This window comes from Ctenocephalides felis, unplaced genomic scaffold (genome assembly GCF_003426905.1).
Source record: "Ctenocephalides felis isolate EL2017-DRISC unplaced genomic scaffold, ASM342690v1 CF-g0.4_SCAFFOLD_03571, whole genome shotgun sequence".
Classification (NCBI taxonomy): domain Eukaryota; kingdom Metazoa; phylum Arthropoda; class Insecta; order Siphonaptera; family Pulicidae; genus Ctenocephalides; species Ctenocephalides felis.
In genome coordinates, this window is record NW_020539725.1 from 10,487,841 (window position 1) to 10,559,929 (window position 72,089).

Genomic DNA, 72,089 nt, shown 5'->3' on the forward strand with positions numbered 1-72,089 from the left:
AAAGCACATTTCTACAATGATGAAGTAGCTGGCAGTGTTACTGAACGTAGTCAGATAATTGTTCGTTTGAAATGTATTCGTTGTGATATAATTGGTTTGATTTTTATAATATAATTAATATTTGCTCAAAGTCAAATTGGACTTTTGTGCCTCGCCCTGCTCTACATATATACTTTTTATCAAATTTACTTTAATACATCGGATGTTACTTGAAACTTTTCAAAAAGCAGGTCTAAGAAGAAATACTTAATTCATTTTTTATCTCTCCTTGCAGAAATTTGAATTTTTTTTTATAATCTCAGTAGAATTATTTACAATTATACTCAAAATCAAGAATCCCAAAAAAATTTGAAAAACTTGAAACATAATCAATAAATCGAAATAAGAAAAAAGGCTTGGATTGGATTATACCATGTTTTCTATAGAAAGTGTATAAAACTTCCAGTATGATTGTATTGGCAAAATATACACAAACTAATGGGGTTTATTGTTGTTATAATACCTCATTGTATAGAACATTCGAACAACACAGCCTTATACACTTAAAGTATTAATTTTTTTGATTCTCTAGAAATTGTTTAGAATATAACTTACTTAGCAAAACAACGTTTGCCGGGTCAGCTAGTATTTTATAAATGTACAAAAAGCAAAAAAACGCGCGAACTCGACATATGCAACTGCACAATCACTATTAACGCATAGTTAAAATTTGAAATGTTAAATTAATCCTTGATATTATTGATGATTAATAATTGAATTGTCTAACTATAAAACAATTTACTATATAAGACAGCCAAAATATTTCTATGGTAGGAAAATCATTGTTACAACGGATGCAATTTTTTATTTGGTTATTTTTCCATTAACATTTTTCTAGAAGACTGTTACTACTAGCTCAAAGTTTGTATCTCGAATTTTGTTCGTATATTGATGCAACGAATCGCCCTTTTTGAGGCTCGTATCTCGAAACACTCGTATGTGAGATTACTCGTAAGTCGGGGTACCATTGTATGTATAGATCATCTATGATAACGAAACATGTTGTAGCAAATGCAAAATGACCACACCTTTTTTGCGCATTTTCCATTTTGTATCAATTTACAAAATTACAGATTATTTCTATTTCTAATCTTTTCAGGCAATGAAACCAGTATATGAAAGTTGTATGGAAAAAAGTATTCAACATGTAACAAATCAAGCATTCACTGTTGGAGCGACCACAGCTCTGAACTCAACTCATGCCAATGGAAAGGTGAAGCAGTCATGATACAAAGAAATCCTGCCGGATAAAGCCGGTCAGTCTATTAAGAAGGCATCGGGCAAGAGTAGAAACGTTTTCAACAAATTTCGCAAAAGTTCCGATGTTTCCATAGACCACCACACCAAGAAAAAGAAACAATAATTAACCCACCCCTTTGTTCTATCTTACAAATAAATAATATTGTTATATTTAACTCTCGTTAATGGTAAAACAACCTCTAAAGTGCCTAAAATCTTATAAATAATCTCTATAATCATGACATATATATAGTTGTTTTAGTCATGTAGTGTTTTTTTTTTTTGTAAAATTTTCACTACCACACTCAGCTGAAAGTGATTTCGAAAATGAATTATGTTATATATAATGTTTTATTAGTTATCTTGTAGATGTCTTTGTGAAATGGTTTTGTAACGTTATTTTGGCAGTGGTTTGTAGTTTTTAACGAAAACAATTATTTATGATTCTTTTTATAGATTACTTATTTTGTATGTTATTTTTAATTCCTCTTAATAAGAAAATATAACTGTAATAAATGCTTTAACAAACTTTAAATACATTAAAAAGGAAGAGTTATAAATTCATTCTGAAAATATGATTTTCATTGTGATGTTACTAGGTTACAAATTTTATATCAAATTTAATATCATTATCTTTAAGCATTGTTGAAACAATTTCAAATATGAATTTATCTATTTTACTAAAAAAATCACTTTAGGTTGTTACTCTTTAAGCAATAAGAAAATATTTCATGTATTATAATCATTAAGTATGCCAAACCAATAGTGTAGTTAATTCGTTAGTTTGGTTAATGAAATAATTTCATAAAAGGTCCATATAAATACTAATTAGTTCTGAAAATGGTTATTTAAAGCCTGCCAAAATAGATGTACTTGCCAGATACTGTAAATATACTAAGTTTAAATTTGTATGTACATTGAGCGATAATATCATGAATATGCTGAAATACTGCAATATATAATTTTAAGAATTTTAACTTCTTTGCTCTATCTTTGAATAAAGTATTTTTTGTTGTAATAATGAAGAAATAAATGTGTATTTTTAAATATTATTTTCAATAATTAGTAAATAAGTATGGCCAATAAGAGCTGCTGATAAAATTTTGTACATTGGCTTATATTTAAAATTTAAAGAAATATTTTCATTTTTCCAAGAGTTTTAACATGATCTGAAAGCGAGACTTTCTAAATAAATGCTATTGATTGATACAAACTTTAAATTAACTTGAAATCAATGTATTCATTAAGTAAATCGATGTTGCTGTAGGAGAGCTGATTTGCTATTGCTACTGATACTGATAATTCATTCATCATTATAAATTTTTTGGAATAACTTTTGTCAAAAAAAATACTGCTTGTAATCTAGAAATCAGGAAATTTATTGTATACATTATTAACTTCCCGGAGAAGTTTGATTTCGCAAGGAAATCCTTGTCTCAATCATTCTGAATCGAATGAGGTCAAATTTGAGAAAAAGTATGAAGTTTTCTCAAGAACGGCTAGACCAATTTCAAAATTTTAAAAGCCGTTCGATTTAACTCGTTAAGAACTCGCACATGTCATTTTTGCTCAACGATCTGCCGAGCAGTTTTGTTTTAACTTCCCGTAGGGCAAGTTATAGTAATCGCAAAAAAATCGAAAATGAAAATTTTTATATATCTTTACGTTTCAGAGGTTTCTGAACATTTTGGCATACCTTAGAAAATGGATGTATGTGTGTGTGTGTGTGTGTGTGTGTGTGTGTATGTATGTATGTGCGTGTGTGTATGTATGTGCGGATACAAATTTTCGTCGACGATTTCGGGAACACGGATCAACCGATTTGAATAATTCAAAAAACATTCGATTCGTATTAATAAGGAGACGTGCTGATTAGTTTTTGGCGAAGGCAGGTCTAGCCGTTCCAAAGATACGGGGCAAAAAGTGCCGAAAACGGCAACTCAGTTTTTAAGAGAACGGAGCGTCCGATTTGAATAATTCAAAAAACATTTTACTTGTATTGACAAGATAAAGAATTGATCAAATTTTCATGAAGGCAGGTCTAACGGTTTCGGAGATCTGATGAAAAAAGTAAAAAAAAATGCCATTTGGCGGTCAAAAATGATCATTAGACATATGCACATCAAATTATCAGATATTTTATAGAGATTTTAACAAAAAGTATAATTTTTTTTACATTCCTATGGGTTCCGTACCAATGTTTACGCGTTAGACGGCGACGCGGCGCTTACGCGCTTTGATATTTCGTCTTTATGCAGTTAAAGCAGTACGATTGCTTTGAAAAAAAGTTTAGATCTTCCAAAATATGTCAAAATAAAACATTTTTAAAAAAAAATTTTTTTTTTTCAAAAAAAAGTAATTTTTTGTCCAATATATAGTTTCTCAAAAATCTTATTTTTTCGAAGTAAAATTTTTTTAAAAATCTTAATCGTTTTTAAAAAAAAAAAAATTGGTACGGGAAGTTCCAGCAATTTGCCTTAATTGCCTTAAGACAGAATTCCACTTACAGCTAGTTTGAAAAACGAAAAGATATTGTTTGGGAATACCAGTGATTAATTAAAATTATTGAGGACTAAAATTTTATTTTCGAAATAAACAATGGAACCTTTTACCTAAATAGCTAAATCCATTTATCTTTATAACACACATTATGTGATGGCTAAATATAAATATTTATTGATTAATTTATGTTGATTTGTTTATTACTTATTTATCATTACTTTATGTTGATTATGCATACATATCGAGAAGCTGATGTAACTTGCCTTAAGACAAAATGCCACTGGCAACTAGTTTTATTTTTATCATTTCTTTATTGTTAAACATTTAGGCTATTTATATTTACTATTAACACAAAATCTTCAAAATAATACAAAAGTATTTAAAAATACATTCATTATTGATGATATTCAGATCATTTTAGCAAACTTTTTTTTTCAATTTTTTATTTGAAACTAACACAAAGTATAAAATTTTAACTAACTATAAGACTAAAATCTATCTTCAGTGATAGACTCCCAAATTTTTATTTTGTTTTAAGAAGAAAAATATAACTGTAAGTGACTGACGATAAAGAGATCAAAATTTGAAATAATTGGAGATATGCATATTTAAATTTTTCAAAAAAAAAGTTTCTTCTTATTTTACTCATAAACAATAATTAACGATTAAATTTTATTAAACAAAATTTGAAACAAAAAATTATAATTTATATATAAATCTTTGTTTTATTAATTAAATATATACAAGAAATACATAGAATTTACAGTTTAGGATAAGTTTCCAAACATTTTTTTAACAATACTATCAGAATTTTTATTTTGTTCTTTTATTATTGTAGTTAACTTAATCATTTCACTTTTGGCACTAGAATAATTTGGTTCTATCTCCAGTATTTTACTTACAACATCTCTGGCTTCCTCAAAGTCTCTTAATTCAGTCTTGGCCTTTGCAAGCCTCATCAGAGCTTTGATATTGTTGGAATCGATCTCTAAAACTTTATTACACAAATATACAATATGTTGAAGATTAACTTCTGGATTCTTCGATTTCATACACTGCCTGCATAAGGCTAAATTGTTATACAAATCTCGCTTGAGATCAAAAACTATTTTATAATCGACATCGTTAAGTCCGCTATCGCTGTATGGGCCTAGTGATATTAATAACTTCAAAGCTTTACTGAATCTCTTGAAGGCTATTAAGTATTCTTGCTTTTTGAAAAAATCAACACCTCTGTCTTTATGCTTTCTAGCAATATATGCCTTATGAACTGATGGAAGATCATGAACATATTGCATATTTATAAGACTTATCAGCTCTATTCTTACCTTAACTGATATATCATGTGATATTTGATTTAATGTTATACTGGCCTTCAATATAAAATCACTTACTTCTTTGTTGTGCATTGTTTTCACAGCCGACTCAATTAATTTATCAAAATCGTAATCAACATCACCGATGATAAGATGATTTCTATCACCTTCCTGAAATATTGTTTTTATCGAAGTCCATTCCAAATATGGATCACTCGAGCATTCAAATACCAAGTTAGATAACTTTATTATACATTTTGCATCTTCAACAGGTTTAATGCCAAAAACACCAGCAAAAATAACGTTTTTTTCTATGTTTCCCATGTTATTAAATTTAGAACGAATACAATAAATAATTCTTATGCCTTTACCCAGAGTTCACTAGCCTTTATTAATGAATCACAAAAATCAGTGTCTTTTACTACATCAGAGTACTTCATAGACTCTGACACATTTGATATATAAATAGATTTCAAATTTGGGCAAAACAATGCGTGTAATACACTTTGAGCACCTTCGGAAGGAGTTTTAACTAAAATCAGTCTTAAAGGTTTCTGTAACCAATACAAAATCGGATTGCACAATGGTGGAAAATTGCGGAAAATCTCTGTTTCAACATTCCCTGGATCAACAGCAAATATTTTCACTGACGAATTTTTAAATTCCAGCAATGTAGAGAGTTTAAACGAATAGGCTACCAGGGACAGTTTTGACAGACGATAAGCATTTAATTTATTGTATGATGATTTATCGAAAGATATTAATTGGCCAATAGATACAGTTGGTGCCGATAAGTGTGCAGCAGATGATATATTTATAACACGGGCTTCTGGTGATTCTTCCAAAGTTGGTAACAACAGTTGTGTTAACAAAAATGGACCTTTAAAAAGACAAAACCAGATTACAATATTGATACAATTGGATGGAAAATATTTTAAAATTTGTAAAATGTTGGTAAGCATTTTTGTGGAAAGATTTTTTTTTAATTTCTATAATAATAAAAAATTGTCAACAATTTGGATGAGTTATATTTTGCATTCTCTTATGATGTAATAACACCACGTCATTGTAACAAAGCGTCAATTCTTGTTTTTGTGATGATTTTATACAGACATCAATTTATAATAACAATGAAATTTAGGGCAACTAATATAAATTTAAACCATGAAGCAAAAATATATTTAAACAATAGTTTTGTCTAAGATATAGTTATCGCAAAAAAATCGAAAATAGTTTTTTTTTTATATATCTTTACGTTTCAGAGGTTTCTGAACATTTTGGCATACCTTGAAAAAATGGATGTATGCGTGTGTGTATATGTGTGCGGATACAAATTTCCGTCGACGATTTCGCGAACATGGATCAACAGATTTGAATAATTCAAAAAATAAACGATTCCTACTGATAAGGACACGTGCTGATTATTTTTTGGCAAGAGCAGGTCTTGCCGTTTCGGAGATATGGGTCAAAAAGAGATAAACCTCCGTTTTTGAGATAACAGAGTGTGAAACATCTTACTTGTATTGACTAAATAAACAACTGGTCAAATTTTTGTAAAGGCAGGTCCAGCGTCTTCGGGGATCGAATAAAAAAGTAAAAATTAACGCCGTTTGGCGGTCAAAAATTAACATTAGACATATGTACGTTGTATTATCAAATATTTTGATAATTATAATGTTAATAATAGGTACAAATTTTGTGTACATTTATATGGGTTCCGTACCAATGTTTACACGAGATTCAGAAATCTCTATCGTAGAAGCTTTTGGCTTTCAAAAATTTAATGATAGTGCTGTGATATTGACAATCACTGAATTTTCAAATCTGTAGTAAGAGTAGATTAAAAAGCTATTCTCCTAGGCCGTCTATGGTTAAAAGAAGTTGCAAGTTTAAAAATTACTTCTTTTATGGTAAAATTTCTGGTTCCTTAATAGGAATTCAACATGAAAGACAAGTCGAAATCTTCAGAATTATTGTCTTCGAAGGGCAGAATAGTTAGCAAAAACATGCAGAAAATAGTGATAATGTTAAACAGTCAGAAAGGATTCTTACATATGGACAAAAAAAACATGGAAAAAAATCCCAAGGCTCTATTTCATATATACATTTGAATATATTCTTTAATATATTCTTTAAGACTTACAAAGATCTTCAGAATTGTATTTCATAAGCAAGATAGATGCAAATAAAAATTGGAATAAAAAATTGAAAGAAGACAATTTAAACTGACATCTGATTTAAGAATCCTCAACATGAAACAAATTTTTCATAATTCAAGTACTAGTTTTTATATAATAAAGATGCTCATAAATTTAGAAACAGAAAAATACAAATTGGATGCCAGTTATAATTAGAAGGTAAATGTCATTGTATAGTTTATTCACTGTTTGAAAAGACATAATTCGAGTTTTCTCATTATTGAGCAAAAGATTGTTGGTGAAGAAAATTAGCTCCAAGTTAGATTAAGTATGACATGATTTTATATACAAAAACAAAAAATTGTACAAAAAATATCAATGTCTAATAAAATCATCGTTGAATCAAAAAGTATTGAATTTTTAATCAAATTCGCCCATTTAGCAAATCAAATCGTATCAAATCAATATTAAAAGCGTTGTAAGCACAACCATAAAACTAAACAAAGGAATTATTTAAGATAAAGTTCTCCAGTTAGAATTAAATCAATTGCAAATTGAATTCATAACTAAATATATTTAATATTTACTACTTCTAATGAGTTTCATTTTATAATCACACTAGTGTCGCCCACAAGAGAATGAATTTACAAAGATCTGTAAAATTTGGTAGATCTTTCAGATTTAAAGTAGAAAAGCGATAAAATCATGTAGTGCATATATTCAAATTAAGATTCAAATGAACAGTTGTATGTATTTTAAATCAAGTTGTTCTAAATGTGATTTGAATTTATTGTTTTCTTAAGTGCAATAATAAAATTTAAAAAAAACACTTTAATTTTAGTTCATAAGTTTTGCCACAGAATCTATTAATGAAAATTATTATTAATTTCATGCATTTTTACTTTTATTTCTTTGCAAATTATATTTTTAATCAATGACCTTTTCTAGGTTTTACTTTACTTGCGGTATCAATACTTATAACTTGTCCATTATAATGTTATAATCTGATAAGAAGTAATAATGTTATAATCTGATAAGAAGTAATAATAAAAAAACTTTCAAAATTGTATAGTCTGGTTTACTATATTGTAATGTGATGTACCATATTAAATTTTGCTTTTCCGAATAGATTTCTAGTGACCTTTCATAATATTTCTTTACCAGCTAGGATAATTGGTAGTATTCCAAAATACTTATGCTTCAAAGACAAATCAACAGATCAACAGTCTTTTTTCACAAAAATATTTACCAACATTGTATTACCAAATCTCTCATACCTAAATAATTAGTTTGGAAAGTCAAATCATATCCATCTTCACTTAATTTAGGATCCGCATAAAACAACCCAGCATTATTGACCAAAGCAGCCAATTGGTGACCAGCTATCAACTCTTTTACTTCGGCAACAAATTTACGAATACTTTTGAATGAAGTCAAATCCAAATGCAAAACAGTCACATTGATATTGCTAGTGACTAGAATTATTTTATTCCTGACTCTTCTTGCCTTTTCTACATCTCGGCAAGCCAAAATAACACGAGCACCTGGGTAAAACAACTATGATTTATATTTTATATGAATAATAAGAATATTTGGTAATGTGGTGGGTACCTCTGTGAGCTAATTCGGTTGCAGTAGCTTTGCCTATGCCAGATGAAGCTCCGGTGACTATTATATATTCACCGTTAACATATATTTTTGTACATGCACACTTTTTACCGACAAAATAACACCTACAAGCCAAAATTGCTACTTTAAAAATAAAGCAAGTGACTGGAAATCAAGTGAACTAAAATAGAAGCGTTCTTATGACAGGAGACATAAAATCATAAATGGACAAAGAATTTTGCAGATAAATATGTTTATGTTTACAAAGTTTGGATTTGTACACATAGGCAATTTAAATTTCCAAATTACATAGATTCTATGTACATATTACAAAAAGCAAATAAATTTTTGCACAACGCTTACAAGCTAGGTGAAAGTACGAGAAATATAATATGATCAATATTACTATTAATTAATATTTACCGTGTGATATACAAAGAAGCAGCAACCAAACAACCGATTCCTAAATAACGTATCATTATTAAAGCTTCAATAATAAAACTACGATTATTTCTAGCAACGCAATCAGTGCCAAATCACTTAAAAATTATGTTAATAAGTAATTCAAATTAAACTCTACATAGCCATAACCTAAAACTTTGATAACAGGTACCGCAAATGTCAACTTTAATCTCACCTTCAAATTATTTTGGGAAACCACAATGTTAATAGTTGCCAAAATATTATCTATAAATATTATCTAAAAATGGTTAGAAGGCGCATCCACTTCAGTTGATAAATGATTATTTTGTGCGCAATTTCAAGGTCTTGCTTATAATGTCAGCAGACAATGATTGTTTATCTTCGGTGGGTAAAATAATTGTTTTTGGTTTTATAAATATTTATACGAAAGTTTTTTAAGGGTTATTTATTTAAATATGCACATATTTGATTTTACATTAACTATGAAACGAAATCAAGTCAATAATTATTATGTTGTTGACACTGTCGAGAGAGGGTGGTTGACTGGTTGAGATGTGACTCCATTTTGTTTTTTTATTATTGGCGGGGAGGGTTAAATTTTTCAAAAATTTTACGATTTTTTCGAGTTACTAAAATACACGTAATGTTGGGTGAGAAAAGGAGTTGATTTTAAATATCATTACGTAAAAGGAAAGAAAGGGTCCAAAGATCCTTAAAATCGATCACGTGATAAATGGACGCCTCTAAATTTCACTACTACTTCATAAATGGCAACCCAATGGTTATCCCACCTAGCTTTAAGAAATTTTCTATATTTTACCGTAATATCACCACTGTTTTGCATCAGGTTGATCAAGGCATGTTATTAAGAAGCCACCAACAGTCGTACTATTATTAATCGCATTGCTATCAAAATCAACAATTGAGCTTCCAATGATGCAAGTATCAACCTCATTGGAAGCTCAATTGGATAGCAATGTGATTAATAAGAGTCGATGTATAAGCGTGTTATGATGGCTTTTTAATAATATTGTTTTATAGATGGCAACCCAACATATTGATTAGATGTGATTATTCATAACCATTTTTGATGAATTATCTAAATTTTCAATGAAAAAACTATAACTATAGTGATAACTAAAAATAGAGTGGCATTAATGTCACGACTGCTTCGCATAAAGTTGATTAAGGAGGGTATCAACCTGATTGGAAGCTCATTTTTAACTACCCGTAGGGTAGTTATAGTAATGGGCCGAAAATCAAAAATGAAAATTTTTGCATTTCTCGACGTTTTGAAGGTTTCTGAACATTTTGGCATACCTCAGAAAAAATGGATGTGTGTGTGTGTGTGTGTTTTGTATGTCCGCATTTTTTTGTCTATGGTTTTGAATGTAGATGTGAATGGTTTTAAATACATTCGATCCCTATTGATATAGGGAGATGTGCTGATTAGTTTTTGGCAAAAGCAGGTCCAGCAGTTACGGAGATACGGAGCAAAGAGTATAAGTAAAAATGTCGTACAGAATTATTTGCAAATCCGTTTAGACTGTGACTATACGGGGCCACTTTTTCAATTTTAAATTAGGCAACTATTTTTTTGAAATTAAATTTGAAATGAAATGACGATTGTTAATGTTCTGCAGATAAATTGATTTATGATTTACATTTGATTTGAAATAATGAAAGTTACAGTATTTGTAATAATATATTTGAAAACGTTTAAAATTTCTCGAATATTTCGTTACGATACGGGAAGTTTCAGCAATTTGCCTTAAGGCACGATGCCATACACCACTAGTTTGATAATAGCCCTGAAAACTTGCTAGTCCTCTTGCTTCTAAGCTTGTTTTGATGGCTCTTTAATTACATTGTTTTATAGAAGGCAACTCTACGGTTGTCCCATCTGCTGCTTCCTGCTTCTCATGAGGTTGATCAAGGAGGGTATCATGCTGATTGGAAGCTCATTTTTTGTTAACAGCCATGAGAACTTGATATTTTTTAAGTTTGTTTTTTGATGGATCCTTAATTACATTGCTTCATAAATGGCAACTTATCAGTTGTGCTATCTCTTTTTGATGAATTATCTGAATTTATAAATCGAAAACCGGGTTTAAAGACGGTTATGAACGAAATTGGACGCAACTCAAAAAGTCGTCCTATCTATTTTTAATAAATTATCTAAATTTTCAAAATTAAAACCATAATGTCACGACAGCTTCACATCAGATTGATCAAGGCGGGTATAAACCTGATTATAAAGTTTATTTGTTGTTAATTGCAACAAAAACTTATTACACCTGAAAGCTTGTTATGATCGCTTTATATTGACATTGCTTTATAGATGGTAACCCAACATCTTGTCATAATTATTTTTGTTGAATTATATAAATTTTCAAAGTGCAAACCATAATGTCACGACTGCTTCAAATCAGGTTGATTAAGGTGGGTATTAATCTGATTGGAAGCTCATTTGTTGTTAATAGTCACGAGAACTTAATAACTCTGCAAGCTTGTTATGATGTTGTTTTATTGACATTGCTTTACAAATGGCCAACTAACAGTTGTTTTATCCAGTTTTAAGAATTTTTAAAATTTAAAATTAGAATGGTCAAATAGAAATCTTTTTTAAACGATACATAATCCTTTTGAAAAATAAGTTATCAATATAATGGATCTATTTGGTAATTTCAAATGACACATTTTAGTTCCAAAAATGAGGTGCAGTGCATAGAAAGAGCAATGAAAATAATAATTCTTATAATGTGTAGAGTGCATTGCATAGATATATAGTGCCAGACAAAATACCAGGTATGTATTCCCGGCTCTATCCAAGATTTCACATATGCCGAGAGCCAACACTTTCCACTCGAGAATTCGAGATTTATACGTATTATGCCGCCAGGCTGGCGGCATTCGAGTGCAAAGGGTTAAGAATTACTAAGTATTAGACTTAACATCAGTAAAATATTCTGTAAGGCAAAAAAGTCAACGATACGTGGTGTTCCCAAGCGGTCTCCCATCTAAGTACTACCCACGCCCGATGTTGCTTGACTTCGGTGATCGGACGAGAACCGGTATATTCAACATGGTATGATCGTTGACGACAAGTAAAACTATACAATCATATGTATACATAATGTTTTAAACGAAATTCCAGTAATAATTTATCATATATACACTACACTATAATATACTTTTTTTAAAATATATGATGCGTTATAAGTAAAGGGTATGTGTTCGAAAAGATACCACAGGCTCCTAGTACACCCGTTCATAGTTAAGAAATATTAGAAAATGTTAAGAAAATTATCTGAAGACATGATGAAGACACAAATCGATATGCTCCAATTTGCAAGAAATTTTGGAATTACGCTCATCTTACCCTTAACTTTAAAAGTGAAAATAATTTGAACCTTTTCTTTATTTGCTATTGAGAATGCAAGTATGTACATGGTCAAGAACTAAACTGAAAAGTCAGAACAATTGGAACACCTTCGAAGATCAATGAATTTCTCAGTAATAGGTCAAAGTTGTCCATATATGAAAAAAAAATGTATGCAAAGTCATCAATAAACCAATCTATATGTATAGCATTCAATCATGGGGCGCTGCTAAAATTTGCAAATAATACAATTTGCAAATAATACAATGTTTTCAAAATAAACTACTTTGTCAGGCAGTACGCGCACTAGGATATGTCTCAAAATGATCACTATAACAAGTCAAGCAATCAGAGAAGAAATTAAACGATTTAATTAAATAGTCTAAAGATTTAATAAATAGTCTATATTTTGGTAACTTCCCGTAGGTAAGTTATAGCAATTTACCTTAACATGCACTACTAGTTAGTTCATGTTTTAACATACTATGTATGGTATGTTTGTGCTTTTGCATGTGTAGTGTATAAGTGTTTATAAAAGTACGTGCACAATATAGTTTTTTTTACAATAACGAAACAAAAAAATTAGATGTATAGTACACAGTTAAAAGGCAAACAATGGGGTTTTTCTTATAAAAACCTCTGTTGATTAGCAAACTAATTATTCAATGTCTCCCTATTGACAGATTGTAATTAACATGAAAGAAAGAACAACAGGTTTTCATTTATGATTAGGTACACAGATCACCACTACCGTCTCAGTAAATATAATTTCCATAGTGATGCAAAGGCATTTCAAGTGTAAGCATTTAAATTTCTATTCTATTTTGAATGGTCCACCCTGTATATAATGGTTTATAGTAGAAAATCTACTTTCTGAAGTAGTGCAAATGCACCTTGGTATGTTAGTAACTAAATAATACACGATAAGATTGACATTGTCCAGTAAGTAGTGAAAAACAGAGTTGGAATCCATCACAATAAGATTTTCAACTACAATAACCCTGCATTAATTCCCATATTAGAACCACCAGCTATTAGAAGATTGAACAAGAAGCAACCCTTTGATCTTCTAATGCAGGGCTTCTTAAACTTTTTTTCCTTTGTGACCCTATTTACGATTGCGAATTTCTTGGCGACCCCATTCATGATGGCAAGTTTTTTGACCAACCTACATATATTGTTTAAGAACTTGTTAAGTACATACAAAAATCAAGACGTAATGTTATAAAATGATATAAACATTTGACAATAAAATCTCTTGCGACTCCAGAATTTTCCTACGCAACCCCATCTGGGATCGCGACCCGTAGTTTAAGAAGCCCTGTTTTGATGCATTAATTTGGAGTAGCTCACTCGGGTGATCTCCATCACGTCATGTATATAAAACTCCAGTACTATTACTGGAATTCTAATAACCAGCACAAAAGCTTATAGATTTTTTTAACTTTCTGTTTGCAATTTAAGTATTATTAATTTAATTGTAAAATCTACTTACATTGTAATCATCCATATCTAGCAGTAATATAGTTCACAGAACAATCACAGGACACAGTAACATCACACAACTTTATAGAATTTATAAAAACAAGGTGCACTTAATTCATAAAACTCACTCACAAACGATAGTAACTAAAATCACAAAGTCCTTTGCAAAATAATAAATAATTTTTCCTTTTTAGGAGAAGTGCTTCCGAATTCAAACACGTTACATCTGACGAAGTACCATGCTTTACATCTGTTTTATACCAATATTTTGAATTACGTAACATTCGATTTATTATCGTTTATTGCTCACATACAATTATTTTGAGTAAAATATGGCAGACAAATATTCCTTTGTTAAATGTTTATCAGATAAGGTTTCTGGGAGATAAAAACCTTAAATAGAGGGATATCAGTTTATATAGTTTATATCCACAAAGGTTTACATTTAGAAATAAAATATCCAAAATATCCGAAGTGGTTAGAGCGGATCTGAATCAGAGGTCCCAGATTCGAGGAGGAGCCTGATGTCAAGCAGTCTTGACATCCGTTTTCACTTGAAAACATAGACAGCAATATGATTTCAAGTGAAAATGGCATTTCTGCATCAATAAAAATATTTGCCTTGTTACAGAAATTATAATAATGTAATTTATCACACAGAGATGAGACAACTGTTTGGCTTGCCATCTGTAAAATTTCTGAGAACTTATATAATAGGTTAATCTTGCAATAACATAAAAGAAAAACAATAATAAATTTGGTACACATATATTTTACATTAATGAAATTAAATACAAATTTACCAATAAATAGAAACAAAACTTAAATAGTACGAAAAGTGATTTTACATGAATTAAATGTGCTTTCATACATCATGCATGTACGTCTTGCGGGCAAAATTTTATTGATTTTGCTAAAATTTAAAATTTTACAAAAAATAAGAAAGATTTGTATTAGACATATAGTTAGTATATTTCTGATACAAATATTATCTATAACAAAATTTTGCCAGACCTCAGATACACCTCCTCTCAGACAATGTGCTTATGAAAAATATATAAAATATATATAAAGAGCATATACAGTAGGGTACGTGAGTAATTTTGAGAAATGATATAAAAAATTATGTTCATTTGAAATATTGAAATGATTAGTTTCAAGGAAACTAAAGTTTATTTTATTATCATGCAGCGCCAGTATTCCCAAGGATTTATGACTGAAATCAACACCATTTTTAAATTTTGACTGGAATAAATAAAAAAATACTATAACATTTTTAAACTTTTTCAATTAGTTTATAAAATTTTAGATCAATCTTAACAATTACTGTACTAGTAAGAATACATCACATCTTTTTAAATATTCAAAATAATTTCGAATTGTTTATAATGTCCCACGATTTTATTTATTTTCGAATAACGAAGACCAAAAGTGTTTACATTTCAGTGCGTCTCCGTCTTGAGTTCAGCTGAGTTGATCGTATACAAAGGGCCAGATGCCAAAAACCTATCGCCCAGCTCTGCTTTATTCTGGTAGTTTTCGAAGTTTTTGGCTTTCTGAAAAAAGTAATAAAATATCCTCATTAACATTTTTATGCATCATAAATAATTAAAGTGCAAAGTAACTCGATAAATGATTGTAAAATTTTTATACAAATTGTATAAATAGAAATCCCCGTGAATTTGTGGTTAGAGTTATAAGATTTCAAACAGAGGTCCAGATTCGTTAACTGTCAAGCAGTCCAATGTTGAACACCAGTGACATCGGTTTTTACATGGAAATATAGGAATCGATTCTGCCGCAAAACAAACCAATGTTATGGCAAGGCTATGTTATGAAGAACTTTCCATACGAATTAGTTCTAAATATTGACGAAAGCCATTTGATTGCCTTGCAGTAAGGCGATTTTCTCAGATAGAAAATATTATTTAGAAACCGCACAAATGCCAAAAAAACGAAGTTAGGTAACAGGGTCTTTCTGACTCAGGTCCATAAGATACGAGTGGCGTTGCAGTTTATGTGTAAAACAGTAGCATAATGTATGGAAGTTGGAGCGTAACATGCGGCAAAATGGATCCCATAGATAGCAATATGGTTCCAAGTAGAAAGATACCTTTTTGGGCATTGCTGCATTAATAAAAAAATTATCACTGTCACAAAAATTGTAATAATAAGAGTTCATTATATTGAGATAGCCCAACTGTTTAGGGTTGTCTACTGTAAAACCGACTTAGTTATTGCCAATTGCTTATTTAAACATTATTTAAACTTGTCCGTAGTTATGAGTGATAATAAAGCAGGGCAACATATATTTTTCTTCAGATTATTTGGAAGACTGAAATCATGGTACGGGCAGGTGCCAATTTTGATGCCTCACATTTCATCACATTTTCATGCAGGTATGGATATCAATACTGTTAATTTCAGGGGGCCTCCATTAATCACGCGAGACTTGAAATGGGAAGAGGCACCTACATTTTAAAAAAAATCCGATTTTTTTTTTCAAAAATTACCAAAAATTTAACGTTTCTTTGTAAGCATTAAAGGTACACATGATGCTGGGTGGGGTGGTAGGGTTAATTTTAACCATTTCAACTCGGATGCCGCCGAGTATTATTACGTATCACCACGTAAAGAATTAAATACAATACGATGCTATCTTAAGAGCTTTTTATACTTTGATAGCATATTTTAGTTATGAGGAAAAATAACAAATTCTCTATACCCTGAATAAAAAACCGCATATGATTTCCAAACAAAACCAGGTCTGAAAAATCTTAAGAACATTTTCTCAAAAATTATCAATAAGTATTGAAAGAAAAATGCATTTGATTAAAAGTAACCGTATGGTCCCGCAGTCAAATTCAGCGGAAAGTGCCAAAAATGTTATTCTTTGCATATATGTTTTTATAAAGTAATTTACAATAACTAATAATCATATTCTGTATAGATTAAGAAAAAAAAGTTATATAATTATTAATATTAATCATTTATTTTTCAGATTTTTTTAAAAATAAATCTAATTTTAAAACATAACATAGTACGAACCTGTCCTTTGTGCAGCATGACAAACACAACAAACACTCCCACCAAAAATGCCGATGCAGTTGCTAAAACGAAAACGGCCGTTTGCAGGGGTGTAACACCATCGAGGGATGACGAGGAACTCACTTCTAAAATAAATTAAGGTTAGTTAGTAATGTTCAAGTTAAAATCAAGACGACCTAAGAATTAGGTATATGTGGAAGCAATTCTTAATTCCTATTTATTTGCACCTTGGGCTATTTCAAATTTTATTATTCCTTTCACACTTTTTTATATTAATACATTACTTTTCATTGCAGTAAATTGTAACAAAATCTTGCTAAGCGACGGATATAATTAAAGTATATATAATTGTTTGTAATAGGCAATAAACAAAAAAAGGAGAATATTATTTTAACATCAGTTTTTATTATAATTAAAATATAATGATATTTTAACATGACTGTTTTAGTCTAACATTCAAATATATGAAGTTTTTCACAAAATTTCACAAAATTAAATTAAAAGTTTGCTTATGCAGATTCATATAAGACTTTAATATATCTCCTATACTGGTGCAAAGCCCTAAAATTAACAAAACATGCGTACAATGAATAAAAAAAATCCTACACAGTTTTAATGTTCTAATCCCAAACCACTGGATCTTTCCTAACTCTAATAAACTATGCACATTAAAAATGTCAAATATTACTTTTTGCTATTTAGTTCACAAAATTATTATCCTACGGGAAGCTGCAAAAGATTTCTGAAGAAAAATGTAAATATGGTGAACTACAAATGCTGCAAATTAAAACAAACCTGATGTTGTAGAACTAAGTTGTTGAAAAATTCTTGGAGGTGACGTTAAACTTTCTGCTGCAATTGGCATATCAGCAATTCTGTGCATAAACCTAGTTCGGGTCATGTCCACTGACAATGGTTTATCGCCAATTAGAGATAATTGTTGGTTCTTCACCTGAAAAAAAAAAAAGGTCAAAAAAATAGGTCTTATAACTTATAATGTTCAAAAAGTATGTGCGTATTAAAAAGACTTTAAAACGTGTTAAACAAAACTCAAATGTTATCGTCTATTATCGGCATTTCCATAATAAATTATTCGCTTACCAGTTCTTCCAGCCTATAGGCTACATCAACTTTGTTTTCCCCTTCAATATGGAATCTAACTGACATTGGTCCTGGTGTACTCCTCGCCAATTGTTCCTGGTGCATTCTAACTGATCCACCAAGTGTTCGTACTAATGAATCCAGTTCGTTAGCCAGAGATTCTGGAATCTCATCTTGATCTAAATCGCTTGAAACTCCCAGGACGACTTCCACTGATTGAATAGGTGTGGGGACTGTTGGGAAAAGATTGAAGATAAAAAAGATATCAAGGCATTAATAAATTACTAAGTTAGTCAACGTATTACAAATTCAAGCATTATTTCAAAGCAGTCGGTGAATGAACAATTTAGAATGTTGTAAAAAGTAATAATTAAATATAATTTTGAAAATGTATTAACATTTATGTAAATCCAAATACATAATATTTCAGGACTGAATAAAATTCTTCAATCATTTACTATCATATTATTGATATGACAAAATCATTTAATATCTTCAGGTAAAAACATGATTGCCCTAGACAGCTAATCATTTCAATGTATTTTCTTACCACAAGTTTGTTCATTTGGTGCAAAGGTTCTGGTTCCTGGCAATTGGTTTCCAGCCTGATCGACGCACCAGCACAAGGCACCATTGCATTGGGTGGCCATGAAGGCACCAAAAGCATCGCAAGCAACTGGGTAAGAGGCCTGGTGGGAATCTCGAAGACCTTCGCATCGTGTTCTGCTAGATGGCCTAATAAAATTAATAATATGTTATATTTTTTTAAAATTCCTATAAATAAATTAAACAAAAAAGGTTGATCTAATTGTTCAACAAGTCGATTTCTAAGTTGCATTCTAAAATTCAGAGATATTCCTATTCATCGAAATGTTCTCCTTCAGAAATTTTATAATTTTAATACATATCATTTAATTGTTAATAACAATCTATATTTGATGTTGAAACAATTTTTTAGCAGTTTTATTAAACTAATTCAGAGCATAAGTTCATGCTGGACTAATTAAGGCATTATTGTATAACATAAAACTGAATTGAAAGAAAATATCTGCTTTAACCATTCAGTAATCAGAATATTTTTCTAACATGTATGTATACAGAAAATATGAAACTATTTATAAATGTATTTATTAAAATTTATTATATCATACTTGGGTTGAATGAGCATTTTCTTCTTATGTGAATTGTTGATATTATTGTCTTTCTCCAAGTTGGAGGCTGCGGTGGGGTTTATCAGTAAGTCATCTTCTCAATTAATCCTTGGAGTCACTTCTTGAGATAAAGGATGATCTAAATAAATTATTTTGATGATTACAGTTTTGCTTGTTGGTATTTAACTATATTTGAAATAATAAAATAATTGTGCTTACTTATTTCTTCTTCTATTGTAATATCCAACTGTCTATTTGTGAGTGGTATCAAAATATTATTTTGCGGGTTCAAAGACTTTTGTGGTGAATTAAAACTTCTAGATTCTTCTATGTTTTCCACAAAATTAAATGAAGTTAATTGGCGAAGCAATTCTTCCAGCACTGAAAATAATGATTCACTATAGTATATTTGTAGAATTCTGGCATAATATAGAACTAGTTCTAAAAAATTTGTTATCATTTATTTTTAAAATTTGGTATTCATTCTTTGAACTTCGTGAGATCAAAATATGAATCAACACTGTCCCGCATCTTCTATTAACTATTTTTCCATTTATATTTTCATGTAAAATATGGTGGCCTGGAGTTCAACCTGAATTTTCCATTATGGCAGACCATTACGACGATTTAAATTATTCAAATATGTCTATTTTTAAAAAACTTTATCAAGTGATTTTCTGAAGTTTGTTATGAAATATAAGTTGTAACTTAAAAAATCTATTTACCAGCATCATCGACCGATCCAGAAGGTCCTGAATGCGATCTGCCACGAGCACGTCTATAGTTGCATTGAGGTTCGGCACCACGAGTCAAACTTCCTTTCAAAAGAACCCCTTTCCGATCCACACACCAGCACAATAAACCAGCTGAGTTAGATTGATCTGGATTGGAACCTGCTAAGCCGCCAAGACATTGAGCTGGTTCCCAAGCTCCTGTTTCTGGATCGCATTTTGGAAGGAACGTTCCTTTCCCTGCAGAAAAGAAGATATTAATAAATATTATACAATCTTTCTAAGGCAATATTTGAGTATACTTATGCGATAATTATTTCCAATTGTAATATTATAGATTCAAGAAACTGGAATATTGTTTGCTATAAAGACTAAGGTTGAAAAAACTCGTTTTAACTTATTTTTTTATGTTTATGTTTTCTATTTGTAAATGAAAAGGAAATAAACGATGCTTATAAACTTGTTATCGGAATCATAGTTATACATCTTGCAAATTTGATAATTAATTATGCAGTATAATCCGTGGTGTTTTCATATATCAGATAAGTTCAATAAAACGTAGAATATAGCTGAGTATCAGGAATTTGTAATCTAACGAAATTATATTTTTATTTCATTATAGAAATGAAAGAATAATTGTCATACATGATATCACATTTTGAATAACTTTGGTGATTGGTATGAAAAATAAAACAATTCTTATATGAATTCTTAAGATAATAAAATAAAATTTTGTTATCGCTTTAATTTTCAGAATATTATGTTTATCAATTAGAAAAAAATATATGTAAAAAAACTATGGAAGAATGAAGCAATCAATAAAGATATATTCTGATGGTCCAAAAAAAAATCGTCTAAAGACTTGGGGTAGATAAATTAAAAATATATAGTTGCATCTCCAGTTAATGTTGCACCTTTATGTTATAAGCCATTAATGATCATAAATATATAAAATGGGTTGCAAATAAATATGGCTAAAATGTTGGTGTATATATAATGTACAAATATATATTACTATTATCATTATTATTGTAGTAAACTAAAATATTTTAACTTTGCATGCCGTTCAAAAAAATAATTGTCGATTATTTACCATATCTTGCAGCAGCACGTTCGTTCTTTTCCAGTACCGCTCGCATTGTGTCAATACTGAAAAATTCATACAAAATTATTATAAATATCATCTTTAATAATATAAATAATTAATTCATATTTCATTTAATAAAGAAATCTAAATCTATAATTATTTTACCTGGACAAACGTCTCTACATGCTTGAGCACTTTCGAATGATTATGATTGAGAGGACACTCTACTGACCAAATGAAAGATTCGCATTTATTTGTTATGGAATTAAATCGCCATCGAGTGATGTTGTTAGATCTAATTAAATCGCATTCTTCATGAACAGCTGGCTCAAAACATACTTCTCCTAGGAGAAAGATATTAATGTTATAGTTATGGAAATACATCAATGATGTCACATTATCTACTTAAGGATAGTCTGATTGAATTGTAAAAATCACTCGTTATCAAGTGTGATTTTACTTACTTGGTTTAGGACAGCACACTGACTTCTGTTGTAGAGGACTAATCCTGCACTCGTGGGTGGATGGACAAGCATCTATCCTTGGAGGTCCACAAAGAACTTCTCGGCCTCCTCGTTGAAGAGGTTCTCCGCCATCGCAAGGGTTGTCTGGAGCAGGCATACATACTCCTACTGGTGGGCAAGGACCATCGGAGCAAGTCAGTTCTACATGTCTGAAATAAAAGTAATCTAAAATTAATATTTATATACAAAAAAATATAGAACAATAATAAGGAACAATAATTTGGAAATGACCATGGATTAGAACTTTTGGCAGTTTTATGGACTATAATAAGCTCTTGTAAATATTATGTAGGTATATTAGAGTATAAGCTCAAATGAGTAATAATATTAATTCAGTATTATATATTGAAATTCTTAGATAAGCTATTAATGCTAATGATGATTGACTTTTTTCACATTTGTGTCATAATTATCTATTTTTTTGATATATTTATTAACTAGTAGATAAATATTATAAAAACTAGAATTTTCATTATTTGTTTCTTGTAGACAAAATGTGAAAACTTATTAGATTAGACGACGTTGTTTATATCATAGATAAGGAATAAGGTTAGAATGAACATATTTTATTTCAAATGCATCAATTTTTTGTTTGCGAAATATATGCACTAAAAAAGTTCATGCAGTATCAACTATACAAACATAAAAAGTATTAAAAAAAAAATTTGAAAAATATTAAACGCGTGGGATTCGAACCCGATCAGTTTTGGCTTTCTTATCTACTAACGCAAACAAAAATTGCGGTGACGCGCCAACCAACTGAGCTATAACGAAATGCATAACGCTATAAAGCAATGTCTAGGATCTAATCGGAATTTCTGCACTTTTTGCTCTGTATCTTCGAAACGGCTGGACCTGCCTATACATCAATACAATGTTTGAATTATTCAAATCAGTTGATCGGTGTTCCCGAAATCGTCGACGAAAATTTGTATCCGCACACACACACACACCCACGCACACACATCCATTTTTTCTAAGGTATTCCAAAATATTGAGAAACCTTTGAAACACAGATATATAAAAAATTTTATTTTCGATTTTTTTGAGATTACTATAACTTACCCTACGGGAAGTTAATAATGACTAATTATGGGTGTTTATTGGTGTAATGGTTAAGCTCACGGACTCGTGTTATAATGACTAATTATGGGTGTTTATTGGTGTAATGGTTAAGCTCACGGACTCGTGTTGACAAGGTCGTAAGTTTGAACCCCGCTCTTAACAACCTGACATCGTGCTGTAGCGATGCCCATTTTCACTTAAATATATAGACAAAAAATATGTTTCCGAAAGAAAATATACTATTTTCGGGCATGGCGACTTGATTTTAACTCAGCTCACGAACCTGCCTTAGAACACTACTACCTGTTATTATTTATTGATGTCATTATTAAAATTGACTAATATGATTTGAAAATATTACGCTATGTTAATCAAAAGTCAAATAAATCTTAGTAGTTAATAATTTAAATATAATTTTTATTATATAAACAATATATTTTAAATATATTTAAAACTTATTACGCAATGTTTGAAATTTATTCATCTCTTATAAATAATATGCTACAGTTTATATGTAGTATGTATGTTACTATCAACCAAAGAAAATCTGTTTAATTGAAGCAGGCTATCAATGGCAAAAAAATTCTAGAAAAAACAAAACTTTTGACAAGTGCACTAAATATATTTTTGATAACTGCTAAAATAACATATAGATGGTATTTATCAACAATCTGGACATGATATGACCTTCATATTTAGGAAAGAATGTCGGATTTAGAAGAACAGAGATCATTAGAACAACAGAGATCATCTTCTCAGGGTTCGCTTAGTGGCCAAAAAAGGTAACTGTGTATCAATTATTGTTAAAATTATTTGCATATAACAATTGCAGTACCATACAAAAAACAAACTATTTATATAGTAAAATATTGCTCAGCGCTCTTCCAAATATATATTCGCATTTTACCTGAGACTAGTTGTAGAATATACAGCTAAACAAATTGTTTTTTGCCTTAAATGTCACATCAAAAAATTTAAATGTCAGAAAATATTGATGATTTAAAGTTTGAAAATATTAATGATTAAAGGAAATGCATAATAAGATGATATATAAATGATTTATTAGAATCCCATTTAAATATTATGATTATAAATCCAACAGCAAGATCTAACGAGTTTCAAGTATGATGATAGCGTCTGTTACTTTCTTGTTGTATAAAAGCATTTCAGAGATCTACACGAATACGTAATGTTGAATTTATACATATTTTATTTACAATTAATAAAAATATTTTTTGAATGTTTATGAGATTTTGTGTAAGATCTAATCATTCAATTGTTTATTACCATTTTATTATATAACCTAAGAATAAAATGCTTTTGTTATTTGCTTCAATATATGTTTCAATCTTCGTAATTCATAGCTAAATAACCTAAAAGTATAGCTAAAAAATATCTATATTATCTATCTGTACTTAGGTGTTATTTGGTGTAAAAGTTAAGCGTACTGCCTTGTGTAGACTGGGTAGTGAGTTCAAACCCCTTTCTGGATAACCTGATATCATGCACTAGTGATATCAATTTTTATTTGAAAATGTACACCAAAAATATGTTTATAATTGAATATAGCCCATTCAAACATTGCTGTGTGAAAAGGCAATAAAAAATCTTCTCTGAGTATAGTTGAAGTTTAACTTTTTGATATCCAATTTCAATTTTTGTTTATTACAGGTCATCAAAAATATTTGGTTCTAATCAAGCTTACGCACCACTGCTCGAAGAAGATGAAGATTTGGGTAGTTTGGAGAGAAAGGCGAGCATCGAGTTGCCTTTTTTGAAGGATAAGGAAAAGGAATTTTTTGAAATTGTTGGTGTTGGAGATGTTAACATGGCTAAGTTATTTTTGCAAGACAATCCAGGGTTTAACATCAATTGCATCAATTTTCAGGTAAATTGAAATCATGTAGTAAAATGAATGTAAAATTTATCAACAAATAGTTATTTTTTTGAAGATATTAAAGCACTTTATATTAAAGTTAAGTGTGTGGTTATTGTCTAAAATGAAATTGACATTCTGTAATTACACTGTCTAATCCAATCAAATCTACATCACAGCACATACACGGATCAAACAAACAATTGCCGGACTACGTACAAGTTAGATAATTCCTAATTATTGAAATATGATTATTTACTATTTTTCTAAAATATATCTGGCATTTTTATCTCATAGACGAGCAAAAGGGACAGCCAGAAGACAAACAGATCTAATGTCTACTTTTAATTTTGGAAGTATTTTACGAAACAATATCTGTCTTATTCAACCGATAAGCCCATTTCATGGCAAATTTTTACAAATATCACACTGTATATAACCTTGATCGATCTTTCTCATCTAGAATTATCATTACCACACCACCATTATCACTTAAAAAAAAATTATCTTAATTTTTTTATTTACTATTTTCTTATGGTACCTTATTTTTGACCTTTGCCAGATAACGATTTCACAAGAAATAAGGTAACGGCTGCTTAATATCTTTACCTTAGCCTCGCTTTACCCTGCATTACATCAATAAATTTATGATAATGAAATGATTTATTTATAATTGATTAGGGATTAACTCCATTACACGTGGCTGTGCAAACACACGCCGAACCAATGGTAGAATTTTTGCTGCTTCAAAGTAACATCGACGTAGCAGATACAATACTACATGCAGTTCGGGATAATCAATCTCATATATTAGGTAAAAGATAATAATAAACTCATAAAAAACTGAAATTATTTTTATGAGATTTTTTAAAAAAATATAAATGATTATATTGTTCACTTATATTCACAATATAGAAATCCAAAACTCAACTATCAAATTTTTGTATCTATTTGTTAGTACTAAATTGGTTCCAAGACATAGTGATAGACTAGGTAATTTTTTTGTGAATATTCTCTTATTATCTAGATATGCTGATCGACAAAGTGCAAGAAACATCTCCAGGGTCAGAGTTTGACGGAGTGCCCGGAAGTTCCGATTTTCCAGAGCACATGACACCTTTAATGTTGGCTGCCCAATGTGGCCATTACGAAATTATCGGCAAATTGTTAGAACGTGGCCATCCGCCTATTAAAAAGCCACATAAACCGGCATGCAGATGTGAAAAATGCAGACAGAGAGATAAGGAAGATCTTTTGTATACGGCAACAAAGAGGTAAGTACAGATTGAATATTTAACTACAATAGAAAATTAGTTAATGATCTACCCAACTAGCAATTAGTGTTGGAATTGGAAAAATCTTTCTAAGCAATTTTCAAAATTTTACATAGTATATATATAAGAATAAAACCAAAGAGTTTTAGAGGAGTTTGGAGTTTAAATGCTTCATATTTTAATGTATAAACTATTATATTTATTTATATTTTTAGATTGAATATATACAGGGCTATAACAAATCCAGCATATCTCTGTCATTCTTCTCATGATCCGATATATGCAGCTTTTGTGCTTTCTAAGCAATTGAAACAGAGGGCATTTGTAGAACGTGAATTTACTGCCGCTTATTTAGCCTTATCACAGGTAAGCAAATAAGATCAATTTTAAATGACTAATTTAGTATAAGCCAATGATTTTAATATGATCACAATGATTTTAAAATGAAGCAATGTATATACTTAGTATTCTGTTTAAGTATTTTTCTGCAGCAATATTTCGATACTGGATCGTCAGTTGCAATGAATTTCTACAATGTCCACACATATAGAACATTATATAAATTCAATTTCAACATCAGATAAATTTAATAGAATGAAATCTTATAAACTAACTAATTATTAATCAGCAATTACTTCATTTCTCTAATAAAGGTCCAAGACCTAAATGCTAATTACAATGACAAACCGATCATTTCATATTTGAAGTATGACTTTAATTGCATTATTGTTTTCAAATATTATATATATTTTAATGCTATTATAAATATATAGTTTATAATTTATTATTACATAAATGTGTATAATGGTTGACACTAATAACTGTGTGCATCACTAGTGTTACCATATTACTAAGAAACATTATTCAAAATTGTTATATGATGTATTTATTTACAATTGAAATGCCATCCTGTGAAAACAAAAAAGTTTTACTTCAATCGCGTGTGATAACATTTCCTTTTCATAGGAGGTGGGCAATTTGCTGTTGAACTTATCGGTTGCTGCAGAAGTACTGAAGAGATAGATTAGTACTGAAGCAAAGATTAGGAAGTGGAGGATGTCAGTTCATGTTTCCACGTTTAATTATGGCCATGGATTATAAACAGAAAGAATTTGTTGCACATCCTAATACCCAACAGGTATTTATGTTAATTGTAACTATTGTTCTAATTCATTTAACTTGCCATAGGAAAAAAATATGTTTCAGCAAAATGTCTGAATCGTTTGACGCCAAAATTTTGAAATTTGTGTGTGATAACTGAGCCGTTTCTTTTCAATTAGCAAATATCGGATCAGCAAATTTGCATGAAATAATAATGAGTAAAATAGGAAATATATAAATTCTATATTCAAAGACAAAAGACATAGTTCTATTTGCCTTGAAAGTGCAGGAGATGTTAACTATATAAAATATATTACAGTGCAAAAATAATTCGATATAATATTAATTATTTCATATTTGTATTACCATGAAAAAAATTAATTTTTATTTTCGTTCCAATTTTCAATATCGATACCATCGCTGTTCTTGATAAAAATTGGTTCTTCGCAAATCTTCTACATTTGCTGCGTGTACCGCTTCATCAATTAATTTTTGTTGTTATTAATAAAAAAACTTTACTACTTTAAAATTATACAATTTTTATTGAGGTAAGAATATAGCTTGTGCAATCAAAGTAAAAACAAAAATGTTAAATCACCAAGGCAAAATAACTAATATATTTGTTCAATGTATTTAGGTTCTAGAGGCTGCCTGGATTGGCGACTGGCACGAATGGAAACTACGATCGGAACCTCTACGTATCTTAGAACTCATACCTCGAGCTTTTTTGCTTCCTTTCATATTTATTATTTGCCTAATTCTTCCAAAATCTCCTATGGTACGGAGATTTTCTTTACCCATTAATAAAATGATAAGTCACACAGCCAGTTACATTGTATTTTTGGTCCTGGTTTTCATTGAATCTAATTTGGATAAAGAAACGCAAAATCGTGGACCTCCTAAATCTGGTTTAGAATTACCTCTTGTGGTTTTTGTGATTGGGTATGCTTGGAGTACAGGCAGATTGTGCGCGATACAAGGACCAAGGAGGTGAACTATTTTTTTAATATTTCTAAATCTTTACATTGAAATAAATTATTCTTAATGTTTCAGATTTTCGTGAAATGTGGAACTGGTATGAAATATGCATGATTATATTGTTCGTATTGACTTTTCTCTTCTGGCTTGCGGCATTAATGGACTCCAAAGAGGACAAATCCAGTGCACAATTAGAACGTAAATATTGGCACCACTTGGATCCTACTTTACTTGCGGAAGGAACATTCACCGTAGCTACGATAATGGCTTTCTTCAAATTAATGTTTTTATGTCAACTGAACTATCACTTGGGACCACTTCAAGTAACGATCGACATTGATAAATTACCAAATATTAAGAATATTTTTGTAAAACTGTTATCATTTTTAGGTATCTTTAGGAAAAATGACAGCTGATATCGCAAAATATGTAGTAGTTTACATGATCATTATTATGGCATTTAGCTCTGGTTTGGCAAGACTATATGAATATTATGATGGAATGATACAAGTTGATGAACAATCAGGTTAGTCATTTTTACTTATTAAAAAGAATGGAAACTAATATTATCGTTCACTTGAAAATTTAAATTAAAAAAAATAAATACACCAGAAATCATCTTTGATAAAACCATAAATCATCGCAAGAATTATCTCATGAATCTCGAATTTACATTTGTCAATCCTATAAATGAAACAGGAATGAAAACGCAGCAAGTTAGCAGCTTCGTAAGTTTCGGAAACACGATCAAGACCTTATTTTGGGCACTGTTTTGCATGTCACCAATAGAATCTGCCGATGTAGTAATCGAAAATCTTCCGGGTGAATCAGAGAACACTACTATAATAAACAGACACAGTTTTACAGAAGCTGTTGGTTATTTAGCATTTGCATGCTTTGAAGTTGTTTCCGTAATAATAATACTGAATATGTTGATTGCCACAATGAGCAACACCTTCCAGAGGGTCACGGATAATGTAGAAGTTGAGTGGACATTTGGAAGGACTGAAGTGAGAATTATAAAAATCACTAAAATTGAATATTGTTATATGCAGATATTAGTTAAAAAAATTTCAGGATTATAATTTGAGTTATTGTGTGGCTCATACATTTTAAATTTTATGTTAATTATTGCCTTCAAGTTGTCACACATTCTTTGCAGTTTTGTAGAATTAACGTTTTATAATCAATCATTTTTGTCTTCAGCAAAATATACAGTCAATATTTTAATATAAGAAAATTATGGTTATTTGAATATGTTTTAAATTTCAGGTATATGTGGATTATATGTCTCAAACAGTGCTTCCTTCGCCTTTCAACATTTTTCCGACGGCAAGTGGATTGAGTTCAATAGTGACTTGGCTCAAAGTTAAAGCTTCTCCACCAGAAGGTTATTGAGAAAAATAAAATAAGAAATAAAATAAGTTAAATAGTGAAAAAAAAATGGTTTCACAGGGAAAACAGCAAATGCTCTCCGACTAATGCTGTTACAAGATATCGAAGAAGACGAAAGTGTTGCCAAAAACTTTCCTCACCTTATGGTGCAGTTAGTGCAACGATATTTCCGAGATAAAGAGGCCGAAGCGGCTCCTGAATTGCCAGGACAAGCTGCTATGACAGCGATTGAGGACACCAAAGCGCAGTTGGAGGAAATAAAAGAAATGTTGCGCCAATTGGTTGTGAATCGACAGTGATAATTTATATGGAATCATTTTTGTGGAAATAATTCTTCTGGTGTTCATGGAGCATTTTTCAATAAGGTAAATTAACTTCACTTTATTTTTAAATTAAGGCAATGATAGTGTTAAGAACTTTATTTGTAGTATCCTTACTTGATTTTATATTCTTGTTATTATTATTCTAATGTTTTGCTTTAGTGGAATGAAGTATTGGATCATCCATCTAAAACTTATTTATTATTTATAAGCAGTACAGATTTCAAAAATACTTCAAACAGATTATAACTTGTTATCAAAATCTAAATAATTTTGAAACTATATGAAAGTTTTGCACAATCATTGGCACCAAAATTAAATTTATTATAATTATTTCACAGCTTGGAACACTTGGAAAGAAGGCGAAGAAACAAATTTTCAAGATACTTATTTCTAACGTTTTTTTGAAAATGAATTTATATAATGATATGTTTTATAAAATTCAAAACATTTTTGAGCCCAGTTTTACACAGTTTTATGTTTTTATGAATTAATCATGACTATATGTATGCATGATTTTAAAAACTTGATAAAAATATTTTTTTAAATATTTTGGTTTAATTTTTGAAATTAATTTGAAAAAATTATCCAGATAATATCTGGATGTACACTGTTATAAATACAATTATAAATGAAAACCTCTAGCATATCGATCCAATTTATATTTCAAAAATTTTCTTACCTGCAAGATTCATTCGGTTGTCCACAACGAACACCTTGGCAAGGATCATTACATTCACAAGATTGACAACCACTGGCCGATATTTTATATCCGTGTTCACATTCAGTTGCGCAATAAACAGCAGGACAACGTGATGGTATTTCTAAAAAAAAAAATTAGAATCAATCATTAATTATTTTAAAAAAGCTACTTCCAAATGTATGGATTGTTGTGAATAACAAAAATCGTAATAGCTTTATATGATTCGATTTTAATAACAATTTTTAATATAATTTGATTTTAGTTGATTTGTGTATAATTTGTTTCATATTATTCATTACTTATGTTTTATATTTTGACTTTGGTCAGTTATCATGGACTTTTTTTAAATAGAAAAGGATGCATTCTAAAATTTGGGCATATACAAATAACAAAAAATTAATTTAACAAAAAGTAGTAATTTGTGTATAGAAATTATGAAATTATGCACCTACATATATTTTATCTAAGTTCACATTATTAGAAATAATTGTCATTTTGTGTTAGCTTTTACAAATAAAATAGTGCAGCTTACACGCAGGCACATAAACAAAATGAAACAATTGTAGAAAAATAAATTTGTGTGATGGCTGTTTTCTTACTTCTTTTATTTTCACAATCATAATCAGTATACAATTAGTTATTCAAAGTGTAATATTAACTCTCACCATTGCAATTTGGTTTCGTCCATTTCTTGTTCTGGATTCCGGCAATTCTTGTCCAGTTCGTTCGTCAACACACCAACAGCTGTTTCCTGCACCACATTGGACTGGTCTAAAAGCTCCTGTATTTTCATCACATTGGGCAATATACGTCATTCTGGCAGGCGTTCCTGATTCATGAGCTCTGTGCATTTGCACAGCCTGAATTGTTTTTAAATTTAGTTACTTTATCGTAATAGCATCAAAATAAATACTTATAATTAATTAATTACCCACAATAAAGACGCATCCACAAGCGGAAAGTCAGTGGTAGCTAATTAATTTAGAACATGTTATGAAATGGGTTTATTATTTCATTTGTTGCAGGACACTAATGAGATTCAACATATATGTATGAATAAAAATCTTTTGTATTTGAAGGCATTGAGACTATACCTACGAAAAATGACCATGACTCTATTCATTTTGATTGTTAATTTTTCTTTTAAAGTAGTTCTTTTATTGTAGTTCTTTTTATTATACATTCTGATTGACAATCTTCAAATATAGTTTTCAAAATAGTGATCATGTAAAAATCAAAATGTTAAACTCCTTCACCCACAAATCACGTTTTTTCATTTTATTAATATTATATTATAATTATTACCTGGCGCATAACAAAACATTTGTAAATGAAATTGTTGAAAGTACACAATGTCTAACCTGCAAGTGTTGGCAATAAGTTTTAACCTCTGGCTGCATGCATCTGGTGCCACATCCAGTAGAACAACATCTCTTGTCACCAGAACATTCATCATCAGAAGAACAAGAAACGGAGCAGATATCTTCGCCTGCTCCAGTTGGAGGTGGCACGAGGAATGGGCATTGGCCAGGTTTGCTTGGTAAACCTAGAAAATTAATTAAAGTGATTAAAATACAGCTAATATATCTCTATTCATAAATAATATAATTAAATAATCAATATAAATTCAACTATAATTATCAATAATAACAATAATAGATAGTAGTCCGCCCAAAGGCAGATCTATGGTGTGAGAGCACCACAAGTCAATTATTTTGTTTTCCTCCCTTATTTATGATCATAATTTTGTGTTGAATAATTCAATTGTAAACCGAAAAGCAAATATAACCAAAATTCGGAATTCATATTATTAACATTGTATGTGTATCTGTCTTGCAGATGATATGATTTGTAGTATTTTATTTGTAAAAAATAAAACTGTAATGTTGCTGTTAACCTTTTCTGGAGGCCTACCATTAAGCACAAAATTGCTACTTACATGCTGGAACTGGAGGGCAATATCCATCCACACAAGCGACTTCGACAGGTTGGCATTGGTTTCCTGGCTTGCACGTGACTCCATCGCATGGGTCTCTGCATTGACAAGTTGGACAACCTGTTTCAGAGTCCAGAAGAAAACCATAGTCGCAACCCATTCTGCAACTCACTTCGAGACATGGAACAGACTCCCTTAGGGCTTCACATGATTCACGAGTTGTATTGCCCGATGTTCGCGTTTTTGGCAACTCGGTACCTAGAAAAATCATAATCCAATGTTGTTAAATTAATTTTTATTATATTATATTATATCTATATTATATTGATATCTAAATGGTGAAAAATATCATTTATTTAATCTTATTATCAAATCTGTATTGAATAATGAGAAAATGCAAGAAACTACTTCACATTATAAAAAAATCTCTATGTACAAGATAAAATGGCGATAAGAAGTTTTTTTACATAATTTTGAAAATTTTAATCCAAAACTAAATGCCTAAAAAGAATATTGGTAGGATATATTAATATAATCTTTACCATATCGATCGACACACCAGCATGTTCTGTTATTAGCAATCTCGCATTGTATTGGAGCATAACTGCCATCCTGATCACAAGTTGGGGCTGGCAAGGCTAATTCCAATCCTGAAACTGTACCTTCCATTCGCGCAGAAAAGTCTCGCAGATATTCGCACACTAAAAGTAATTTTGTAGTAAGAAGTAAATATATATTTTTTAATACAAGTGAAAATCAAACAAATGATTATTCCCTAAAAATAAAAATAAATTCAAATATTTTTTTTATAATTTAAGAATTTACTTTAATCCAGTTTACTTTATTCAAATGAATCCTTACTATAAAATCATTAGCTAAATAATGTGAGTCAGCCTTTCATAAAAATAATTTTTACATACTGGTTTGCACTCTGTCAACATCAGCCGTAGCTTCTGAAAGTTGGTCCTCCGATTTATCAGCAATAACTTCCACATCAGTATTCTCGATGGGGCAGCAGACCTGCTCACTTTCTTGTGGGACTGAAGTACACATGAAATCAGCAGGACATTTCGATTCTTCGTCACAATGGACGGGTTGGGATGAATTTTGCAAGGTCAGAGGTGCACCATTTGTACAAGGATTGCTGTACAGAACATCAGGTCGACCTGAAAGAATAATATACATGTTATTTATAAAAATAAATTTTATAAACATTGAGATAAACATAGCAATATACATAAAAAATATCTTATAAAATAAGCATTAGTACTCCACAAAGTGAATAAAAATAAATTGTAGCCGCATAAAACTAATGCTAATTGGACCAAGTGAGGAGAACGTTATTATTTTATAATTTGAATGTACGTTTAAGTTATTATGATGATAGCTACGTGAGCAGGCGTAATAAAGGTGTAAATTCTATTTTTGAAATACGATTTTTAAAGTAATCTCAATCTCGTCTTTAATACAAAAGTGAACTTAATTTAAAAATCGAAGTCAATTTCTCTTACAATGACAAAGTTTTGCGATGTATTTATTGCAAATAAAAAAATCAAACAAAATAAATAAACTACTTACAAACAGGCACCGATTCACACAATCTTTCGCCACCACCCATTTCACAAGAAGCATCTCTGGCAACAGTACAAGAATGTCCTGCAGGACAATTGTATCCAGAGCATGGTTCCTCGCATTCACAAGTTGGGCAACCATTTTCATCGTCCTAAAATTGCAAAAAAAAAGATAATTTTCATAAAATATTGAGAAATAATTAGTAAAAGTAAGTATAACCTAAAATTCTCTGTGATTCTCATGACAATGATGTTTAAATAAAACAGACTTACTTTGAATCCATATTCGCAAACGGCAGCACATATGTTTTTATCACATTTACTATCATCCACTAAACTTCGTCCAGAAGCCCGTTCTGCAATAAAAATAAATTTTAATTCACTTTTGATAAGAGTTAGTTAATATTCCAATCTTATTCTAAATTTGTTTAGATTATACATCATTATTTGTTGCATATATACTTTTGTATATTTTTTAAATAGAAATGCAATTCTCTACTTTTTATTAAAAACATCTAATTTACGATGCAACGAAATATTTTACTTTTTTTTATTATAAAATATCGTACAATTAATAAATATTACCTATCACCTCCGCCGGACAATCGACATCCTTTGATGACCCCATGGTACCCTTAAGTTTATCACCAGTACGCGGATGGACACACCAGCAGACTAAGCCATTTCTAGAACATTGTTTGTGCAGGAACATACCAGTTTCTTGGTCACATTGAGGAATATACCCACGTCCTTCCCGTTCTCCGATTGCTAAAACTTCTGAGAGTAATCTTTGTCTGTGGCATGCTGTCAAATTCGATGCAATAGTTAAATAAATTATTACAAAGGTCACATAAAACTTAGAGAAAAAAATATCAGTTCAAATTGGTAATATAATATATCAAAAAATTTAGGATCTTTCGTTCAACTTTTTCTGTTACCTGTAGCATTTTCTGGGCGTCTACATTGGCCGCCACAAGCTCTGGTTTGGCAACATTTAGTTTCACCAGGGCATTGGAGGTCATGTTGGCAAGTGGAAGTGCATTCTTGGTGAGGAATAAGTCCAGCTGCTGCCATCATCGGTGTCAAATCATCATTTGGACATGTACCTGGTTTACGAATGTGGAGTGAAGCTGGACAACATACTCCATATTCATTTCCTGCAAATATTTATTTTAATAAATATAATTTTAAGACTATTACAAGATAAATAGTAGTAAAAGAAATTGTAAATAGTAAAAGTGAATATCATGTTGGAATATGTAAATTTCATTAAAAGAACAATTTTAAATTAGATTAACTAAGTGATAAAATTTATAGCAGCTTTTGCTTATCAGAATATAATTCAATCTTCATCGTATAAAAATGTTATAACAAAATATCTTAAATGAAAATTAAACATATATACATTTTAATTCTACTATTTGTTTTTTTAGTACCTCTTTGTACGAGACACCGATACATTGGTGGACAATCTGGTTTACCAGGATCATTTCCACACAAGAAAGGCCTTCTGGTATCTGCTATAGACAATGGTGATCCAACTGGACATAACTCTTCCAACGAACGAGCACGTTTGCCTAAGTTGATTATTAAAACGTAGACATATATACTTTATAATCTAAACTTTTCATGAACTTTATGAAAAATTCATTTACACTAAATAAACTATTTAATTATATCTGAACCAAAATAAATTGAATAGTAAATTTAATAGGAGAAATTTATCAATGATCAACTAACAAGTTGGAACGGGTGGACAAGGCTGCGTCCTGCAAGCAACATCTTGCAATCGGCATTGCTGGTTTCCTGGACATTGAACACCAGCGCAAGGATCCCTGCATTCGCATCGCGGGCATCCACTAGCTTCATCCAGAGCGAATCCCAACGGACAAAGCATCCTGCACGAGTGGGCTGGACACCGTTCTTCCGCAACTAATGTACAGAAAAACAAAATTTAATGTAATAAATGCAGTAATAAAAATAGAAAGTTTATAATCAATTATAGATGAACATAGAAATGTTTTACCATAATTCTAATTATAAAATTGTTAGTGCATTTTAGCGGAATTTCTTCCAATGTCTATATTTCATCTCTGTGTCATGCAAATTGTTTATTACTATAGAATTATAAACTTCTGCATATTACATATTCATGTACTTTTATATAACATCTTTTAACATTTGAACAGAGATACATCAAATCGTTACGTTGAAAATTTGCATGCTGTATGTAAATTGTATTAACTTGCATAACGCAAAGAGAAAAATATAGTTACAAAAGTAGATGTCTGCAATTATAGATGCAAGAATAATTAAGGTTGGGCTGCCAGCCTAACAAAAATAGAAGTAATCAATATAACAAGTTTGAATAGCACTTTCATTTTTACGAAACTGACCAATTATAAAATGTAGAATAAAAAGAATGTATATATGCAAGAAAAGATTGACAAAGAGTATTGACAATTTGTAAATTTAGTTGGACTATATTACTTATATCCATATGCCATAGGTATTAAAACCATAAAATGTAGCTTACGTTTAAATTTATGCTGGTGATATACAATACTTTGCAAAATATTTAATACATAGTAGGAACAAAAAAAATTATAAATCATTAAATTTTCAGTTTAGGGTAAGTTAATGCATTAACCCTTAAATCTGATTTATGAGATAATTCAATTCAATTTAATTTTAATTTTATAAATATCTACTCCCTATAATATTATTGTTGTTTTGAACTAATTTGTTTATTTAAGTAACATAAATTACAATAAAATATTGCGAAAATAATTTTCAAAAAAATATTTTAAATTTACTATTACTCGTAATAGACAAAAGGGTTTCATATTGCTTCAAATTAATTAGAATTATGAATATTTTATGATAAGTATACAGGGGATTGAAGACAACTATCAGAAACCGTCAGAGCTAAATAAGAAACTTTAAAGCATAAAATATTCTTGTTGTTTGTTAATTCATATACTCAAAATATTATTCATACTCTTAAGAACTCTTTGTATAAAAAGATAACTTAATAATAAACAATAGTTAATATTTTATCTCGTGCAATGTATGATATAAAATTGTAACTAACCGGTACAGTTCACCAGATCCCTAGATGGTGCTCTGGTCGCTGGTAGTTCAGCTCCTCCTTCATCGACGCACCAGCAAGGGCCTTGACCGCCAGGGCCGCATTGTACGCGTTCCCATTCGCCGTCAGCTTTACAACGAGGAACCCGAACCGACGTGGTTCCTAAGCTTTTCGCTCGGCGGGCTGCCGATTTTCGGTAATGTTCACATGCTGAAAAATAGACAAAATAGTTATTTTTATTATTTTCATGTCATTTCAATTTTTCTTTAATTGTGTACAAAACAAATGCTTTAATAGTAAAGGTTCAACTGTAAAAGACATATAACTCTAAGAAACTAAGAATTATAATAAATTAACATTATAATGTGTAGATTTAAAGGTTGATCTCTCTATCATTTAATCTAAAGGTTTTGTATCACTCAGAAAATTATTTATACTATCTCACCATTAAAAAATTGAATATATAATAAAATGAGGTTTTATAATCATCTCATACAACAGGAATTATATCTTATCCTTTAAAAACAATATTAGTCAAAATCAAACGATTTTTTTTTAAACTAATCATATCTCAACAAAATGGAGCCATAAAAATTAATTTAATAGATTTATTTTATTAACGGTATATCGTATTTTATGATCTTTAGCTTTGTTAACACATTGTAAAACTATTATAACACAGTATGAAGTAAAATTAAAATCTATATAATTTTTAATTTTACATTATCATTAATTATCTTCAACAATTGCAGGACATGGACAATTTATAATTTATGTGCATATCAGTTTTAAATGTGAATACAGAAAACACAGATTTAAATCTGTTAGATTGAACCGATAAACTATGCTTGTAAAACTAGTTATATATGTCAACTTTGTTATCACAATTCATTTTTTACTTTATTTAGAAAGATTTTTTATTTAGAAATCAAGATTCTTGAATATAATACGCGGAAGCATTTGCATAATAGACTATTAAATAACAGATGTATGAATATATTTATTACTATGCGGAATATGGCATTTAAGTTTTATTTACAGAAAAAAATGAAATTATCCTCCAGTTTATTCAATTGAGAATTGAATCTCTAGGATGTAAATAATTCAATTTTTTAAATTTTCATTTTGAACAGAAATCTGAAATATTCGGAGCATTATGGGCTCTTGTGTGATGTATTTTCTACTACCAATCTTATATGAAATCCAATATGACTGTCCCATTTGCAGTTGGAATACTATTAGTTACAAACCAATTAGGTGTCAATTATAAGTGTGACGGCTAATATTGATATTTTTATTTTAGCATCTAGTCACTATTAGGTAGCCAATTCTTCGATATTTGCGTTTTACGCATAAAATCTAACTTCACGTATAACATGGTTAGGTTTAGTATCTAAGACTGCAATCATGAATCATTTTGACATTTTTTACAACCAATATAAATGAAGAATCATAAAAGAGCATTGCCATAACAACGCTATGTTACAGTTTATTTTATCGGAGAATTAGCCCCTAAATTTGATTGGTGATTTATTAGACTCAGTAATAGAGATCTTTATGACCCATATTTGATGTTTGTAAGTTTATTTTCACCTTTTTTATTTCTTATGTAGGTATTGTTGATTACGGGTTGCAATTCATATTTTTCATTTTCTATATATATATTTCATAGTCTTAGAAAATATGAAGTGTTTATAACAACTAATTTTAATAATATATATTTCTTCTCATACTTTATCGCAATTACTTGATAACAAAATTACAATCACCCATCCAATATCTGAAAATGATACACGTATATTACAAGACAAACGAGTATGCTTATATGAATAAATACGTTAGGAATGAAAAATTTGCCGCATAAAAAAGTCTAAAGGCAGGTTAAAATAGCCTCTCGCATTAATAAATACCAACTTTATTTGCAATTTCGCGAAAATTAACAAAAATTATGAAGACAAACGAACAAATGCTAACTTTGTCAAGGTAATTTTGAAGAAAATTAAACAGAATTTCAAGGTTTAAAAGGGGGAAAAATATATCGAAAAATGTAAGATTTGATATAAAATTATAGGCAAAAGAAGAGTATAGCATACAATCGAATATTATAGATCTTGAAAGTAAGATCTGATTAAAAAAATGGATATATTAAAAAAAACTGCTTTTTATTGTATCGGTTTTTATAGTATTTGTTATTTTTAAATCATATTTAAATTATTTAGCATAATTTGGAAAATTTGGTCACCTAATAAGATAACCTTTTATTTAAGCAAGAAATGTGAAGAAAGAAGTGAGCAAGATCTTAGCCGTTTCTTGCGTTTTTTCTAATAACCCTTTATTTTATGAAGAATAATGACAATTATTCTTTGTAAAATGTTTTTATTATTTAAAGTTCAAATCCCAAATCTAATACAAAACATGAACGTGTTAATGGTTTCACATTAAAATTTGCTTCCTCATTTAATACTTTTACAGACGCGCTTGGTATTACACTATTCAACAAATTGCCATTAAGTATTAATGGCAATTGAAGTAGTAAAGAAAAAATATATAAATTACTTAACTTTTCTTTAAAAATTTGTTTTTTACGGTAATGAGAAGTATATAAGTTATGACTTCTCAGGCACCTTCATTCCATGATTTGCTTCTAACTAAAACTTTTTATCTTCGTTATCTTAAGACTAGCATATTAGTCTTAAAGAATGATGTATATTCTGATTGACAATAAATATGTGCGTACCAAAAAAAAATTTTTTGGAACTAAACTTGAATTAAGGTTTTTGAGTAAATATTTGTACTTCAAATTTAGTATAAGAAGAATTATACATTATTGAAATTAACGAAGAATAAATTCAAACCTATACTTTTCGAAAACCCGGGACAATCCGGGATCAACGTTCTAAATCCGGGACAAGTATTGCTTTTGAAAAATCCGGGCTACCTTAAATGTTAAGATGTAGCAAACAAAATATATTTGTAACCCTATGGCAAAAAAAATTACCCCGATGCGGACAATTACGTAGAAAATACAGAAAAAATATACAATTCAAAATACATACTTTTTATCCACAAAAATTTCATTTTTACCCCTGTTTCCCGACCACTGCAATCGGAAAAATACAATTTCACTTGTTTTTTTTCGTAATAAAAGCACTGATGTAAGTAAAGGTGACAAATCCCAAAATTTAATTGCTATAAAAAATATGAAAAATAAATTGTGAAAAGACTCTGTTTGTTTACTTTCATTTTAAAATTATAATTGAGGATTTAAAGGTTACTTATGTGAAAATAGTATTTTTTATTCTTAAAATAAGAGTTTTAAAAAATTACCGTGATGATTACCAAGTCTTATTAATCCATTATCTGATTATTACAGAAGGTGATGTTAACACGCCATTTCAATTAATATGTTAATAAAGTTATTAAACGCAGCTACCATCAATCATTTATTACCACAGTCGCATTAATAAGAAATGCATTAAGAAGGTGAATCAAGAACATTTCCATAACCGAGGTGTGTATAATCTCTCCGGTCTCCGGGGCACCAATTAAATGTCACTTACCGTCAAAGAACTGGGCCGAACGGATACGGATGCGGTAATAACACTTGTTAACTCGCGAAATAGAACCTCAAAACACTTAAACATTTAATGTACGCAAACTGACGCTTTCCCAAAAAATATAAATAACTTTCTGCTTTGCTTTGCTTTGCTTTGAATGGAGTAATAATTCGAGAGTTGGCGGATGTTCATGAGATCGCTTTGATGAATTCCGGAAATTGAACATTTTTGAGATAATGAACAATGAATTCGACCTAACCCAACTATAAGAAATAATAGTTGATCTTAGCATATATAAAGACATTTTACAAAAAAATTGTATATTTTATCTATCGGATAATGTCTCAATTTAACTAAATTTTAACCACTAATATTAAATGTAATTAATTATTAGAGAAATAGCATTATGGTTATTTTTGAAATAAACTCAGGGATATTGTTATGCTAAATATTTTTCGTCTAGACACAATAAAGTTATATAATAGCAAAGAAATATGTATAATAATCATTTTATTGAAGTATCTAAATTTTATAAGCTCACTCGTTGGTAAGTGGCTTGAGCGCCTGGAGCAGTTCGGTCCCGCTTCGAAATGCCTGATGTCAAGCGGTAGTGACATCCGTTTTTACTTCAAAATGTAAACAGCCATATGTTTCCAAGTGGAAGAAGACCCCATTGATGATAAAATTGATTACACAGAGATGAGACAATTATGTTGCAATTTGTGCGCACAAATTTCAAGGTAAAATGCCTCTAACAACTACTAATTTTATGCAGAATTTTTATGCCTTAAAATATTTTAAACAACTCTACATTGCAGAATATATTTTCCTTTCATCAAAAATATTGATTCAAATAACAAAAGGTCACTGTTTTATATGATAAAAAACTCGTCAATACACAAAATTCTACCACTTTTCCATGACGAGTATATTCGTCAATCATACGTGTTATTGACTCATATACAAAGAGAATTGTCGTTAAAAAGGTAGGCAAATATATAGGTACACAGGCATACTGGTATGAAGACAAACAAGTGAAACAGATAAAAAAGTAGAAAAGTAGACTGGTAAGCAGATTGGCAGTCATAACTGTTAGATATGTTAGACAGGTGAACAGGTAGACAGGTAGACAGTTAAACAGGTAAAGAGGTAGAGAAGTGAACTGATAGGCAAGAATAAATGTAGAGAGATATACAGGTGGACAGGTAAACAGGTAGATCATGTACAAAATAAAAAATATTAGTGTTTAAATAAATTATTTGCATATCAAAAAGTTCAAGCAACTTGCCACAAGGCAAAATACCTAGATTCTTTCAAAACTGTTCAATAATTTCGGTTTATTCCACAAATCTAGCATACAACAGTACGTAAAAAATTTAATCACCATTTATTGTAATAAACATGCCATCTGCTACAAGTTTATCAAAGCTCATACATGAAAATTGTGCACTTACAATTCATAAACGCATTTTTAATAATCTTTAATATCAAGGAAATATAATCAAATAAAGCTGATGTCACATGACGTTCATGATGACATGTATTGAATAATTTAAAAAGTTATTAGTATTTAGATTGCAAAATTAGTAATAATAATATTGTATCAAAGTAATAATTATAGTAGATTAACATAAGAAATTTAAACTTCATATTATAAGTCTTATCTGCATATTATGTAGTTATAATGTAATATGTAGATGATACTCGAGTTAATAATTCAATATTCTAACTCTATATTTAATGACTAATAATAAATGTTTAATTTTATATTATTAATGTTTATTAATATATTATTAAAAAATATTCAATATTCAAATTTTAATATTAATATAATAATATTTATTTTATTAATACAGTCATTATAGTAAGTTCTCCTCGGAATTCGAGATACCTAGCTGTAAGTCTGTAAATACTTGTATATTGACACCTGAAGGTACAAAACCTACGAATGGTAGGGTGTACGCAACGTATGTAGGTTTTGAGACAACTTTTAGAGTGTCAATATACAGTATTTACAGACTTACAGCTGGGTTTCTCGAATTCCGAGATTCTTACCTAATTTAAGCTAAAATGACTAGACTATATGTGATTTTTATGAGCTTTGCTTCACGGTTATTAAAAAGGTAATAGCAATAATGTATTTATTTAAATAATAATTAAAACCGATTACAGGAAAACAAAAATAGTATTTATTACTTTCAAGGTCTAATTTTCTACTCTGTTAGTCTTAACCAAACCTAACCATCATAATCACCATAATCTTATAATTACTTAATCAATAATGTAGAATTATAGATTCATCACATTCAAATTAATCGACATCAGAGTATTAAAAATTAAATTATTTAATTAAAAAATTAATTATGTTTTGTTCAAACTTTTGAGGTTTAAATATTTGAAGCGATCACATTGACACATTGTATATAAACGTGTTCTTCAACGTATCGAAATTAAATAAAAATTCATTAAATAGAAAATAGTAATATTGAATTTGACTTTACAATACTATAGTACTATTATAATAGTAATAATAGTTATATATAAGGAATTCATATATTTATTATTTAACATGTCAATTAATATGATTTTTGTATATTCATATTCATATAGGTGCGAATAAATTACAATAATAAGTTAAATATCATACTTATTAAATATAAGTTTTGCAAACATTAATTTATATTTCATTTGGTTTTATATTTTGGTATAGGCCTTGTCTAATGTTTTTTATCCAAATCAGTAAACAATTTTGATATGGTACGATTATTATTAAATCGATTAATTTCCCAAAAAATTTAATTCGCACAAGGTATTTTACCATGTGACATCATCCTAACTATATCACTCATTGTCAGCCAAGAACAAGGTGCAGCGATATGTCAACATATCACGTTCGACGCAGACAACTTTATATTTCTTGACAATTAAATCGATTTAATAAATAATGCCAAGGACTCGTGATTAATTTGTATTCATCCGATGGATTCTGCTTTGTGGTTAATATGAGTTATTGAAATCGTGTTACATATATGGACGAACGACAAAAATCGTACTTAGAAGTATGTCATTAGGCTAACAAAAAAAAAACACAAACAGTCTGGCGTGTGATGTGTGTCATATCTTAAATTAACGGGATCTCGTTAGAACTGATTGAAAAAGAGTAAAAAGTATGATGTTATTATGATTTGGATTTTACCACTGTCGCCTAGTTATTTTTGTGCATAACGAAAACATTTTTTCAAACCAAAATTCATAACAATGAGTAGTACAACTTTTCATCTTTTTTAACTAGCTTCAATCTCATCTTCAATGTTTGTAAGAAATAATTTATATTAATTTTATACATATTTTAACTAGTTGGTATTGGTATTTTGCCTTGAGGCAAGTTACATGAACTTCCTGATATGCGTGAATAATCGACTTAATCAATAAAAAATAAATTAATTTATGAGTGATTAACAGTATTACGAGTGAATTTACTACACATAATTGAAAACGAACGACCATGTTAACTCGGAGTGTTTTCAAAAATCAACAATTCTTATAACTGAACCAGTTTCCGCAGGACTTCAATGGTTTAGTATGTTCATTAAGACCAAGTACTCTATCGTTATAAATAAACATCGTTATATAATAAAGTAAATCGTCTAATTTTAATTTTAACAAACGACAAAAAACTATTCATTTTCTCAAACTTTGACAAATTTTTTATATTAAACTGCTTGTTGTAAGGCCGTAATATTTTAGTAAGTTCTATAAGACCATGATATATATCGCCAAAAAAGTTCCATAAAAATCGGCTTAATTTTTTTTTTCAACAGATAATTACAAGAAAACGGCTCGGTAGATTTTCACCTAAAACTAATCAGTACAGTATCATTCCCGAACAGTTTCTGATTTTTTAAAATCATTTCGGTAGTATGAGCTTAAATGTGAACAATATTGCATTTAGTTGCAAAATATATGTGTGTGTGGCGTAATTGTATATAATATTCATGATAAGTTTCAAAATGTCTAGATATCATAATGATTTTACCCATTTTATCGTTACAAATAATTCTAAAGAAAAATCAATTAGAATAGAATTTTAAGTAGTAGTTTTTCTGAAGCTTTGAGGTTAGAGAGTTGTATACTTAATATAGTATCGTTATATACTAGTATCTCATATTTTAACTAGTTGTAAGTGGCATTTTGCCTTAAGGCAAGTTTCATAAACTTTTCTATACGTATACATCATCAACATAATCAGTAAGAATTGAGATTTAGCTATTTTGTTAAAATGTTCAACTTTTATTTCGGACATAAAATTTTCGCCTCCACAAAATACCATTATGATTTCCAATTGATATCTTTCGAACATACTTATATTTTCAGTAATTGTATAAATTCAATTGATTCATTCAACACATTTCATTTCATCCATTTTGGGTTCTAAAAATATTTATATATTTTTCTTATAAGTTTGGACGTGAACTATAATCAATAACTATTATACTTACAAACACTAAATTTATATATGCTTTGGCATAGATTCTGATTAGAATCGCTTAAGCGTGCTGCAAATTCTCAACTTTTAAACAAATTCAACAATTTAATTTGGTCAATTTATAAGTACCAAAAATTATTAATTGCAATTCCCAACCGATATTTTTTTAACAGTTTTTGTACTTTTGAAATAGATTTGAAATTTTGAGCTAAAACGTAGACAGAATGTTTACAATTTTCTGCTAAAAAACGGCTAAATGCAAAGAAACGGATTGGCCTATCGTCGCACAAAACTGACCAAAGCTATTCCTTATCGAGAGACATGGAATAGTTTTTAAATTTTTTAAATCAGTTCAGCCGTTTTTAAGAAAATAACGACAAAATATCAAAAAACAGCTCACATACACATAAACATACTTTTTCCTAATTTTGCCTCATTTGATTCAGAATTGCTGGAAACTGGAAACTCGAGAAAGTAGTTACTATTGCATAGTATTGCTGAAGAAAATAATAATTCCTCGCGCACTTTTGCAGCAGTCCGCAGCAGCGGATATTGAACTTTTGATTCGGTTTGCGCCGTGGTAAAAATATGCTCATACAACTAATAAGTTGGGTTTTCCGTTTCTCAATAAAAAAGAAACTATTCGTCAGAAACCTTCGATTGAAACTTTCCTAAATTTTGCAACGATGCGTGCCGTTGATTCACACCTTGTGATTCTCTATACGTTGTGATACAACGAACATATTCATTGCGCGCAAAGAATTTATATACAAATATATTGAATACGTTGCAAAATAGACAGTGTTTTCTATTGAATCCGCCTGTGTGACTAAAAGTTTTACACAAGGTAAAAATTGTCGTGGTTTTCCAATTTATTTTGCTTTCTAAGCAATATTTGAAAGTGGATGTCCAACAACAAGCTTCAGAACCAAAAAATGAGCCCTGACTGCCAAAAGTTTGCACCACTTTTACTCAGAAACTGATTCATTAAAGCAATAAGAGGGACTGGGTACGGTTGTGTCAGAGTAGCAATGGTCATAACATTTTAACTATACTGATTTTGATATAGGGTTCAATGGGAGAAAGTAAGTTTTTCTGTACGATTTCTTTTAATAATAACTGTTTCTTGTATGCTGATAGATTACTTTGACTCTATTATCGAATTTGTTTGATGTGACATGTATTTCATGTAGTTTTCAGATGAAGATTTAACTGATAAAGAAATCTATCCTAACTAATAAGACGAAATACGAAAGAGAAAGAAAAAGGAAATTTTAATACAAGAAAACAAAATATATCACAAAAATTTCTTCTTGTTCAAAACATTCTGTTTTGCTACATATTGTTATATTATATTCATAAGCTTTGTTTAAATTATTATGTTGCGTTGTAATACATTTTTCTAATATATAATAAAAGTCGTTTTAAACCATTTCAGTGTTTTAGCTATATTTATTAATATTATTTAGCAAGTGTTCTTAGCTATTATTTTCAACCTATTTCAACTATAATACATTCAATTTTCTATAGTTTATTAAATTATTTTTTTCCGTTTGTTTTTATTTTTTTTTATTATTATATTTTAATTAGCTCTAGTAGATACGTCACTGGTTGTATCTACTAATTTAAAATCAACTTTATTTTATCATAGACTTGTCAGTATTCTCTGCTATTATATATACAGATTGCAAAATAAAATTGAATATTAAAAATTATGCTCCTCACAACCGTCCTGGGGTTGTAGACGGTTGTGTTGGTGACCCTTATTTTGTATGGTTTGATTTTATTATCAATTCATCGTAATTGAAGACAGTATTTCAGTATTTCCACGTAGAATAATTAGTAATTACCATTTAATTTACTTCTATCCCAGACAACTGATAAATTAATAAAGCTATTGCTAGTCAAAAAATGTGGGACCACCGTATCCATTCTCCTTTACTATTAATGTTTATTTTTGAAGCCAACAAAAATATGAAAATTATATCCATTGAGTATTTTAGAAATAAAATATCCTCTACTTTTTCCACCATCGTACACTGCGACAAATCTGCGAACCGCCATAAGAAATTTTATTATGTATTCAAACGTAAAGATAAGCATTTGCATAAAGCCACTCCGAATAATCTTTAAATTATATGACTTAATAAATTTGTATTTATGACAAATAAATAGTACCCATGACTATTTATTGGTAAGTTCTGGATTTATTCAAATTCGTGAACAGAAATAATTCAGGTTTGCTTCAGCTTTGGTTATAGTAAAAAAGTTTTTGAAACTTTAACACCAAGGATTTTAAACAAGTTTGAACATAATAATTCATAATTGATTATTTGAACATAATGATTCAAGATTGATACTTAAATAAATAAATTATACATAATATATTATTTATTTACATATTACATATTACATATATTTTATGATATATAAATATATTATTTCTTTAGAGACACGTTAGACTTATTAGAAGAATAAGCAGTTTGCTAAAGCAAATTTTCATTATACTAAATAAAGTTTAACGTTTTAGTTTACAAAATCTGCTATAAATTAGTTATAAGATAACTATTTAATTATGAATTTATTGTTGCAGTTATAAAAATGAGAATCAATTAAAGTAAAAATTGTTTAAATGAGATGATTTATAACACAGAAAGTATATAAAAATTCAAATATTACTTACATGTTAGAAGTGGGTCGACACAGACATCCCCACAGGAACTGGCGCAGCAGATCTTCTTCCCGGAGCAGGTTTGATCAGCCGTGCAATTGGCAGCTCGGTCAGGACATGCGTTCCATGACACCAAAGGCGGACATGGAGCAGGTGAATCTTTTAATTTTTCTACTTCTGAAAATATAAATTAAACATATGAATATATAATAGATAATATCAAACATATAATAAAAATAGGTAGTAATATGGAAATATTCTATGAAGGAATAAGGGATTTAATTAGTTAAATTAATTTTATCAATTCAATGCAGAAAGCCTGGACAGTACCAGATTTCCACCATGTGTCCCGGGTTTTTCTAAGATATTTGGCCCAGATTTACATCTTTTGTCCAGGATAGTCTCGGGTTTTGAAAAAGTGTAGGATAAAATTGAATCTTTGCTCTTACTTGAAAATAAAATTATAACTAACATCAAATAACTGAAGATGTTACGTACAAATAGTATGCTTATATGAAACAACATCTACTTTATCAGTAATATGAGTAAATTGCCGTGTACAATATTCCCAAAGCGAGTTAAAATAGCCTCTCACATTCATCATTTTGAGTTTTATTAACTTTTATTTTCAATTTTACGAAAATTAACAAAAATTAGGAAAATAAATTTTTTGACTGTCTGGTATAACTGCTAATTATTTTTAAGTAATTATGAGGGAAATTGGACAAAATTTTATGAAAAATTTAAAACTTGAAAGATCATATAGATTTTACCCCCTCCCCTATCCAGGATTACCATAACTAAAAATTACCGTCCCGGTTTTGATTTGAAGAAATGTGACCACCTATTATTAGGCTAGTGATAAGAAGAGCAAAATTTGGCAGATGAATGATTAGCAATTATGTACCTATATCAAAATATTGCAAAATGAAAGTATAAATTGACAAGTAAATTCAAAGATCCGGGGTTAGTCATAATCATCCATCGAACTGTTGTGTTTTTCTGAATTTCTGAATTGTCCAAGGCATCGGCTCCGCGGATGTACCAATATAATATCCAAATGGGCAATGTTCCGGATTCGAAGACTGTGTCAGTTGGTCATATCACATCGTTTTTCAACTCGAAGACGATGACGTGTTTCGCGTTCTTGGGCTCTCAATAATCATAGCGCTGAAGTGCATATAGCAATAAAGCGGCTTTCTTTAAAGATTATATTTAAAACCATGCAGGATAGTGCTTTGCTGATTTTAAATGCATTCTTCTGACATATGTTAAATATATTTACTAAATAAAAATAACTAACTTTTAAACAAATTTAATAACTAATACTATAATCGATTGCATGTATTTCTAATCTAACGGTTTCTATCTTTATGTTCTCATCTTCTAATAGGTTTTAAACGTCTGTATAAATAATTTATAAAAAACATTCAATTATAGAATTCAAACGAATGAGTAGTTAACTGATACCGTTGTTTCATGATTGTGCGAAGAAGCTGTAAGTAATAATTAAACCTGGTAGTAAAGATTTTAATCTAGAAACATAATTATTTAACTCATTTTGTATTATTTGCAAAATAATATATTTATATTAACTGAGATATTTAATTGCAAACTCTTAAATCTCTAATAACCTAGATATTGTGGTGGGAATAGCTCAGTCAGTAGCACGCATGAATCACACGACAGGGATACTTGGGTCGAATCCTGGCACTGACATAGAATTGTTATTTGATTTGTTGGATTGAAATTAAGTACGATTTTAATTAATGATAGAATATTCTATCAGTAATAATTTCCAGTTATTACTTTTTTTTAAGTTTTTAGTGATATACAAAATTTTCTTTTCATTTACAAAAGCTTCCAATTACAAAAGCAGAATCGACGTCCATCCGAACGATTTAACCAATAAGTCAGTATTCAAGAAGTTACCACCAGACCAAAGCGCAAATTAGCCACTGTACTCACTTACAATTAGATATTTTTTTATTAATTTTCTTGTCTTCACTAATTTATTATTTTACCTATTGTTTTCGATTTATTTTAATATTATACTTCTGATTCATTACTAAGCATATCTTTTAATATAGGATCATAATTCTATCACTTCTTCATATATTGTTAACAATTTCTGCTCATTGCTTTCATTAACAAATCGAAGTAGTATAAATAAAGTATAAAAAATATATAAACTAGCTATGCAGAAAAAGTACATTTTTTAAATTTCCTTTTCAACATTTTTATTAAAAAGCTTCAGTTTTTACTTTGATATTTTTACACATTTCAATCATATCATTTATATATTCATAAATTTTATAACATTAGTTTTGTTTGTAAATCTTCTAAACAAGATCATGCCTTTTATATATATCCTAAAGATGAAACGTACATAGGTCGAAAACCTAAAAAATAAATAGCAGATTTTAAATAACAGCAGTTTTTCATTACTATTTCATAATTTTTTTAGTCAACACAGCAAATGTCTAATTTAAATTAAGTAAGATTCATATTAATGTATGTGTTACATCCACGTTACTTCATGTATTCGTTTATTATTCGTTTATTGTGAAATCAAAAATATTTCTGTTCTATATATAATAATTATCGTATTAATTTTTAAAAACGTTCAATTGTTCATTAATTAGTAAAAATTTTTAATTACATTCTGCATGTGTATTGAGGTGTTATAAATTATAAGAGCTTAAATTAGAATGAAATACTTCACATTGCGACAAGTAGACCACATAGTGTTACCAAAACATTCCGGTATTTAAACCAGTTAGAATGAAATTGAATACATATCCATTAAATTATTAATAAAATATTAAGATGATCGCAATTGCGATACGAGATCTAAAACCAATAATATTGTCCTAGTATACATACTTCTTTTTATTAATACAAATGAACAAAAAGTTTTATTATTGTAAATATCTGCATAAATGATAAATCTTGTATAAAATGTAATTGAATAATGTAATATATTTTTTACAAAATTAAATTGTACATATTCTATTGTAATCATAATTTAATTAGTTAAGTTGAGCTAATTCCAAATTAAGTACAGAATCCATTTTTTTAATAATTAATTAATTCAATAATATACACTGTTCTGTAATGTTGACATATATTTTAAAGAAAATTAACATAAAATCCCAGAGTCAAATAAGATTATTTTCTGAAGCAGATGTGCCCCCAGCTCTCTGTCTATAGAATTTGTCCCGTCTACTACAAATTCCATGTCCCGTCGTATCCGGTTACATGATGCTTCATATTAAAAGCGTAATTTGTTATAATAGTTTCAGACTATAATTATAATATGCAGGTTATGCTTTCGAACAACTTGATTCTGTGGCGCCAATTCCCATTGTGACAGGTGACGGATCGACGGACACGTCATTTCCAATTTAAATTCGGCGTTACCGATCAATTCTTAACATATTGAAACAGTGTTCGAGATTAGTTGCAGACTGTTAATAAACTAGTTTCCTACTCGCTTGTAGGTAAGTGGTTAGAGCGACTGGACCTGAATTAGAAGCCTGCGGTTCGATCCCGCTTCGAGAGCCCGATGTCAAGCAGTAGTCACATGCGTAGTTGACTTAGAAATGTAGATAGCGATATGTTTCCGAATATGAATAGCCCTTACCCGGTATTGTTGCATTATTAAAAATTTATCAGCATCATAGAAGCTGTAGTAATACTAATATTAATCATATAGAGAAGAGGTGCGACAAGGTGTTTGGATCCATCTATAAACTATCCGGTAGTTTATAAGTATTAGTAATTAGTATGTATTACTACTTAGTATAAGTCGGTAGTAAGTAGTAGTTAGTAAATATTCATCACAACAGCTCATAGAACCTCAAGTTCTGATCGCTGTTAAAAATAATAATAATGAACTTGATTTACGTAAATAGTAGTAATCAATATTTTCAAATCAATGCCGATATCACTATTGCTCGTTATCAGAAAGTTAAGTATCAAATCTGAAACTTCCTAGTTCGAAAACCTTAAATTTCACTACTAAGTGATATAAAATTATATAGATACGTATTGTTTTAATAAATTAAACAATATGATAATTTGTCAAATTTTCATGCAAAAACGTACAATTTATTGAAATTTGTACGTTTTAAATTGTACAAAAAACTTTTATATGAAGTGTATTTCACCAGAAAGACAGATTTGTAAATGAGATAAACTAAATAAAAATAGCATAATAAAAATACCTAATGTAAACTTGATTTCGTGACAGGGGAATTAAATGCTTTTTTTCTAAACCCATATTCATGAATGTCTAAATTTCAATACCATATCTATACCATTTCTATAAAAATCAATCAAACCTAGTGATTGCATTTTTATGTCACAACATCACCAAATTTTATTTTTATTTAACTTTAGTCGACATAAATCAAGAAATTATGAGATGAAAAAATGGCAAATCAATTCTTCAGCATTGAGAAAATGTAGTTTTCCTATATAGTTTTATCTTTGTATCAGATGGCTAATCGATTAAATTTTTCTTAATGAGATAAATCAATATAAAATCATGCAATTCCTAAACATTCAATATTATAATATTTTTATATGGTACACCGATAATGAAGCTTGACTATTAAATTTAACATTTCCTAGTCCGCCAATGATTAGCAGCCATCTCCATTATTAATGGACTTGCGAACTTCGAAAAAAAGAAGAACTAATGGCAATAATTAGAAGAAAAGTGTAATTCAGTGAAAGATTTGTAGGTTTCTAGATCATCCCCTTATGTAGTATTGCCTAACAACAGTTTGCGTGGAGACCAGAGAAGAGATAAGATGAGGTTTTAGTTGGTACTAGACCCAGGTTATATTGTTTCCTACATACCCAGTCAAAAGACCAAGCCTGGGATGCATAAACACAATTCCTTGGCTTTATAAAAAAACCTTAATTACTAAAATACCCAAACCAAAGTCCCACTGACGTCTGACTGTCTTTGTACTCGATAAAAATCAATAAGAAGTCAGTTACAAATAAATCAGAACCGCTTGAAAAAAAAAATGTTTAAAATAATAATAATCTAAACATCTGAACTGCTTATTTTGCCAATATGTTGCAAATGTTCTCAGATAATAGGAAATACGTAGGAAAATAGATGAATAAGCGATCAACCAAACAATTTAGACATTTTTTTGATCTTGATAAATGTTCATACACTGAGCGTTGGTTTATATAATTCAATTTATCTCTTTCAACATATAGCAAATCGGAATATTTGCTCTTAAAATAAAGAATTAATTATATAAGGACCAAATACCATTATCGATTGATTTGCTGATAGTCATAAATTTTGACCAATAATTAATAAAAAATATTAATATTTGAATCTTTCACTTTTTTGCAAATACTTCAGCCCTTAGTTCGTCAATTTATAACTGTGGCCGTAATATTAGATAAGATAAAAACATCAATGGACCAAATATGATTCGTCTAAACTTAAAAGCACCTTTTTACGTATGAGTCGAAAATGTTTTTGCTACCAACTGCAACATCAATACTTCAGCTTTGATTATTGCATTGATCTAGCACATGACAAATATGTATAATTAATTATGGATGACTAATATACGTATCTTGATATAATAAAAATCCATGTGGATATTTATAACTGTATTTAATCTCCTCGTATGCATAGAGCACCACAATTTAATTACGGAAGCTGATAAATGAGTATAAAATCTGTGAAATATTCAAATCAAGCTTATTGCATGTATTTCTAATCTAACGGTTTCTATCTTTATGTTCTCATCTTCTAATAGGTTTTAAACGTCTGTATAAATAATTTATAAAAAACATTCAATTATAGAATTCAAACGAATGAGTAGTTAACTGATACCGTTGTTTCATGATTGTGCGAAGAAGCTGTAAGTAATAATTAAACCTGGTAGTAAAGATTTTAATCTAGAAACATAATTATTTAACTCATTTTGTATTATTTGCAAAATAATATATTTATATTAACTGAGATATTTAATTGCAAACTCTTAAATCTCTAATAACCTAGATATTGTGGTGGGAATAGCTCAGTCAGTAGCACGCATGAATCACACGACAGGGATACTTGGGTCGAATCCTGGCACTGACATAGAATTGTTATTTGATTTGTTGGATTGAAATTAAGTACGATTTTAATTAATGATAGAATATTCTATCAATTCTATATAGAATTAAACGTTAGAAAAGGAAGAAATTTTAGCACAAAAAAAGAGCATGGAAGTCAATTATAAAGAGAGAATAGAAATTAAAAAAACGTATATAATAGGATACAGATTGTATATGTATAAGATACTATGAAATGTAAAAAAATCTTATAGTGTAGGTGTAGGTGTGACTAAAAGCTCTAAGTGAGGCCAATAAATAACTAGATATTAAGTCTGTAATGATTTTCGATTAAATCATAGTTATTTTCACGAATATCTTTGAAAACAATGCGTTCTTCCATAATTATCGAATTAAAGAGAGAAAATAACTAAAAGCAAAAAAAAGAAGTAATAATGTAATAATGAAAGTAATATAGAAAGAAGTAATAACAATCATCATCAAAATACTTACAATAATCTAATCAAAATAATATTAATATTCACAAGGTTTTGAAATAATAGCAGATTATAAAGATGTAATTACCTTGAACTGCCGCAGCAGCAAAAACATATGAAACAGCGATCACCAAGATAACAAAATATTGTGTCAACAATCTCTCATTATGCGCCATTTCTTCACGAATCCTGAAAGAAATTATATAAAATTATTTTGATTAAAATTTATAATTGTAATTTACTTTAAACATGAATGTATTCCAGAAGTTTTTACTTTTCGAAATGCATAACATGGTACTATGATATAGATTTCTTTTTAAAAAAGTACTATATATAGTAATCCTTGAAAAATGTATAATCTGAATCTTCTTAGCATTATTCAACAATAATTTAAACGTAAATTCAAAATATAATCAATTCAAATAAATAATTGTAATAAATAGAATTAGTTTGTGACTAACATAAGAGTAAGTTACGAAATGCATGAAATAATTCATAAAGTGCAAGAAATAGTAGGTACCTACATCAATGATATGATTATCAAAAATAGCACTAATTTATAGTAATCTGTAGAGTATATATAATCTAAATCTTCTAAATACTAATAATCAATAATTTAAACTTAATAATTCCAAATGTAATCAAGTTCATTAATATTTCTAAAAAATAAAATTGAGGTTTAATTCAGAGAAATGCATGGTATAATTCATTAAATGCAAGAATATAAGTACATCAATGATATGAATATATGTTTTTACAGTTATCCTTGAAGAATATATAATCTAAATTTCATTGGAATTTATGAACAATAATTTTAAATTAATTTCAAAATATAATTAATTTAAATCAACATTTTTAAAATGGAATAGGTTTTTATTTCTAAGTGATTTACCTCAAATTACTAAAGCCACTGACATACATACATACATACACACCTGCATATATGTATATTTATATATATATATATATATATATATATATATATATATATATCCAGGTGCAAGTATTGAAGCAATAAATTTTATAATTGATACATTTTATGTAATAAATTGATTCTATATTAGATCATCAGTTCATGCAATAATGTTATAATACTTTCAAATATATGCGTTATTTGCAGTATACAGGTAATAATATTTTATAATTGATACCTTTCATGTAATAAATTGATTTTATATTGTATCATCATATTAATGCAATAATGTTATATTTAAATGTTCACAATAAAATATCTTGATTGAAAAGCTAATGATCGAACTTCTGTATAATTTAATACTATTTAAATTAATTATCGATAATTAGATGAATCATAGAATCAAATATAATATATTCATAATGGCACAACAATTACACCAACTAGAAAATTAATTTTATTATTACTGACTTTTAGTGATTATTAATGATAAATTTGCTTTGTGAAATTTAAAGTAAATACCTTAAAATATTCAGTAAAAAATTTGAATTTGTGTCAAACCTATATCTAGTGTATTATTATTATTATAAATAATCATATAATAAAAACTCTCATTCTCTACTTGAAAAAAATTACCTATATTACGCATATTTTATTAAATTTGTTTTTAAAAATAAATTTTACAAATACTTATCAAGTATTTGTAAAGGTACAAAATGAAAACAATACTCGTTTTAAAATTATTCAAAGTAAAAAACAATATAATAAAATTTCAATAATAACTTAAAAAATTTATGGCAACTCTCTTTTTTTGAATAAAAAATTATAAAAAAATATTTTTTCTACTCAGGGACAAAGTTTGGAGTCTTCGAACTCAAATAAAAGCAGTGATTTTTTTTTTTAAAACCATACAACCCTAAAACTAAATTTCATTCCGAACAATTGATTTCAAAACTAGTGGTGCATGGAATCGTGCTTTAAGACAAATTGCTGGAACTTCTTGTACCATAATTTAAAGTTTTTAAATCTTTAAGTTTTTGAAAATTTTGAAAAACTTAGATTTTACTGACTGCGTTAAACATTATAAATCTTGGTACGGAACCCAGAAAAGTGTAAACAGAATTTGAACCTATTTTTAAAATTTCTATAAAATATCTGATACTTTGATGTACATATGTCTAATGGTCATTTTTGACCGCCAAATGTCAATTGCCAACATTTTTTTCTTTGTAATCCTGAAACCGCTAGGCATGTCTTCGCCAAAAACTAATCAACACCTCTCTCCATGAATAGTAATCGATTGCCCATTGAATCATTCAAATCGGTTGATCTGTATGCTCGAAACCGTCGACGAAAAATTGTATCCACACATACATCAATTTTACCAGGGTATGCCAAAATGTTCAAAAACCTCTGAAACGTAAATATATGCAAAAAATTTCATTTTCGGTTCTTGGACGGTTACTATGACTTACCCCACGGGAAGTTAATAAATTGTTCACAACTAAACGAAATACTTTGTCATGACCTAGAAACTAATTTGCATATCAACAATATCATTTATTGTATAATGATTTTGTTGTTCTTCGAAAATATTAACAATTGTTTACGGACTGACTGACCGACTATAATCTATGATCACTAAACTCTAAAAAACCAAATACAAAAGCGCCGATCTTCTCAATATGAATCATTGCCATTCAATAGACAATTACTTCCTGAAATCGATTTTAGCAAAAAGCGTATCCAATAACCATATACTACGATGTATCGCCCACGATTCAACAATAGATACACATAAATAAAGAACAGAAAAAACATTATGATGATTTCTAACAACCTTGTGCGGTCATCGCAACACATTTATGGAAGAGATTGTTAACAATAATAAAATTATACGGTGTACAGTGCCGGAGAAATTGAAAAATTTAATTAAATTTATTGTTTTATTAAATTATTAATCCCTTTTCCTGCAAAAGAGTATAATACCACAAATAGCAAAATCCTTCATCCTTTATATTTATATTTCTTTATATTATTTATTAAATTTATCCATCAAACAGGCTCAACAATAATATAAATTTTCATAATCAGATTTTTGCATCTCATATATATGATTTTTCTGATTGCGTTGCAGACCAACGATTAAACATTATAAATCTTGGTACGGAACCCATAGAAGTGTAAACAGAATTACAACCTATCACTAAAATCTTAAAAAAACATCTGATAATTTAATGTGCATATGCCTAATAATCATTATTGGTCGCCAAATGTAAAATAATCGCCAATAAATGGCCGCAACCCCAAAACGACGTCAATTAAAAAACTGTGTATTTAATCAATTACGAATTTATTAAATCTGTACGATTCAGTCTACATAGATATCGTCATTCAGTAGAGAAAACTTTTTTTTTAATTTTCTTTTTTTCATTAAAAAAAATAATATTTTTTTTTTCATTCATATTTTCTTAATTTTTTCACTAATAATTTCAATATAGTAAATGGTAGAGCGGGCTTAAACGTCCGCGGGTAAAAAGGTCTACCACCAATATCTCAAAACGAAATAGCAGAATAATGTCATTTTGTAAAAATCCTTTAAAATTAAAATTAAATGTTGGTCCTGTTTGCCCACTTTCTTGTCCCAATTTACTTTGCATATAAGGTGAAAAAGACCATGTTACAAATTTTTGTAACACAGCGAAAAAACCCATTTCTAGAATGATGAATTAGCTAGGATTTTTACTGAACATAGTCAGAAAGTTGTTTGTTTATTATGTGTTATTTGTTATGATATAATTTTGGCTTTAACAATATCATTGCTCAAAGTCAAATTCGACCTTTGTGACCTGCCCTACCCTATATGTATTCTACAAAAATAAAATGTTTGAAATTGAAAAAAAAATAATATACAAAAAAGTAAACAATTTAAACAACATAAGTGTAATTCGTAGTTCATGAAAAATAAAATAAAATAAAATATTAAAATCAAGTGTACAGTTTTTAAAGTACAAAATGTGGATAAAAAGCTTCTTATAAAATGTTTTGGAAAAATGATGAAAATAGAACAAAATAGTTGTGTCTTCTTTTATATAGTTTTTATAACATTTGATGAATAGTCGAGGATTATTTTGTAGTCACTATCAGAGAACTTTTGCTGGTACTAAGTAAAAATTCATATATTATTAGTATTATTATTTTATAATAGTATTATTATTTTATAATAGTGTTATTATTTTATAATAGTATCATTATTTTATTGTTTCCTAGTTTGTTGTTTCACTAAATGGCAGTCTCAATATAGATCTTGATATACAGATTTATTAAATTTGTAATGGTTAATTATCACCTTTCTAATTGATATCAAGTTTGAAAATCTTATATATGTACATAGGTCTATTGTAAAATTCCTTGAAATTGTACAATACCTGATTTCCTGAAATCTTAGGTTTAAAAAAAAGATCAAGCTTATTCACAACATTTATATGACTTTTTAATACAGTTTTATTTCAAATCCACCCAATTGATTGAATGCAGACTCCTAAGACTTCATCCGAAACGTGTAGTTTTTTTTATTAATGCTTTATAAAAATCTATGAAACTGCATACATGTAACCTGGATAGTTCATAAATCTTCATAGAATTCAATTTTATATATTGAATCTTTTTTTACTTCACTATATTTCAAATTGTTAATAATTCTAGCACATCTGATATATGTGAGAAAATATTTAATTGTGTTTGCTTCATTGTACTAATCTGCATGACATACTATTCTAAAAGTATGTTGATAAACTTTACTGACTGTGCATTGTTAAGAAATGAAAAATAATTTAAGAATTCATTTCATTGCCAAATTGAGTAACTTTTATTGTAACATTGTCTTTTATGCAAATTTTCATTCGCAACATTTTTGTGAATTCTTATGACTAAGTGTTTGATATTTTAATTAAATTACCTTTGTCATTCACCACAACTATCTGTAATGTCTATATGAATAGACAGATAGTTTTACCAAAATAAGACTCTACAATTTTAAAATCTTAATTGATTCACTAATAATTTTAATAATGCAATAATTATAAAAATTATAATAAAAATTATGAGATTATCGACATAGTTCTACAAAAATATATCGGTTAGTTCTAATCAACACATTCCGTTCCAATATAAATAAATTATAAAATATATGATGTTATTGATTAGTTTAAAATGTTCTATCGTCGCGACGGGATTAATTTTGTGCTCCGTTTTGTTTTCTATGGCATTCAAGGCCGACAAATGCATCAAATTTATATAGTAGTATTTAAAAATATTATTGTCTTGATAAATCTTAGTTGTAAATAATAAAACATTATGTTGAATTATTTCAATACAAATCTGAAATCTTGATAAGGCATATAACATTGATCTGGTATTTCGTCAGAAATATTCATCAGCAGAGTTCGAATAACTCTAATTTATCTCTTGTAAAATTGCTTTTCTTAACTTAAATAACTTCACGTAGGTTAAGTTATAGTAATGGGCCGAAAACCAATATTGAAAATGTTTGCATATCTTCACGTTTCAGAGGTTTTTAAACATTTTGGCATACTTCAGAAAAATGGATGCGTGTGTGTTTTGTATGTCCGCATTTTGTCGTCCACGTTTTCGGGCGCACGAATCAACCGATTTGAATGGTTCAATGGTTCAGCCGTTACAAAGATAGGGAAAAGAGTACAGAAAATGCAAATCGATTTTTTGATAGAACGGATTATCCGATTTGAATGATCCAAAAAACATTCAATATGCAATGATAAGTAGAAGAGGTGATTAGTTTTTGTCAAAGGCAGGTCCAGCCATTTCAAAGATACAGAGCTAAATGTACAAAAAATGTATTTTTTGAAAGAACTAAGCAACCCATTTAAATTATTCAAAAAACTTTCTGCATGCTTCAACAAAATAATTGCTTTATTGCTTTTTTTTAAAAAAAAATTTTTAATTCTGGCTTTCAAGTTCTAAAGCTCACGTATATACTTTAAATAAATAATTTTAACTTTGCAATTCAGTTTATATATTTCTTATAAATATTAAACAATATTACAGAATTTATAATAATCTATTTGAAAACATTAAATATTTTTCGAACATTTCGCTACGTCGCAGGACGTTCCAGCAATTTGCCTTAAGGCACGATGCCATACTCCACGAGTTTACTTTTTGGTTTACTAGTTTACTTTATTGTTTACACCTTTGCGCGATTAAACGTGTGATTGGTCCTTTTTACCCCATCCACATGTGAGTTATAACAGATGTTTTATAAAAACATCTATTAAATCTAACTCAAAATTAACAATACTTCTTATAAAACAATTAAAAATCTTAAAAATTATATTAAGGTCTCGTAAACTAAACAACAGAGTGCTCACAACCAAAAAAACTAACAACAAAATAAAATACTTTTGTTATAGATTTGTCGTAAAAATTAATGTCGTGAGTGATTTTACATCTTTTTCCTTATACTTTTACATATTGTTGTTATACAATCCTACATTACTTGCTTTTGAGATACCGGTAAAAGACATTTTTACTCGCGGACCTTCAAGACCCGCTTTATCCTAGTGTTCTTAAATTTTACGAGATTAAATCATATTTGTCAAAAATTTAAATTAATTTGTTTCACGATATGACTTGATAATAAACATTTATTCTTAAATTCTAAAAATTCGATCTTTTTGTCGCCTTTACAAGCTTCCTACTTCTCATCTAGTAGCTTTTTAGTAGCTTGCAATTTGAAACTTTGAAAGCTAATGCAATGTGTCTGTTAAAAAGTTTTGGTAGTATTTTTTGTATTAATATATTCAGAATATGAATAGAATTGTATTAAATTTCTCAATAATATTATTTGTAGATAAATACATCAATATTAAAAATATATCTGTTGCTAAATATAGATTTACATTGTTTTATCAATTCAAGTGAAATCATTTTATATCTGAAAGTGTTAAATTCTACATAATAGTGCAAATTTGTATATTTAGCAATTTTGATGAATAATACCACTTGCGAGCACTTATTTATTTGCTTAAGATATTATATGCCAATATTGGCGCGAATCTATCTATTGATGTCTCTATTTGCTATTTTATAGAAGATCAATTACAAATGCAAGTAAATGCAAGCTTTTAACAATTGTATGTATTTTAAAAGACGCAATTCACTTAAGATTATCATTAATGGCACTTCATGGATTTTGAAAGACAGATAAATGAACATTTCCGTCATCATATATATATATAACTTTTCAATGCGCGTATCTTGCATAAATAATGATTTCAGTGATAACTACGAACTAATAGTTTAACTACAAACTAATAGTTTAACTAAAACTCATATTATTATGTTCAGAGTGTCGATATAAATGCAACTTTGTAGAAAAAAAGAACACATTTGCGCTTCATACACACTTTATGATAATTGACTGTGGAAAATGGTTAATATTAAAGCTATCTAAAAACCACTTTACATTAATATTTTTATTATATATACAAGTATTCACACCTTAATACATACAAGTTTTCACGCTTTCTACCACAGAAAAAGAACAATCTTTTTCACTAATACTTATAACAAAATTAAGAGAATTACAAAAATATTTAAATAAAATTAAATTTTAAATGTTTTAAAGCGGTTTAAACTATTATATACCAACCACGATTATTGGTCATTGATCAAGAAGTTAAATGTTTTGGAGAATCGGAAGAAAAGAAGCTAAAAGGAACATTTTCAGAATATATAAATTTTCTATGTACATTAGAGCGGGTTAATTTGCATGGGTCAAAAATGTCGCTTAGGCACACACGATTTTCGGATACTAGGGATCAAAATAAGATACTTTGCTTAAGAAACCATACCTATAAAATGAATTCTGATGTCCCGTGCATTGACCTCTGCCTAAATCACACGTGCCTATGACCTTTAAATCGACCTGCCCTAATGTACATACAAATATATAAACTATGTATATATTTTATATATTAAATTTTTGTTTTCATAATAATTAATGAGACTTGCCATAATGCTTACAAAATTCAAATTAAAAATTTATAAGACTTGCATTTAGCAAACTATATTCAATTCAATATAAAAAATTAAATCATTTTTCAAGTGTAATCATTTTTCATTTTAAATGAATTTTACAAAACATTTTTCATTTGATCAACACATTTTTTCACAAAGACCGATACTTGCTCTGGTACCTTGTCAGAAATACACATCAGCAGAGATGGAATCATTGTTAATTTGATTTATCTCTTGTAAAAATGCTTATTTTAACTCAATTGGTGACTACTGGGTACACGTCTTTTACCATTTTTACAAAAGTATTGTTGAACAATTGTATACTTTAATTTTTATAATTCTAACTATACTTTTGTACTTAGAAGTTTTAGCAACGTCAAAAAATCAAATACATCAAGTTCTTGCAAGTAAACAGATCCAATGTCTTAATTTTATGTTTAAATGATTTAACCCAATAATGGCCACATTATTCAAACAGGCACATTTTTTACTCTATATAACCTTGATCTGGTATTTCGTCAGAAAAATACATCGGCTTCGAGTCACTGTTGGACATCGAGTTGAAATAGCTACTAATTTAATTTATCTCTTTTAAAATTGCTATTCTGTTCTCAATTTACTACTTTATTTACTATTTTCTTATTTTTCACACCTTTTTCAGAGTAAAGTTTCTGTTTCTGTAAAATTATGTTAAAGTCACATAAACTAAACTAACAACCAAAAAAACTAATAACGAAAAAAAATACTTTTGTTACGAATTTTCAAACAAGGTTATACTTATTTCAAATATTGTTGTTAAAGAATTCCTAATTAACTTCCCGTAGGGCAAGTTATAGTAATCGCAAAAAAATCGAAAATGAAAATTTTTATATATCTTTACGTTTCAGAGGTTTCTGAACATTTTGGCATACCTTAGAAAAAATGGATGTATGTGTGTGTGTGTGTGTGTGTATGTGTGTGTGTATGTATGTATGTGTGTGTATGTATGTGCGGATACAAATTTTCGTCGACGATTTCGGGAACACGGATCAACCGATTTGAATAATTCAAAAAACATTCGATCCGTATTGAGAAGGAGACGTGCTGATTAGTTTTTGGCAAAGGCGGGTCAAGCCGTTCCGAAGATACGGGGCAAAAAGTTCCGAAAACGGTAACTCAGTTTTTAAGAGAACGGAGCGTCCGATTTTAATAATTCGAAAAACATTTTATTTGTATTGACAAGATGAAGAATCGATACAATTTTCATGAAGGTAGGTCCAGCGGTTTCGGAGATATAGAGGAAAAAGTAAAAAAATGAGCCATTTGGCGGTCAAAAATGATCATTAGACATATGCACATCAAATTATCAGACATTTTATAGAGATTTTAACAATAAGTATACATTTTGTTAACATTCCTATTGGTTCCGTACCAATGCTTATGCGTTAGACAGCAACGCGGCGCTTACGCGCTTTATATTTTGTCCCTATGTAGTTAAAGCAGTACGATTGCTTTGAAAAAAAAAGTTCAGATCTTCCACAATATGTCAAAATAAAGAAAAAAAAAATTTTTCAAAAAAAAAAAAATTTAAAAAAAAAATTTTTTTTAAAAAATTTTTTTTTTCAAAAAAACTAATTTTTTGTCCAATTTATAGTTTCTCAAAAATCTTATTTTTTCAAAGTAATTTTTTTTCAAAAATGTTAATCGTTTTAAAAAAAAAAAAAAATTTTTGGTACGGGAAGTTCCAGCAATTTGCCTTAAGGCACGATGCCCTAATTGCCTTAAGACAGAATTCCACTTACAGCTAGTTTTACTTTTGTGATAATGGTAGATGGTAGTGGTCCTTTTTACTTGCTCTACCCTATCGAATTCAAAAATATTTATACAACAAATATTAATTCAATATTTCAAATTTGTTCAAGAATTCTCAAACGTTTTCCAACATTAAATTATATGTTATTATATAAAGTAAGATAATATTTGTCCCATATTTGTTTATAAAATAAGATGGGTTTTATCGTTAAGACACAGTGTCACTTTTCTATTAATTTTAATTGAAAATCAAACATGAATTACCAGCAAGTACTTTTTTCACTCTTTTACTTGTGCAAGTTCTTTGAACCACGATATACAAAATATCAAATTTCTATGCATCTCGTTTCTGGTGAATCGTTAATTTCATAACACGCGGCAGTCGAAAAACAAGATTTTTTCAATAAAAAGAAAACGAAAGGAACGAAAAAGAAACTAACGAGCAACGAACAGAAAGCGTCTCGTACAATTTGTATGACCGTCCAGGTGTCTTTCGCATATTCCATCATTACACAAACATCGGACATAGTACGAGATTTCTAATTCGCCAAGTCAGCTTTCAAATATCAAATTAATTATAGCATCGGTATGCATATGAAAAATTTTCAAGCAAATTCTACTTGCATAAGAGTCACGTTTTTTTCTTCTTCGTATGCGAAAATATTACGTGGAATTATTCAAGTGTTATAATCAATTCATGTTGGAATAGATATTTGAAGATGAATAAAGATACAGTTTTAATAGATTAATAAATATTGCTAATGAAATTTTTATTATGATAAGTAAACTAAGTAGCACATGAAATATCTTAAAGCCGCAAATTAAAAATATTAATTCTATATTTATATTCAAACTTCCAATAGGGTAAGTTATGGTAATCGTTCAAAAATCGAAAATAAAAATTATTGCATATCTTTGCATTTCAGAGATTTCTGAACATTTCGGCATACCTTTAAAAAAAAGGATGCGCGTGTGTGTTTTGAGGGGATACAATTTTATTCCACAATTTCAGACGCACGGATCAACCGATTTTCGAAATATTCAAATAACTGATGGGAAAATGTGCTGATTCGTTTTAGGCAAAGGCAGGTGCAGCCGTTTTGGAGATACAGAACAAAAAGTGCGGAAAATGGTTCGGTTTTCTCGAGAACCGTGTATCCGATTAGAATGATTCATATTAATAGAGAGACGTGCTGATTGATTTTTTTTTGCAAAGGCAGTTCCAGCGGTTTCTCAAATACGGAGCAAACAGTGCAAAAATAGCCATTGACCTATTTTGCTTATGTCGATAGTGTGAAGAAATGATGTGTTTTTAGGCAAACCAAAAAAAAATATTATTTCCATTTTTAAATTTCAAGACTTTATTAAAAAAATAGAAAAAAATTTCAATTTCAATTTTAATTTCGACTAAAAACATTCAAATTTTCTTGACTATTTCATTACTGTACGGGAAGTTCCAACAGTATGCCTTAAGGCTCGATGCCATGCACCAATAGTTTATTAACCATGTTTTAGAATCAAAAATTTAGATCATTTTTTCACAAAAAAGAATTTTTCATTTTTACAACAGAAAACTTCAAACATTTTTAGTAAGTGAAAATTATTAATGCGTCAGAAAATATTCTAATAACCACTATTTGAATTTAACAATTTATTCTATATAATAGATTTTATAAATTGCAAAAATATCTACGAAATAAATAATGAAAAAATATATTGTGAGATATCAATATGAATAATGGTGCAACAATATAAAAATTAAAGTTTAAAGGTCCACCACCGATATCTCAAAACCAAGTAAAGTAAAAAATTTTTAACAACAATATTTGAAAGTAGAGGTCAACTGAACCTTTACCCTTGCAAAGTTGTAAACAATGAAAAATAGCAAAATAAAGGAAATCAAGTTAAAAAAAGGCATTTTACGAGAGATAATTTAAATAAATAGTTATTCCAATCCTGTTAATGAATATTTCTCATGAAATACCAGATCATTGTTATATACAAAGTTATCTCTGTAAATAATGTACCCATTAAATTCATATTTGCATTGGTTGAATAATGTTGCTATTATTTTGTAAAACCTCTTTAACATTATAAATAATACATTGGATCTGTTTGTCTCCTTTCTGTCCTATTATATGGGGTAAAAAGGAACAGATGACAAATTTAAAAAAATAGCAAAAAAACGCATTTATACAATAAAGGATTTGCTGTAAATTTTACTGAACTTAGTCAGATAGTTGTTTGTTTAATATGTGATATTTGGACCTTTGTGGCCCGCCCTACTCTACTATCTTTCACGTATAATATTAACTTGTGTTTTTCTAACTGTTGAAATAGTGCTATTATTATTTAACATTAAAATACAACATTTTAAAGTTAATTTAATATTTTTGAATAATTAAAATTTTAATATTGCTAATATCCCAAATAAAAATATTATTCAAATATTTGCAGATGAATTTCATAATACAATTAAAATAAATCAACATCTAAACGATGTGCTTTATCTATAAAAATTCTAATAGCTTAACTTATAGATTGAAAACAATTTTTTAATTACTCTAGCAGAGTTTATCATTTATCAAGTTTTTATTATGATCATAGAAAATATGTAAACATTTTTTCTTAGTCGTAGCAAATTATCTATAATTAATTTTTTTATAAAGTTTGATAAAATATTTGAACCAAAGTAAAGAATCTAATAGAATCTAATAAATAACGATAAGTAATTGTAGATAACTTTCAATTGCTATTAGTACGTATAGTTTACCAAAATGTTACGAAATTATATTTAAAATGGTAACAAAAATAATTAGTAGTGCATGGCATCGTGTCTCAAGGCAAATTGCTGGAATTTCCCATACTGTAATTTAAAATTTTTAGAAGCTCAGAAAAGAAATACTAACATTTGAAAATAGGAATGAATATAGGATATGGGAATATAGGAAAATTGCTTTTTTTGAAAATACTGATATTTTTTGAAAACTAAATTTTTTAAACATTTTTTTTTGTAAATTTGAAAATTTCTAGAAAATTTTTCATGGCCATTTATATATCACTTGATTCAAATTACAAAAAAAAATGATTTTCGACAGCCAAACGGCATTTGTTACACTTTTTTTCTGGATCACTGAAACCGCTAGACCTGTCTTTGCATAAACTTAATCAGTTTTTCATTACATCAATATAAATAAAACGTTTCTAAATCATTCAAATCAGATGCTCCGTTTTTCCAAAAAACTTAATTTCCATTTTTGCACTCTTTGCTCCGTATCTTCGAAACGGCTATACCTGTCTTTTCCAAAAACTAATCATCACATACCCTTATCAATAGGAATCGAATGCTTTCTGAATCATTCAAATCGGTTGAGCGGTTCCCGAAAAGGTCGACAAAAAATTGTACCTATACATACATATGTACATACTACATACACACATACACACAAATCCATTTTTTCCAAGGTATGCTGAAATGTTCAGAAACTTCTAAAACGTATAGATATACAAAAATGTACATTTTCGGTTTTTAGAAGATTATTATAACACACCCTGGGGGAAGTGAAAAAAACAACAAAAGAATTATGAAAACAATAATAATAATATGTAATGATAAAAAATATGTAAAATATTATGTTCAAAATAGTAATAAGTTTCATAGAAAAATATAAAATAAATATAAACTTTATTGTTTTTTTTTTATTTATAAAACGTTTCATATTAACTCAACGCTTTATATAAATAAAAAAATATTATTTTTTTATTTATATAAAACGTTGAGTTTTATATAATAAAAAAATATTATTTTTTATTTATATAAAACGTTGAGTTAATATGAAAGTTCATTATTGTTTCATATTTTTGATGATTTTTGAAACATCGTACTATTTTGAACATAACATTTTACGTATTTTTTATTCATTTATATTCATTATTTTTAATATTGTCTTTTAACAGCAAAAATCTTTTTTGCTCCTCAAAAATAAAATTTACGATAATATTTTGCTAAAGCCAGTATTTTAATCAGAATGAAATTTTTATTAACTTTGTACGATTTATTTATATTTATAAAATGTTAATTTGTCTCGTATAATGTATAAGGCCACCAATTTCAGACTTTCTAATTCAGACGCACGACTGATATAGAGACGAGGTTCTGGTATATGATTCATATGTGATTTAAAAACTGTTTCTAGTAACTAATTCTGAGTTTTATAATTCTTACAAAATTTTTATCGATGTTTATAAATTCAGATCTGTGACCTCGGTGATATATGACGTACATAAGAGTGCTAAAATTTAGTTTATAATATATTTTGTTTTATAGCTTATCTGTGGAAAAAACTAAAAATAATGATATGTTTATATTATTGTATATTTTTCATAAAATTATGTACACATCTTTAGTTAATAATATTTCTGCTAAATTGATGAGTAAAAAACAAATAAAATAGTACTAAGAAACAGACTAAAAATATTTTGGTTAAAATGTAGGTCAAATCACAATTTTCTTTATCACATATTTAATTTTTATTATTTGCCAGTTAATTAAATAATGATAAAAAATATTAAGTTAATTATTAATGAAATGAACTTTGGAACAACCAAAGCATTTGGAACAAATATAAAACTAACTATAATTCACGCAATTTTACAAAATTTTGGTAACGCTTTTAAAGGATAGCGATTTTTAAGGATCAAGCTTTTTGATTATATAATGTTTTGATAAACGGTGATAAATATGTAATTAAATATCTTTATAGTTCCGCAAACACGATTCTCGATGTGTTTATTTAAGATAATCATTCTTTGTTTTAATTTTTTGTAGGCACTTTTTGCATTTTAAGGTCACAATAATAATAAATTGATAAGTCAATATAATAGGCATGATGTTATCGTAGAAAATGTTCATGAATTCATTTACTTTTCTCTTTTAGATTTGTCTAAACTTATTATTTTTTTATTATTTTTCACCTTCATTTATCTAATATAAATAAAAATTAAATCAGAATAATTAGATTGTCTTGGAGGTAATTTGGTTGTATCACGACAAAAGATTTAATCAATTCAATTGTATTTTTTATCATACTCTACACTTGATATACTATAAATTACAGATATAATAAGGTAATATGTTGGTTAAAATTATTAGTGTAAACTGAATAAAAAAAATTAAAATGTTGTTATCAAAAGAAACATTTTTATGTAGAGAAATAGTAAAAATATTCAAAAATGTTTTGTAAGTACTACCTATATAAGATTGCCAACTAAAATTACTTACATTATATTTAAACCGAGAATGAAAAGTTTACATATATCATATTATATAATGTATGATTCATATACATATACACACATATACATATACACATATATATATATATATATTTATATATGTGTGTGTGTGTATGTGTGAAATATATTATAGAGAACGCTGAAAACAGTCTGCAATGATTGAAATGCAAGTGTATCAATAGCATTTGATTATTTCAGATTCCGTTTCCTATTTCTTATATCAGAAATATAAAATAAATATTTCAATTTTGATTTCCGGGTTTTTATCGATAATTCAGAAATAATGTATAAATTATATCTAGATACTAAGATTTATATTAAAGCAATATAGGAAATATATTTTACATGTACCGGAATTGCATTTTCAATAACATACATTTGTTCCTAAAGTGTATATCAGACAACTTGTCGATCGTTTGAAAGTTATATTGCGTTACAAAACAATTAAACATTAAGCCTTAAGTTCTGTTAATTAAGTACACGTAATGCCAATAATCATTTATGAAATATCAACATAAAATCAGATTACAGGATATATAGACTACATTCAAAAAATTATACATAACAATAATAAAAATGATTTACAATCTTCCCTATTTTACACCTACTAAATGAGTTTAATACGAAACCGAAAAACCTATTTTACACTTACTAAAGTAGTTCAATACAAAACCGAAAACCTACCATTATATAAAATTAATAAAATGGAAAAGTGCATATATTAATATGTTGAATTAAACAAATCAAAATAAAAATATGTACAACAATATCCATATGTAAGAAAATATATTTTAGCAAAACACAAGACAAAATGAAAATTTACATTGAAAACTAATAATAATAACTAATAAGTTATATAGTAATCAATCTCCCCGGGTTCAGAACGGGAAAAAAAAATTTTACAATAAATGCAAGTCATTTCTTTTTACCGCTGGATTCTTTTAGAAATAATTAGAGTACAAGTTAAAAGCCAATCATCTTTGACAATTTTCAATTTTCGTATTTATTGGCCTCGAATGAACTACCCTGATGGCAAAATGGTACTATGACATTTTGTCCAAAAATGAACAAACATGAAAAAGTAATCAAGATTCCAATAAAAACTTGATCATTGCAAGAAATGGATTGAACTGACTGTCTAGTCAGTTCCTATGCTTATGGGTTTATTGATTTTAATAGAAATATTCACAAATAACAATAAATAAGTCCCTGAAAACACGATAAAACTACCGTCAAAATAAACAGAACATTGTGAAATATCTTGGTCTCCGTTTAGACAGCAGACTTACTTGAAAAAGCCACATAAAAACAAAAAAAAACAGCAAATAATGATCAAAATGAAAGAATTTAATTGGCTACTGCGTAAAAAGTCTAAGCTCTCTGTTGAAAATAAGTTGCTGCTGTATAAATCAATCATTAAACCAATCTGGACCTACGGAATTGAGCTCTGGGAATGTGCTTACAAATCAAATATAGCTATAATGCAGAGAACTCAGTCAAAAAATTTAAGTACAATTCTTAATTTTCCGTGGTACGTGACAAATAAAACCCTTTACAGCGACCTCAACATGAAAACGGTGCAAAAAACGTTCAAAGAATTCAAAGAAAAATACAAACGCAAACTGGACTCACATTCGAACCTATCAATAGTTGACATTACTCAATCTTTTGGCATAAGGAGATTGAAACGACAATGGCCTTTAGACTTAGTCTTAGATTAGGGCTAATATAATATTATCGTATTAATTGTTAAACTGAGAAGATCTCATTGGAGTTCTTCTTAGGCATCGCTCTTGCATATTGTCAATATAATATTAATAATTAAATAGATCAAAGAAATCTTTATGTATTTCTGAACGCTAAATGAAACAGAGTTACAAAAAAAAGGTTTGAACTAATTACTGCGACAAGACTGTGACAATGACGCTCAACATCTGATTATGGATTTCTTAACAATATAAAGTCGCAAAAACGTTACGAAAACTAGCCAATTTTTTTATAAGGCCTCTGTTTCATTTTGTCTATATATATACCATTTACTCCGTATTTTCCCTATCCATAAGCAGTATGTCTATTCTATAAAAACAAATTGTAAAATATCTTAGAAACTCTATAAACACGTAGTAAAACCTCGTGATCTCCTTGATGATTCATATGAATGATTTTTAATTTTTATGCAACAATTACTTCACGCTCTGATAGGAGATCAATTAAAAAGGAACTGTATTATTTTAACATCGGCGCGGCGCATTAGCATTCGGTCGCGCTCAATACGTTTTATTTGAATTTACGATTCGTAGAGAAAGATGAAGCTTTTGGAACAATGATAGAAAACAGAACTTTCAGATATTTAAATTGTCTGACTGCATGCATATTTATGAGCGTTAAATCTATTTTCTGTGACAATGAAAAGATTTAACGATAGTTTCGAAGTTTAATGCACTTCGTTTAAATGGATGTTACGATACAATTATCAGAAAAGACTATGTACGAGTGTGAAAATTGTGTGAAGTTCGAGTTTCAAAATATTGGTGTTAATTCATGTAATTTGAAGTAGAGCATAATTCTATAGGGTAAGGCGGAGAACAAAGTAAATAGAACAGTATTGACATTACAATTTTTTTAATATTATACAAATTACCCTGACAGACGTTA

At 28.7% G+C, this 72,089-nt stretch overlaps 4 protein-coding genes, 1 non-coding gene and 1 pseudogene across 5 annotated transcripts; 1 reads left to right on the forward strand and 5 right to left on the reverse strand.

Annotated features, from left to right (window-relative positions):
• LOC113387008 overlaps positions 1-1,823 on the forward strand; it is a 5,138-nt pseudogene extending 3,315 nt beyond the window's left edge.
• LOC113385608 (70 kDa peptidyl-prolyl isomerase-like) lies at positions 1,818-5,189 on the reverse strand. The gene is made up of 2 exons (XM_026623457.1): positions 4,683-5,189; positions 1,818-1,844 (listed from the first exon to the last, which is right to left on the reverse strand). Exons 1-2 carry the CDS (start codon positions 5,187-5,189, stop codon positions 1,818-1,820), a joined length of 534 nt encoding a protein of 177 aa, XP_026479242.1.
• Positions 5,190-5,423: 234 nt separating this feature from the next.
• Positions 5,424-9,338, reverse strand: LOC113385125 (retinol dehydrogenase 12-like). Its single transcript, XM_026622934.1, has 4 exons — positions 9,266-9,338; positions 8,846-8,967; positions 8,512-8,778; positions 5,424-5,976 (listed from the first exon to the last, which is right to left on the reverse strand). The coding sequence occupies exons 1-4, from the start codon at positions 9,319-9,321 to the stop codon at positions 5,456-5,458; spliced, it is 966 nt and encodes a 321-aa protein (XP_026478719.1). The 5' UTR covers positions 9,322-9,338; the 3' UTR covers positions 5,424-5,455.
• A 2,910-nt stretch (positions 9,339-12,248) lies between these two features.
• Positions 12,249-12,367, reverse strand: LOC113387159. Its single transcript, XR_003368112.1, has one exon. It is a non-coding gene; the product is annotated as a 5S ribosomal RNA (ribosomal RNA).
• A 2,958-nt stretch (positions 12,368-15,325) lies between these two features.
• LOC113385609 lies at positions 15,326-54,488 on the reverse strand. The gene is given in 29 exon segments (XM_026623458.1): positions 15,326-15,688; positions 17,181-17,305; positions 17,976-18,132; positions 18,282-18,514; positions 18,832-19,016; positions 19,433-19,499; positions 19,652-19,813; positions 20,158-20,403; positions 21,257-21,289; positions 21,292-21,312; positions 21,416-21,454; positions 21,457-21,594; positions 21,715-21,923; positions 30,466-30,607; positions 30,656-30,698; positions 31,152-31,346; positions 31,848-32,032; positions 32,426-32,680; positions 32,965-33,123; positions 33,343-33,588; positions 34,001-34,145; positions 34,267-34,349; positions 34,579-34,797; positions 34,932-35,150; positions 35,430-35,570; positions 35,734-35,925; positions 37,088-37,294; positions 47,811-47,975; positions 54,465-54,488. Coding segments are annotated over 26 exon segments (3,918 nt in total). The 5' UTR covers positions 35,891-35,925; positions 37,088-37,294; positions 47,811-47,975; positions 54,465-54,488; the 3' UTR covers positions 15,326-15,574.
• Positions 37,083-48,596, reverse strand: LOC113385610 (equistatin-like). The gene is made up of 3 exons (XM_026623459.1): positions 48,572-48,596; positions 47,811-47,975; positions 37,083-37,294 (listed from the first exon to the last, which is right to left on the reverse strand). The coding sequence occupies exons 1-3, from the start codon at positions 48,594-48,596 to the stop codon at positions 37,083-37,085; spliced, it is 402 nt and encodes a 133-aa protein (XP_026479244.1).
• Positions 54,489-72,089: the final 17,601 nt, after the last annotated feature.

Excerpts from the sequence above, each read along its gene's own strand:
- LOC113385608 (XM_026623457.1), bottom strand. The coding sequence starts at position 5,189 with ATGCACAACAAAGAAGTAAGTGATTTTATATTGAAGGCCAGTATAACA. Across the intron at positions 1,845-4,682 it reads TTGAGGAAGCCAGAGATGTT|AATGAATTTATAACTCTTCC; the intron begins GTAAGTAAAATA and ends TCATATTTTCAG.
- LOC113385125 (XM_026622934.1), bottom strand. The coding sequence starts at position 9,321 with ATGATACGTTATTTAGGAATCGGTTGTTTGGTTGCTGCTTCTTTGTAT. Across the intron at positions 8,968-9,265 it reads GCTTCTTTGTATATCACACG|GTGTTATTTTGTCGGTAAAA; the intron begins GTAAATATTAAT and ends TTTGGCTTGTAG. Across the intron at positions 5,977-8,511 it reads TTTCCAAACTAATTATTTAG|GTCCATTTTTGTTAACACAA; the intron begins GTATGAGAGATT and ends GTCTTTTTAAAG.
- LOC113385610 (XM_026623459.1), bottom strand. The coding sequence starts at position 48,596 with ATGGTAATCCTGGATAGGGGAGGGG. Across the intron at positions 47,976-48,571 it reads AATCCTGGATAGGGGAGGGG|AAGTAGAAAAATTAAAAGAT; the intron begins GTAAAATCTATA and ends TTATATTTTCAG. Across the intron at positions 37,295-47,810 it reads TGTCGACCCACTTCTAACAT|CATGTGAACATTACCGAAAA; the intron begins GTAAGTAATATT and ends TCTATTTTTCAG.